Raw genomic sequence first — 72,089 nt, forward strand, 5'->3', positions numbered from 1 at the left:
GTGGGTGCCTACTGCTGGACTGAATCAGAGGCTCCTATGCCCCTGGATTTCCCATTTGCCTCTAAGGAAGCATTTTAGGTTGCTTAATTCCAGTGTAGGCACTAATCTCATTGTCCTCAGTAATCTAGCAACATAGAGCCTTGTAAACCAAGACCTTAGACATTTCCCTGAAGTCTTTTCAAGTGCTGCTTTCCACTCACTGGCTGTCATAGATCATTGCAGCTCTACAGGTAATCTTTGGAGTATATTTCCAGCCACTTTAGTTTCAGCTCTTTTTTTTTTTCTTTAAGACTAGTCAAATGTAATAGTGAGATGAGGGGAGAGAGTAGAAGAAGGAGTTCAATCTGTAACTGACTGTGACCAATCAATTGAGATAATTCACTTCTTTTGCACGAGCCTCAGCTCTTTTTGTGAGTAAGGAATAGAAATCTACCCATATTAGTTCAAATAAAGGAGATGGGGATATGCAATAATTTTGATAAATAAAATGAAACATTTTCAGCCTTCATGAGTAAGAAGGCTGTACACTGAAGCTGCCAGGGACCAAGGAATCTACATTCTCCATTTTTTGGTCTAGGGGCCAACTAGTGTCTCTTCTTCCTTTTTCTTAGCACATTTAGTCCATTTTCCTCTTTCATTTAGTTGGCAGATTGATGCATTGATTTTACAATGGCAGACAGACTGCAGGTCTAGATGACCGTTTAGCACAACTACCTTCATGCTTTAGGTATCTGTTTAAAATCTTGAGAAAGAAGGAGAGGGGAAGAAGGAGACCAGGAGAGTGGAGGAGGAGGGAGAGAATATTATTTGATGTGGGAAAGTCAATGGTGGAATTTGTTTTACTTCAGGTATCTATCTTTGATTCAGTCAACCTTGGTTGTAGGACTGTTAAATGTTAAAGATCAATCTTGTTCATCAACAACAAAGAAATGAAAAATAAAAAACAATCATTACATTTTTATACTCCTTGACATTTTCTCTTAGAGGGTTAGCTGGATTTTATGATATTCAGTTGGCAAGAGCGTAAAATAAACAATTTGGAGAGCAATATTGCAGCGTGGATGGAGTTGGGGAATTGACTATCACTTTCTCATACTATGTACCTGTTTCCATGTGTATCTTTTTCTTTATTTTCACTAAATCAAATGTAAGCACTGAATTTCTAATTATAGTCCTAGATCTGCTAGAGAGGTATTTGATAAACCCACACTTTTGAAAGTATTTAGAACTTTCAAAAGGATCAAAACCTCATTAGTAGTGATGAGAGTATTTTAAAGCTCATAGGGGCTTTATAACTCATATAGTTCAATTCCATAATTTTACAGACAAATAAATGGAAGGACAGACAAGGGAAATAAGTGATGAAAGGCCACACAGCTCACTGGAGATGGAGCTGGACTCCACTTTCTGTCATTGTGTTTCTAAATTCACCATACATTATGCTTCTAGTTAAAAAATACTACTTAGCAAATAACTCACATTAATAGAAGGGATAAATAAAATTTAATAAGGTTATTAAAGGTTTTTCTCTCTTGATATGTGATTATTTTAACAAATTAGTACTAGATTGACATGTTTAACCTTGAGTGTGTTGCTTATTCTCTAGGGATCTCAGTTCTTTTGATTTACTAGAATTCCCTTTACAATAATGAATTCCCATGCCTGATTGGATTACCAGGAAGGATTCTACCCCTCAGGTGTTTTAGTTAGTTTATTGTTGCTATGATTATATTTTTCTCCTCTCTCTATATATTATTTATGAAATTTTATTATAATAGAATTTAAAATATTAGAACTGGAGGAAACCTTAGGAATTACATAGTCCGCCAGGCGCGGTGGCTCAAGCCTGTAATCCCAGCACTTTGGGAGGCCGAGGGGGGTGGATCACAAGGTCAAGAGATCGAGACCATCCTGGTCAACATGGTGAAACCCCGTCTCTACTAAAACTACAAAAAAATTAGCTGGGCATGGTGGCGTGTGCCTGTAGTCCCAGCTGCTCAGGAGGCTGAGGCAGGAGAATTGCTTGAACCCAGGAGGCGGAGGTTGCGGTGAGCGGAGATCGTGCCATTACACTCCAGCCTGGGTAACAAGAGCGAAACTCCGTCTCAAAAAAAAAAAAAAAAAAAAAAAAAGGAATTACATAGTCCAAAACTCCCTCATTAACTTATACCATATTTTATTTTATTATTCTAATTATTGATGTACTACTGAGGTAGCAAAAAGGAATAAGAAGAATTTGGGACTATGAATGTGAAACAGTTTCTGGATGACTACTTTTGACCTCTGAAGAGAAAATGAAACTCATATGAGGCCTCATCTTTGTCAATGAAGCTTTATTTACTTACACCATAATTATTTCTGTAGCATTTGTACAGAATAGATTTTTGTTTTAATTTGTATTACCCAAATCATAATATTCACATATATAAAATAAGAAAGTGGCCATGTTTATGGTTATTATTGCAGCAAATAAAACCAAGTTCTAGGTGATTCTCCTATATCGATAATTAGTAGAGCACAAAATATACATAGACATTGAATATGTCATTGATGTTAAGATTTTTTTCTACAAGAGAAAATCCCTCTTATAGAAAAAGCACCATCTCAGATGTAAGGAACAGGTGTTCTGGAGTCCTCAAGCCTAAAGTTCTCTGTCAAATATTTTGGTTTTGTTTATGTTTTAGTGATGACACACCTTTAAGAACTGAAAGGAGCTTTTCAGCATAATGATGGAAAGGACAGAAACTAGCCTATATTTACTTGCCAAGAACATCGCATTCTAGCCAATACATTTTCTAACCAATAGTGTAAGCCAAGTCCCAGGTGTCATTAAAGTATCTGTTAATGTGTGGAGCAAAGATTGTTTCTAAAAAGTGTTCAAAGAGCCAAATTCCTAAATAGTAAAAAATTATAAAAATAGATATCTAAAATCAAAAAAAATTCTTCCTCATTCCTTTAAAAACCTATTTCTATTTCTCAGGTAAGAACAGTGCAGCCTTCTTCCCATTCCTGGCTCTCTGTCAATTCTAGTATTAGATTCTGTGCTATTTCCTGTGCTGCGAGTTTGAATTTCTAAGCAACAAAGATAACTAGGTAGGAACAGTGTGTCTTTCCATTTTCACCTATATTTAAAAGGTAGGAGGTGAGGCTGCACGTGGTGGCCCATGCCTGTAATCCCAGCACTTTGGGAGACTGAGGCAGGTAGATCACCTGAGGTCAGGAGTTTAAGACTAGCCTGGCCAACATGGTGAAACTCCATCTGCTAAAAATACAAAATTTAGTCAGGCATGGTGGTGGGCACCTGTAATCCTAGCACTCAGGAGGCCGAGGCAGGAGCATCGCTTGAACCTGGGAGGCAGAGCTTGCAATGAGCTGAGTGAGATTGTGCACTCCAGCCTGAATGACAAGAGTGAAACTCTGTCTCAAAAAAAAAAAAAAAAGGTAGGAGATTGTGTGGAAACTTAGGTAGATTAAGAGCCCACTAGTTGCCAGAAGTGTTTACATACAATATTTCAATTAATTATTTTATAGACCATAGGTAGGCTTATCTCCACTAAGAGACCAGGATATTCTGGATCAGTGAAGCTAAGTAATTTGCCTAAGGTCATATGGCTAATAAAAGACTGGAAGAGAATGCTAGGTCTGGCCAGAGACAGAGATTGTGGGAGATAAACATCTCACCCTGTCAGCAACTCACCTGTGGTGTTATTTATTTATTTATTTATTTCTGATGCATATTAAGTATACATATTTATGAGGTACAATAGGATGTTTTGATCCATGTATATTTCATATAATGATCAAATCAGGATGATTAAGATACCTTTCACCTCAAACATTTACCTTTTGTGTGTGTGTGTGTGATGAGAACATTCAAAAAAGCCTCTCTTCTAGCTATCCTGAAATATTTTATTATTATTGAAATATTATTAACACTAGTCATCATACAATGCAATAGATTACCAGAACTTATTCCTCCTATCTAACTGCTGCTTTGTCTTCCATTCCTGCCCTTGTTTGTCTACTCTTTTTCTTCTTTTTTATAGAGAGATATGGGGTCTTACTATGTTGCCCAGGCTGGAGAACAGTGATGTGATCATAGCTCACGGCAGCCTTGAACGCCTGGGCTCAGGGATCCTCCTACCTCAGCCTCAGCTGGGACTATAGGTGCCTGCCACCACACCTGGCCTTCTTTTATTTTCTATTTGATTTTTAGTAAAATTCTCCAAATGGAGTTGCCACTGCTTAAGGTGACAATGCTGTGGGCACCTGTACAAGAGCTGCTTTCTCTCCTGGTGACCTTGAATAAGTCTTATAGGTTTATTATTTGCCCTTTCCCTGTTTGGTTCTTTTGATTAATGGACAATTATTTTGTTAAGACTCAGAACTGAAAGCCAGGTGCCAGCTCAGGCCTGTAATCATAGCACTTTGGGAGGCTGAGGTGGGCGGATTGCCTGAGCTCAGAAGTTCAAGACCAGCCTGGGCAACATGGCTGTCTCTACTAAAAATAAAAAAAAATTAGCCAGGTGTGGTGGTGGTCACCTGTAATCCAACTACTCGGAAGGCTGAGGCATGGGAATTGCTTGAGCCCAGGAAGCGGAGGTTGCAGTGAACCAAGATCATGCCACTGCACTCCAGCCTGGGCAACAGAGCAAGACTCAGACTGGGTTTCAGCAAAGATTTTTTTTCTTTCCAAATTGATGTGAAATTTAGATGTGTGAGTTAAAGAGTGTAACATAAGCCACCAGCTACTTTTTCACAAGATACAGTAAATCTATCAAATCAGAGAGCAAAATAGCAACAATTATAATCAAAATAATATAGGCTATCATGTCATGATGCCAGAAGAATACATTGTTTCCAAGGGCTCTCCTGATAAATTGGATTGGGAGATTGGCTAAAGCCTCAGATCCTCCCTACCTGTCCCTCAACAAGAGAAGTAAAGCAGATATCTTAGGATATACAATTTAAGGTGAAGCCATAATGATTACCTGGTAATCTCTCACTGTATAATTCCTAACAGCTTTATGCCATCCAATTTTGTCTTTTCTCTGCTCAAAATAAGCACTGCAGTATAAGCTATTGAATGTCAATAATCAATTCCTTGGCAAGATTACATGATAGAATAACAAAACAAAACTTGCTGTACAACAAACGACTAAAGCCTTTGACCTCTCGTAAGAAATATATGCAACCAAATGTCAGTATGTCATCAGCAAACAACAAGCAATACTGACAATGTCCCTAGAAACTCATGGAAAGGCCTCTAGGCCTAGCATATAGTCAGTCCATTGACCTCAACTACCTACAGCAAAATATGCAATTCTGTGATTTTTCTTAGAATAATCCCGTTGTAGACATTTTTGTGGCTTTGAGGGACTGCTCAATTCTTTGCCCAAACACCCTGGATCTTGCATCATAACCTTCAGTATCCCTTCCCTGTATCTGTCCTCCCTAAGGTACACCACTCCCGTGGTGTGTGCCCCTTAGATGGGTGTGCTGGAGTACCCACAAAAAAACTTCAGAGGCCCCTTCTGGTGTGTGTCAGCAGGTGGTCAAAAAAGAAGGTGGAGCCAGCCTGTAGGCAGTGGGTTCCTTTTGTACTAATTCCCCAGGTCCTGCAAATATCACGTGTTTCCTTGGATGGAACTAGAATGGGGCTTATGCCATCCCACAAGGGGCTAGGCCTAGAATACAAAGTTGTCACTGCATAGAGAACTGAAATGCATTGTTTTTTTCTAGGGTTCATGTAAGGATCAATTTGCCACTAGCCTACTTTCTTGTAGAAGCTGCATAGTAGAATCTTCTGATAAATTTATACAATTGCCATAGAATAAATTTTTATTTAAACTATAGATTGTTTATATATCATGTCTTACATAGAATTTAGAAAAGCTATTTCCAACTGTTATCCCTGTATGATATAGATGGACAGACTGAATGCCTCTCTATCTCATACAATAATGTAATTCCATTTTAGTGAGCAAAGATTCTTGTTATATGCACACAGAATGAAAGCTAGGGTGTTCCAGTTGGTTACTAAGTTAACATGTCACACTGCTTTTGAGAATTCAAGGAAAGCATTCTCCTCAGAAAAAATGGGAGTTGATCTTTCTGTCCTCTGGACTTTATGACAGGCATATATTTATCAGAGACATATATTTCCTGAGATTCCCTCTGCCCCCCACAGGACTTGCTGCTGTCTCAGTCATGTGCTCAGTTATCTGACCATTTGGGGACCTGCATGGTTTTGCTGTGAGGGGCTGACCAGTTGCTTATCCAGGGTGTTGTCTCTTCTTGCCTGCTGCTGTTCCAGTCAGGCATTTTGAGTTTCTGGCTCCTTCCATCACTTGAGACTTGGATAAAACACCACACTAAAGAGCATAGTGGCCCAGCGTGATGGCTCACGCCTGTAATCCCTGCACTTTGGGAGGCCGAGGTGAGTGGATCACCAGGTCAGGAGTTCAAGAACAGCCTGGCCAAGATGGTGAAACCCCATATCTACTAAAAAGAAACTACAAAAATTAGCGGGGAGCAGGGATGGGCATCTGTAATCCCAGCTACTCAGGAGGCTGAGGCAGGAGACTTGCTTGAACCTGGGCAGCAGAGGTTGCAGTGAGCTAAGATTGTACCACTGCACTCTATCCTGGGCCACAGAGCAAGACTCCGTCCCTGCCCCCTCCAAAAAAACAGCATGGTATCTGGCTTCCCAAATGACTGCCAAGGGATCTGGATGATGCAATGCAGAAAGCTGGGTATTAACCACACTTGGGATGAACTTTGGCCAATAGAAATAGGACATGCCAGGAATGTGACAGATCAGTCACCCCACTTCCTCCTTCTCGTTAACAATTTTTTCATGTAGCCTGCCTGTACATTGCTTCCCATATTTTCCTGCCACATCTCCCTTTTTCTCACTCTCACATTCCTGGGCTTACCTCTATCCAAATAAAGCACTAGCACCCAATCTCCCTCAGAATTTGTTTTCTAGTAAACTGGGCAAAAAAAGCTCACTATATGAATTGACAAAGGGAAAATCCTGAGACTATGTAAGGTGCAAACTCCTAAAGTGTCCTTAGGAATAACTGATAAAGACCTATTTTTAAATCAGTATCTTCAAGTGGCATGTATAATAATTGTTTCAATATGATTTTGGAGGCACTATAGTGTTTGGATAAAAATTTCATCTCTTTTCCTTATGACTCCTAAGACTCTCCACTATATCATAATTAATTAAGAATTTGCTGAGAATTTAGCATAGGTGCAGCACTATATGCAAAGCCTTGAAAACACTAAAAGGAGTTATGTCATTTTCTCTGTCCTCTGTCTTCATAGTCCATACGGTGAGAAAACATACAAGTAATGCCTTGCGAGATCTACATTAAAGTGCTGCGCTGCAGAGAAATGGGAAATAAGTGAAGGTCTCAAGTATCTAGGAAGACTTCATGATGGAGATGAAATTTTCAAAGAGAATTTAAAAGTATGAATAATATCTGAATTGGTAGAGGGGAAACAAAGGTGCTCCTAGTGAGTTTCAAATCCAAGTGAAGATGTGAAGATGAAATTACATATGGTACTTGAGACGGACTCATTATCTCTGGATTCTTCTTAACAGCATCCCAGAGGGCTGCAGATCTTCTAAATCTCATCTATAGAACCTAGGTTAATCTATAATATAAAGAAGATTCATAATCTGCTAATTTTCTTTTCTTTTTCTTTTTTTCAGATGGAGTCTCACAGGCTGGAGTGCAGTGGCAAAATCTCGGCTTATTGCAACCTCAGCCTCCTGATTTCAAGCGATTCTCCTGCCTCAGCCTCCCAAGTAGCTGAGATTACAGGCACATGCCTCCATTCCTGTCTAATCTTTTGTATTTTTAGTAGAGACGGGGTTTCACCATGTTGGTCAGGCTGTTCTCAAACGCCTGACCTCAGGTGATCTGCCTGCCTTGGCCTCCCAAGGTGCTGGGATTACAGGCATGAACCACGGCTCCCAACCATAATCTGATCATTTTCTTAAAACAGCAACAACGTTCAAGTATACAACCTGTGAATTTTTGTTGGTCTGTGATATAGTTTGGCTATGTCCACACCCAAATCTCATCTTGAATTCCCATGTGTTGTGGGAGGTACCTGGTGGGAGGTTGAATCATGGGGCGGGTTTTTCCCGTGCTGTTCTCATGATAGTGAATATAAGATCTGATGGTTTTAAAAAGGGGAGCTTCCCTGTACAAGCTTTCTTCTCTTATCTGCTGCCATGTGAGACATGCCTTTCACCTCTCACCCTATTGTGAGGCCTCCCCAGCCACGTGGAACTGTAAGTCCATTAAACCTCTTTCTTTTGTAAATTGCCCAGTGTTGGGTTTGTCCTTATCAAACCCGAGTGTGAAAACAGACTAATAGAGTCTAGGAGTGAAATTAAAGAATTTAATTTTGGCTGGGCATGATGGCTCACACCTGTAATCCCAGCACTTTGGAAGGTTGAGGTGGGCAGACTGCTTGAGTCCAGCAGTTTGAGACAAACCTGGGCAACATGGCAAAACCCTGTCTCTACAAAAAATACAAAAATTAGCTGGGTGTGGTCGTGCACACCTTTTCAGGAGGCTGAGGTGGGAGGATCACTTGAGGTGGAGGCTGCAGTGAGGCGAGATTGTGTGACTGCACTCCAGCCTGGATGACAAAGTGTGACCCTGCCTCAAAAATTTTTTTTTAAATTTTATTTGAGGACAGTTTGAGAACTCCCAATTCAGCATAAAAAGTTGTACTTGAATTTAAATCATTGAGTTTAGTACAATTATGAAACTTAAAAGAGCAATTTATGAAAGGAAGGAAAATAGAACACTTTTAAAAATTCCTAAAGATTCTACAAAAACTCTAATTGTTAAGGGGATAGATTGTGTTCCCAGACTATCAGCTACAAATTCGTCCCCTCTTTTCCTGAATGCAACTAAAACTTCAAAAATTCAGTATATGAGGTGTCTGGTGATGATATGGTGGAAGAATTTGCCTCAAAATACTCCAATAAAAAAATCTGGGAAGGGAATGAACAGGAGAAGCAATATAGGTGATAGGTCATAGAGGTTCATTGGTCTTTCTTTTGTACATGCTTGAATTTTTCATAATATACAATTTTTATAAAATCCTACATTGTTTCAGTAGATGACAACTGATAAATCAGATCTAAAGTTTCTGGTTTTGGCTGGGTGCAGTGGCACGCGACTGTAATCCCAGTACTTTGGGAAGCTGAGGCAGGCAGACGGCTTGAGTTCAGGAATTCATGACCATCTTGGGCAACATGGCAAGACCTGTCTCTTCAAAAATTACAAGAAGTTAGTCCCACATGGTGGTACATGCCTATAGTCCCAGATGCTCCAGAGGCTAAGATGGGGGGATCACTTGGGTCCAGGAGGTGAAGGCCACAGTGAGCTGACATCGCACCACTGCACTCCAGCCTGGGCAAGACAGACCTTGTCTCAAAAATAATAATAATAAATAATTTTGTTTTCATCAAGAAGTTTATAAATATACATTAATCATTTCATTTTGGCTACATATGCCCCATTATGGGGGGTGGGGAGTGGGATAGGTATAGATTTGGCAGAAGGACTAATGGGGGCAGAGTCGTTAGATGTAGGGAAAAATAAAAAACAGAAGCTTCCGGAGGGAGAGAAGAGTTTACAGGCGTCAACCACTGATTGCATAAAGAGAGATAGGAGTTGAAGTTTTTGCAACTGAGTGGATGATGGCGCCATTAATAGATGAGAATGTGGGAATAAGAAGATGTCCTTCCTTTAAATGGGTTTGTGTGCACAGTCTTCTCATGAGCAACTCAGAAAGACTCAGGGACCCCTGGCTAAAATCATGTTGCTGAGGAAACATTGTTAACATTTTAGGATTAATAAATTAAACATTTAATTTACATATAATCACAAAAACAAAAATTAAAAGTACTAAACCTTGATCACATTGATTCCTGGCAACAGGGTACTTTACAACCATTTATTAATTATCATTTCCTCCCAACTCAGTCATTATTGCCGTCCTTGTTGTGGGGTGAGTAATTTGACCAAATGCCTGCTAAACACAGGCAAAGTCCAAGTTAAAACTCCACATGTTTATTCCTTATTCCATTTGCTTTATCTCTTAAAAAAATCTCCACAGCTGTTACAAAATAATGAAATATACATGAAGGCAGCATATTCTTGCACATAGTGTTTCTCAGCTAAGCTCCATGTGACAGAGATCAGCTGTCCCTACCCATCCCATGTACTTTCATGGAGTTCTTCCAGTAACAGAATGTCCATCTTTGCTTGTTTCCCTTCAGTTCACTAGTCCATCATCTTGCAGGTTAAATGAAGGAATTTCAGTAGATTATTTTTATTTATCTATATATATGGTGGCTTCCTCTTCACTTCATTCTCAGGACAAATTTCCCGCACTAACCACGCACCTTTTCTGCCTTCCTTACAGAAAAAGATTTTGTGAATATTTGCTTTTATTACTAGGAAAAACATAAAATTTGACTTTTCAGGTTGATTTGATTTTTCTTTTTTTAGTCTTTACTGGGTTTTCCACAAATTACTGTTGCCCTAAAGGGGTCACTCCTAAAATAAAGATAGCTCTTTTGTGTCACATTCCCCACCTCCCCCAAATCCCCCCTCCCTGACTTTGGCTGTTGTTTAGCCTTAGGTGCTTCTCCTGACACTGCTGGTTAAGGGTCCAATTAAAGCTAAGGAAGTTGAGATTCTTTTGAGGTTTCGGACAATTCTGGCTTTGAGATCTTATCCAACTGGCCACATGAAAGAAGATAAAGAGAGAGAGATGCCTGGGAACCTGAATCAGGCTCCTGATTGATCTAGTATCATGGGAAAGAGAGAGGGGAGCATGATCTTTAACCACATAGTGAATCTGCTTAACAGCAAGCTGGGCCTAATTCAGTATCTCTGGCTCAGACCAATCGTTAACATCTTTCCTTGGGGGTTAGGTTGGGCACAGGCAAGAAATGAAATTAGGAGAAAGAACTAGAGACCCTCAACTTACCTACAGCTAAGGAAACAGAATACAAGACAGTTTTGGTGAGGGTGGAAGCCCCTAGGTGACAGTATCAGGGATAAAGTTGGAATGAAAAACCTGGGTAGGGCAATTCCCGGACATCAAGAAGAAGCTTGGGGAAAGGGAGCTCTGGTGGAAAGGGGTGCTAATGGGAAAAAAGGGGATCCAAAGACAAGAGTACCTAGGATCTTACCTAGGGCAGGTCCTAAAACAATTGTTATCTTTGGCATAAGTAATACATACCAATGTAAGATATGCATTACTCCACTGATATTTTGAGTTGCTGTAAAATTTAATTATAAAATAATAAGGAAACAAAATAGAACAAATCAAGTTACATTTTATTCTATTTGATGCCTTAACTTTTTTTTTTTTAAATGAGCCAGGATACTGGGACGTTTGAAGATAAACTTTAAAAGAGAAATGTAAACGATCTATGGGATAAAAGCAATTTTGTACATGATCCACTATAAGATATGGATCAATCAAACAAGTATTTATTGAGTTCCTTCTCTGAGTTAACAAGGTAGGTAGTATGTGGATCAGACTTCACAGCAATTCTTGCCTCAATAATAATTCTGAGCGAATGATAAATTTTTTTGGGAAATGCTCACAAATCATCTGTTTAATTGTGCAGTTGACCTTTGCCCAGAATGTGTATTAAAATCATAGATCTTTAGCATTGATTACCCTTTAATTTTTTTCCCTTCACACTCTCCTAATCTGCCTGACTTTAATCTGACTTTCTAAAGATCTGATTGTCAAGCAATTGACAAGTTCTTCTTTTTTTCTGACTTGGAAATTTTCTGATTTCCTTATTTAAATTAAGGAAAATTACATTTATTACAAAACTGCCATTGTTTTGGAAGTAGAATAATGTCTTTTGACAAGTTTAGACTTTAATTCTGGCTAGGAGCAGTGGCTCACATCTGTAATCCCAGCACTTTGGGAGGCCGAGGCGGGTGGATCACGAGGTCAAGAGATCGAGACCATCCTGGCCAACATGGTGAAACCCCATCTCTACTAAAAATACAAAAATTAGCTGGGCATGGTGGCGCGTGCCTGTAGTTCTAGCTACTCGGGAGGCTGAGGCAGGAGAATCGCTTGAACCCGGGAGGTGGAAGTTGCAGTGAGCTGAGATCGCACCATTGCACTTTAACTTGAGTGACAGACACTCCATCTGAAAAAAAAAAAAAAAAAAAAAAGTTTAATTTTGAATCAATAAAAATATCATCCTAAGAAATACATGATTCTCCATCCTTTAAAACAACTTAGTGTTTTATTTTAAGTCCTTTGCACAGCTTCATAGATATGTTAGTTGTTTGTTCCATAGCCTGTATTTTGAAATATTCTCTCCCTTGCTCTGAGTGATTATGGTTGGCCAGTCATGGTACACTACTCTTTTGGAAATAGAGATTGATCTCAGAATGAGCTTGTGACCATGAGCAGCGCCACCTGTGTTCTGAGTGGCTGATAAAGATATTCAAAGAGGGACCCTCTAAGAGCTCTCTAAACTGCAGGGGCCATATTTCTCATCATATGCAGAAAACCTGCCTGAGAATAAAGCTAATAAGGAAAGCATGTGGGAGGGGAAGTGAAACAGAGAGAGAGAGAAAGTATTTCTGAGGACATCATTTGAGCATCTGGAAATGACTATGCTGAAGCCAGCTTGGAAACTGGAATTTTATTTTGTTATTATTTTTTTGAAACAGGGTCTCACTCCATTACCCAGGCTGGAGTACAGTAGCGCAATCTGGGCTCACTGCTACCTCTGCCTCCCGGACTGAAGTGATATTCCCACGTCAGCCTCCAGTGTAGCTGGGACAACAGGTGTGTGCCACCACAACTGGCTAATTTTTGTATTTCTTGTAGAGATGGGGTTTTGCCATGTCACCCAAGCTAGTCTTGAACTCCTGGACTCAAGCAATCTGCCCACCTTGGCCTCCCAAAGTGCTAAGATTGTAGGCGTGAGCCACTGCACCTGGACAGAAACTAGAATTTTATATGTATATAGTTTTGTGAGCAAAAAACATTTTCCCTATTTGTCTAAAATAAGTGGAGTAGAGTTTCTGTTATTTGCAAACAAGACTCCTGATAATACACACGTGACTGCACAGTCTTAATAATCATCATTATTTTAAAATACTTGATTTTCTAGGCAAAGACCTTATTTACAGCAAGAATAACAAATTTGGTCAAAATTGTAAAAAGGGATTCATACTAGAATTTGTGAAATGCTCACCCATTCACTTTCCATAACATATTTCCCTTCTATGTATTCTCACTAAACAAGCACTGATTACTTACCATGTGTCCATCAGTAGTGCTAAGTGCTGGACATGCCACAGTGAGTAAAACACACTTGGTCCCTGCCTTTGTGGAGCTTAGGATCTCACTGACTTCATTCTCCTGAATTGTACAGTAAAGCACTGGTGTAGCATTCTTTTATGTTCTATTTTGAGTCATAAATGGAAATGCTTTTTCAAGCATTGGGTCATACTAATGTATTAACACTCTTTTTAAAGGCCTTTCATGATCCTGAGATCACTTATAGTAATGTAGGCATTAACCAAACAGCATAAGTCAAATAACTAGAAGCCTTTGAAATTGATGAATGCTATAAATATTTATGACACTATATATAACCTGTTGTCTTTTTTTGCTTTCAAAATACACATGCCATAGGCCGGGCGCGGTGGCTCACGCTTGTAATCCCAGCACTTTGGGAGGCCGAGACGGGTGGATCACGAGGTCAAGAGATCGAGACCATCCTGGTCAACATGGTGAAACCCCGTCTCTACTAAAAATACAAAAATTAGCTGGGCATGGTGGCGCACGCCTGTAGTCCCAGCTACTCGGGAGGCTGAGGCAGGAGAATTGCCTGAACCCAGGAGGCGGAGGTTGCGGTGAGCCGAGATCGCGCCATTGCACTCCAGCCTGGGTAACAAGAGCGAAACTCCGTCTCAAAAAAAAAAAAAAAAAAAAAAATACACATGCCTTAAGTTCTTCTGCTTTTATGAGTATCTCCTAGACAACAAATCATTTCCCACGTATTAAGTACAACAGTAATAAAATTGGTGCACAGAGAAATGCCACAGGTACCATGTATCTGGAGAATGGAAGTATGTACAGTGAACTTTATTCATAGAAGAAAGTTTTCCCAAGGTTTTTGCATTTGCCTTTAGAACAATGTATAATCATTTGAAAATGTTTTGAATAAAACAGAAGGTACTAAATTCCCCTGATAAAAAATTTACTGAAAATTTTTAGGATGTAATACAAAAGCATATGGATAAGGGGATGATAAATATATTTGAAAGGACTGAACTTTGGAACCGTAGCCATTATAGAAAAGTTCTGAAACTGGATCCCTTCCTTACACCTTATACAGAAATCAACTCAGATTGATTAAAGATTTAAACATAAGACTTAACACCATAAAAACCCTAGAAGAAAACCTGGGCAATACTATTCAGGACATAGGCATAGGCAAGGACTTCATGACTAAAACACTAAAAGCATTGGCAACAAAAGCCAAAATAGACAAATGGGACCTAATTAAACTCCAGAGTTTCTGCACAGCAAAAGAAACAATCATTAGAGTGAACTGGGAACCAACAGAATGGGAAAAAATTTTTGCAATCTAGCCACCTGATAAAGGGCTAAGATCCAGAATCTACAAAGAACTGGAAAAAATTTACAAGAAAAAAAAAAAAAAACTCATCAAAAACTGGGCAAAGGATATGAACAGACACTTTTCAAAAGAAGACATTTATGCAGCCAACAAACATGAAAAAAAAGCTCATCATCACTGGACATTAGAGAAATGCAAATCAAAACCACATTGAGATACTATCTGACTCCAGTTAGAATGACGATAATTAAAAAATCAGGAGATGACAGATGCTGGAGAGGATGTGGAGAAATAGGAATGCTTTTATACTGTTGATGGGAGTGTAAATTAGTTCAACCATTGTGGAAGACAGTGTGGTGACTCCTCAAGGATCTAGAACTAGAAATACCATTGACCCAGCAATCCCATTACTGGATATATACCCAAAGGATTATAGATCATTCTGTTATAAAGACACATGCACATGTTTGTTTATTGTGACACTGTTTACAATAGCAAAGACTTGGAACCAACTCAAATGCCCATCAATGATAGACTGGATAAAGAAAATGTGGCACATATACACCATGGAAAACTATGCAGCCATAAAAAGGGATGAGTTCATGTCATTTGCAGGGACATGGATGAAGCTGAAACCATCATTCTCAGCAAACTGACACAAGAACAGAAAACCAAACACCGCATAATCTCACTCATAAGTTCGTGTTGAACAATGAGAACACATGGACACGGGGGGGGTTGGGAAGCTAGGGGAGGGGTAGAAGGGTGTGGGAGGATTGGGGAGGGATAGCATTAGGAGAAATACCTAATGTAGATGATGGGGGATGGATGCAGCAAACCACCATGGCACATGTATAACTATGTAACAAACCTGCACGTTTGGCACATGTACCCCAGTAAAATAAAAAAAAAAAATTAAGTAAAAAAAAAAAAAAAAAGTTATATGCCTGTCTTTCCACACTACAATGTAGAAGTGTGAAGATCAACAAACCTGCAGGTTCTGCACATGTACCCCAGAACTTAAAGTATAATTAAAAAATAAAAAATAAGTTAAAAAAAAAGAATAGTTCTATTTTCAGAAGTAAGGGTAGGCAGCCTCTCTTTCCACACTACAGTGTAGGATTGTTAAGATCAAGTTTGACTTTTCTGCCAGGAGGCTGGCCTTCCAAAGGAGTCAAAGGTTACTGCTTCTCAGCGTTCCAGGCAAGGTGTGTGCACACAACCTCAGAGATAGAGTGGATTGTGGGAGAGCTGTTCTGGTCTCTGTAAACTGTGGCTTCCCCCAGCTTGGCAGCAGCAGTTCTGACACTTGGGCGTGGCAGGGCAGCAGAAGTCCACAGTCCAAGGGTGTGTCCTGTTGCCTTAGTGGGTCTGAAAGAGATGGCCAACAGAGACCTAATCTAATGCAGTCAATGGAGTATAGTCCAGACTCTCAACCCCTGGATGGGCAGGAATCCTGGGGCCGGCTTGCCTAGACACAAGCAATTCACCATGTATTTTTAGCTACATGAAAACCGAACAACATCTTATGTTACTAAAATTAATGATGATTTTCAACCTTGACTACACGTTAGAGTCAGCTGGGGAGCTTTCAAAAGTCCTGATGTCCAGGCCACACCCCAGACCAGTTAAATCAAAATCTTTGTGGGTGGGACCTAGGCATCAGGGCTTTTTTTTTTTTTTTTTTTTGAGATGGAGTTTTGCTTTTGTTGCCCAGGCTGGAGTGCAATGTCGAGGTCTCGGCTCACCGCAACCTCCGCCTCCTGGGTTCAAGCAATTCTCCTGCCTTAGCGTCCCCAGTAGCTGGGATTACAGGTGACTGCCACCACCTCCGGCTAATATTTTTGTGTTTTTAGTAGAGACGGGGGTTTCACCATGTTGGCCAGGCTGGTCTCGAACTCTTGATCTCAGATGATCTGCCTGCCTCAGCCTCCCAAAGTGCTGGGATTACAGGCATGAGCCACCGCGCCCAGCCAGCATCAGGACTTTTAAAAGCTCCAGCTGGGGGCTCATGCCTGTAATCCTAGCACTTTGGGAGGCTGACGTGGGCCGATTATGAGGTCAGAAGTTCAAGACCAGCCTGGCCAACATGGTGAAACCCCGTTTCTACTAAAAATACAAAAATTAGCAGGGCATGGTGGCGTGCGCCTGTAGTCCCAGCTACTTGGGAGGCTGAGGTAGGAGAATTGCTTTAACCCAGGAGGTGGAGGTTGCAGTGAGCTGAGATCGCGCCACTGCACTCTAGCCTGGGCAACAGAGTGAGACTCCATCTCAAAAATAAATAAAAGCTCCCAGTGGCCGAGTGCTGTGGCTCATGCCTGTAATCCCAGCCCTTTGGGAGGCATAGATGAGTGGATCACTTGAGCCCAGGAGTTCAAGACCTGTTTGGGTAACATAGTGAGACCTTGTCTCTGTACAAAGTAAAAAAAAATAGTGGAGTGTGATGGTGCATATCTGTAGTCCCAGCTACTGGGGAGCTGAGGTGGGAGGGTCACTTGAGCATGGGAGGTTGAGGCTGCAGTAAGCTATGATTGTGCCACTGCACTCCAGCCTGGGCAACAGAGCAAGACAGTCTCAAATAAATAAATAAATACCTTTTTTTCTTTTCTTTTTTTTTTTTTTTCTGTAGAGAAGTCATCTCACTGCACTGCCTAGACTGATCTTGAACTCCTGGCCTTAAGTGAGACTCCTGCTTCGTCCTCCCAAAGTGCTGCGAATATAGACATGAGCTATCATGCCTGGCCTGAAGATCTTATTACAAAGTTTTTGTTCCTCTTTTCTTGTTATATTAGTTGTAAACTAAAAATAAAATTCTAAGCCTTTCACCAACTGAATAGACTCCTTCTTGGCACGGGTGCCCAATAGAAACCTTAAAAATTGAATTTTCAGCCATGATGGGACAGGAGGTCATTATATCCTTTTTGCAGCTTAGATTCAACAAGTGACCAGCATTAACGTTAAAATAGAGACAGTAAGACTGACAGAAAAAACTCTTTGTGGCAATAAAATACCAAATTCTAAACAGGACGAGGCAAGAGTTAAGTCATGCACTTATGAATAAACCAGGTTTTTCTTTCTCTAGCAGCTAAGCAGGCACTGGCCTTGAGATAAGCAATGTTGAAGCCACTAGAGCTTGTCAACCATCAGGCACTGACTAACTGAGCTCTCCCCTCCCCCACCCCGTCCCACCAGCCATAATTATAGCTTTGCTTGGAGATTAGATAACAGACTAATTTCAGCAACTTTCCCCCTCTCTCTCAGTCTTTCTCTCTCTCTTTTTCTGTGTGTGAGACAGGGTCTTGCTCTGTCACCCAGGCTGGAGTGCGGTGGCATAATCAGGGCTCACTGCACCCTGGACCTCTCTGGCTCAATCAATCCTTTCACTTCAGCTTTCTGAGTAGCTGGGGCTACAGATGCACCCCACCACACCTGGCTAACTTCTATTTTTTGTAGAGGTCTCACTATGTTGCCCAGGCTGGTTGTAAACGCATGGATTCAAGCAACGTTCCTGCTTCTTCCTTCCAAAGTGTTGGGAGGGATTACAGGACCCCGGTCTCAGTAACTTTCTCTTGATAAGAAAGCCACCAACTGAGGACTAGTTCAGGTGAGTTTACAGAGGCTGCACAACTTGAGTGTCTTTAGGTCCTGATAAGAACTCTGATACATGGGGCCTAATTGTAATATATTTAAATGTGAAGTCTCCACCCCAAGGTAAACATGTGTCATCTGTAACATGCATGTTTGTTCAATAGGCATGCATCAGAACTCTCATGAATATTCATAGCTCATCCTACAAATGATTGAATATGCATGTTTGGCCAACCCAATAAACTTAAATTCCTGTCTTACCTCTCCCTCCCTCTGAGTGTTTGTCTCTGGTCTTTGCTGGAGGCTGTGCTTCCCAGCCGGCAGGATGGCCACTTTGCAGGCTGTCATTCTTTACAAAAAATAAAGCCTCCTTTCTAAATTTATGTATCTTGTGTTTTATTAAGTTAACATTGTTCTGTAATTATTCTTTTGGAGTGTCTTTACACATATCCACTGGATCATGGGGTGTGTGTGTGTGTGTGTGTGTGTGTGTATTGAGACAAAACATCAATTTTGAGGATAGTTCTGGAGAAAGTGCTACCTTTACCTGCCTTAGGTTACTTTGTATTTCCACCAAAACAGGAATCAAAATGGGAGATCCATGACTTCAACTGCACCAGGCTTTTTCAGCAGCCTGTAAGGGAAGAGAATATTGAGATCAGTTTGCCACCTGGGAGCTTTCTAACAGAAGTGCAAAGAAAGTTAAAGGCTTTACTAAGTGGACTTCATCCCACCCGCCCAACCCTAGGTGAGGAATTAGGTAAAGATCTCCATCATACCTTTAGTCTGACCTGAAAACGTCTTTACCTTTAAATACCCTCAAAAGAGGTGCAATTTAAAGGCCAATTTTTGTTTTCATGCTCACAGATTTTATTACACAGACAGTGGTGGCAGTTGCCTCAGTCCAGCCCACCTTCACCCGCTTTTCCAGCCCAGAAGTGGGTACAGGGAGGATCACTGCCCAGCAAGAACTATGCTCAGAGGGGAACAGTCCAGAGCCCAACAGCAGAACTTGGGGGAAATGGGGGGGGGTGGCCAGGGACACAAACTATATACAGGGGCTGGGGGCTTCTGCCCAGGGCTCTCCTGGGCCAGGACGCTGGACAGGGAGGGGAGCCTCAGTAGTTCTCCATCCTGTGGTTCTCAGAGATGAATGCATCAATGACCTCCTTTATGGCCAGGTTGGGGATGAGCTAGCTATTCCTGGGTCGGGGGCTCTGGGTCATGGGGTCAAAATGACCCACGCGCTGCAGGTGCTCCTCGATGTTCTTGTGGTCATAGGTGATGCCACTGGGCGTGATGCATGGCTCCTGCATCAACTCAAAGCTGATCTTACTGCACAGGTAGTCGGGGATGTCGCAATTCTTCCTCTTCTCGTCCACCTGAGAGAAGAGCTCATCCATGTCTGCCATATATTTGTCATGTGGGCAAGGGGCACCCTCACATGCTTGGCCTCAGTGCAGGCCTGCTGGGCCCAGACGTGGCTGTCGTGCTCATCACCCTCGGGGTTCCGCTGGCACTATTCCAGCTCCCTTTCAAGCCGCACTACAAGGATCCTCAAGAGGGAGGAGTGCAGCTCATTCTCCTGGTGGATGCACCGCTCCTCGATGCTGTTTCAGCGCTGCTTCGCAATTGGAAGAGTGTTGGGGATGTCGTCCCCGAAGTTCAACCGCTTATCCCAGGCCAAATATTTTTTACCATTAAACTAAACATATATGTATAATATATGTATGTGTGTGTGTGTATATATATATATAATGTATGTATATATTTTTATCATTAAATATATATTATGTATGTGTGTGTATACATATATACACGCATATTTATGTGTGTATATATATATACACACACACATATATACATATATATGCACACATATATATACATACATATATACACATATATATGCACACACATATATATATATATATATTTTTTTTTTTTTGAGACAGAGTCTTGCTCTATCGCCTCGGCTGGAGTGCAGTGGCGCGATCTCAACTCACTGCAACTTCCACCTCCTGGGTTCAAGAGATTCTTCTGGCTTAGCCTCCCGAGTAGCTGGGACTACTTCTGGCTAATTTCTGTATTTTTAGTAGAGATGGGGTTTCACCATGTTGGCCAGGATGGCCTCTATCTCTTAACCTCGTGATCCGCCCACCTCAGGCTCCCAAAGTGCTGGGATTACAGGCGGGAGGCACCGCGCCCATCCCCACCTACCCCACCCCCAACATATTTCCTTTAAAGATTCTACTTCAAAGCTAACAGGCCTTTGATCCAAAATGCCCCTGCTTCCAAATCCACTCCCTGCCCAGTATGCATATGGAATTTTTGTGAAAGTTCACATATTCCAAGTACAAGAAAAATCGTGATTATGATTTAGAAAGTCCATGGAGTTTTAGATCACTATCACTGACTTTCATTCTTTTCATAGGACTTTCGTATTTCAGCACAGAGCCACAAGGGAGCATGAATTTTCATATCAAAGGGGCCTAGATTTAAATCTCTGCCACTTATTTACTCTGACTACAGCTAATTTATTAAACTTTTCAGTGTCTAGTTTTCTTCATCTTAAAACAGATGTCGGGTTATTATAGCAACATTGCAATTACATGTGTAGTTTTTGGTACATGATGAGTTATTAGTAATTGATAGTGTTTAAAATTAACGTTTTAATGTATTTTTTTTTAAACCCGAGAATTTTTTTTTTTTTTTTTTTTTTTTTTTGAGACGGAGTTTCGCTCTTGTTACCAGGGCTGGAGTGCAATGGCGCGATCTCGGCTCACCGCAACCTCCGCCTCCTGGGTTCAGGCAATTCTCCTGCCTCAGCCTCCTGAGTAGCTGGGATTACAGGCATGTGCCACTATGCCCAGCTAATTTTTTGTATTTTTAGTAGAGACGGGGTTTCACCATGTTGACCAGGATGGTCTCGATCTCTTGACCTCGTGATCCACCAGTCTCGGCCTCCCAAAGTGCTGGGATTACAGGCTTGAGCCACCGCGCCCGGCTTTGTTTTTTTGTTTTTTTTTTTTTATTTTTTTATTATTTTTATTTATTTATTTTTTTTTTGAGACGGAGTTTCGCTCTTGTTACCCAGGCTGGAGTGCAATGGCACGATCTCGGCTCACTGCAACCTCCGCCTCCTGGGTTCAAGCAATTCTCCTGCCTCAGCCTCCCGAGTAGCTGGGACTACAGGCGTGCGCCACCATGCCCAGCTAATTTTTTTGTATTTTTAGTAGAGACGGGGTTTCACCATGTTGGCCAGGATGGTCTCGATCTCTTGACCTCGTGATCCACCCGCCTCGGCCTCCCAAAGTGCTGGGATTACAAGCGTGAGCCACCGCGCCCGGCCTTGTTTTGTTTTGAGACAGGGTCTCACTCTGTCACCCAGGCTGAAGTGCAGTGGCAAAATCTTGGCTCATCGCAACCTCCACCTCCGAGGTTCAAGTGATTCTTGTGCCTCAGCCTCCTAAGTAGCTGGGACTACAGGTATGCACCACTATGCCTGGCTAAAACTTTAGGGTTTTAATTTATTTTGCATTCTCCATTAACAATCTGTGACTACGAAGTTCTTGCACTTAACTGGAAATTCCTATTGTTTAGCCAAAGGTCTGGAATAGGGAGGTGATGAGTAAATATTTGCCAAATCATTGTGTGTTTGGTTGTTGTACAATGTGCTCAGAATCTGTCATGTGAACACGTGTCTTTGCTATATATGAAAGAATCTCAGAGCACAATCTACTGATGGATGAGGTAAATTGTAAAGCTACAATCTCATGTTATTCACTAGAAAACATTAACTTGTTCTTCCCAGATTTGTTCTGTATGCTGCTTCTTTGGGTTATGTGATAGGATACTTCTTAAGCGCATGGGCTACGTGATTTTGCACTCAGACTACGTTACCAGCTGTACCCTTGGTTTCTCAGTTTTTTCTTCTATTAAATGGGGATGCTAATAACCCCCATGACACAGAGCTGTTGCTGGTGGATAAACAATTGAACACATGAAAGAGTCTAGAATCCCACCTGGCATGTGGTGTGAATGTTAGCTCTTTCAGCCCTGCAGTCTCTCCTGCTGGTTATTCCAGCATTCTTCTATTCTCAGGTTTAGGATGAATTGGCTCTTTTGGCTTTTTTGTTCTTGGTTAAGTGGGCTTTCCCCTGAGAGCTCTAGTGCACCAGATTTGCCTTCCAATATCGACACTGCTCTTTCCCAGCCATCTGACTGGCATATCACCAGTGTATCCTGGGCTCTAGTCCCTGGAATTGCTCTCTGTACTCTCCTATGCTTGCTCCTTGTTGGAACCCTCCTTTCCTAAATTAGCACATTCTAGAACCTCTCCTATCGTTCCTCTTGAAAGTCTTTAACACTTCAGAAGCCCCTCTCCTCAAGTCCTCAATATACCCAGCCTGATGCAGAGGACACATTCTGCTTCCTCCCTTGCCTGCCTTCTCTTTCTGGTGCCACTCCCCACTCCCCAAGCAGAAGCCACAGTCTGAGAGAAGTCCCTGCTTGGTGAAGGCAGGGTGTGATATTGTTTTTTTGTTTTGTTTTGAGATGAAGGTTTGCTCTTGTTGCCCAGGCTGGAGTGCAATGGTGGATCTCGGCTTACTGCAACTTCTGCCTTCTCGATTCAAGCGATTCTGCTGCCTCAGCCTCCTGAATAGCTAGGATTACAGGTGCCCACCATGATGCCCAGCTAATTTTTGTATTTTCGGTAAAGATGGAGTTTCACCATGTTGGCCAGGCTGGTCTCAAACTCCTGACCTCCTGCCTCTGCCTCCCAAAGTGCTGGGATTACAGGTGCCAGCCAGCCACTGTGCCTGGCCAGGGTGTGGTATTTAAATATTGTCTGGAATGAGAATAGATCATTTGGCTCCTTGCTCTCACAAAAACAAACAAACCTAGTAAACTGAGGGCAGCCTGGGGCTGCAGGCTAGGAAGGACAGCAGAGGGCTCTGCTCTTAACTCTGCGGTTTGGGCTTTCCTACTTTGGTTAGTTTGGTTAGCACTATCTGACCTGCAAGTATTTCACTGTGGATTCACAGCATATGTGAGGAAATGTTAATGTCCTATTCCCTGACAGCATAATCTATAGTATTACAAACAACAACAACAACAAAAACCCAGGAAAGTTGCTACAGAGAGTCCTGAAAAGAAGAAAAAAAAAGCCGGGCGAGGTGGCTCAAGCCTGTAATCCCAGCACTTTGGGAGGCCGAGGTGGGTGGATCACGAGGTCAAGAGATAGAGACCATCCTGGTCAGCATGGTGAAGCCCCGTCTCTACTAAAAAATACAAAACATTAGCTGGGCATGGTGGTGCGTGCCTGTAATCCCAGCTGCTCAGGAGGCTGAGGCAGGAGAATTGCCTGAACCCAGGAAGCGGAGGTTGCGGTGAGCCGAGATCGCGCCATTGCACTCCAGCATGGGTAACAAGAGCGAAACTCCGTCTCAAAAAAAAAAAAAAAGAAAAAAAAAAAAAACCCAAACAGAGTGGTTATTTGCTAGCAAGAAAGCAAACACGTAAAAAGAGGGAAGAAAACATAGCTATTGCCAAGAAGTGGCAAAAGCTGGAGTTCCTAATCAGCTCCTCCTTTTATCCGTCTGAGGATTATTCCCATACATAACTGTCATGTTTTCCTCAGCATTCTCGGACTGGCATTTGTCTGTCATGTGACCACAGCAGACCATTCTGACTACCTGGACTTTTTCAGACACACACACAGTGGAAGGAGGGTCACTTGCTTCTGACCTTCTCTCTAGACTCCCCCAAGTCAAAAGGCCCACATCTTTCAATTCTAAGGCTGGAGATGGTAAAGACTTGAAACTCACTCTGCTTCCTCATTCAACAAGGCTGAACTTGTCCAAATTTATTATAACTTTCAGAAAGAGACAGTGAAGGAAAGCAAGGGAGAAAGATGAGAGAGGAAAAGAGAAGGAAAGGAGACTGAGGAAAAGGGGAGGGACTAAGATGTTTGTGTGCTCCTATATAATTTTAAAAGCAAATTTCTAAGAATTAGTTTATGTAGGCCAGGTGTGGTGGCTCACACCTGCAATCCCAGCACTTTGGGAGGCCGAGGTGGACAGATCACGAGGTCAGGAGATCGAGACCATCTTGGCCAACATGGTGAAACTCTACCTCTACTAAAAATATAAAAATTAGCTGGGCATGGTGATGCATGCATGTAATCCCAGCTACTTGGGAGGCTGAGGTGAGAAAATCGCTTAAACCAGGGAGTCGGAGGTTGCAGTGAGCCAAGATGGCGCCCTTGTATTCCAGTCTGGTGACAGACTTCATCTTAAAAAAAACAAAAACAAAAACAAAACAACAGCCGGGCCCGGTGGCTCACACCTGTAATCCTAGCACTTTGGGAGGCCGAGGTGGGCAGATCACCTGAGGTTGGGATTTCAAGACCAGCCTGACCAACATGGAGAAACCTCATCTTTAAGAAAAAAAAATTAAAAACAAAAACAACAACAACAAAGAATTGGTTTATGTGCCCTTTTTAGAATTCCATACAACATTAAATTTGAGGGAAAAATATGTCTAAAGTGTATATTGGGAATGTCATGGCATGAAGGTCAAAAGGTTATTTAAATGAGCATGAAAAGTCATCTGTTAGGGTACTAAATTCCTACTGTGCATTTTACAAGATCTTTGTTAAAATCATAAGACTAGGAAAACAGGATTTCCAAGTATTGATAAGCAGCATTTTAGAGATAGTCATCAAAGAGATTCCCTACACAAAGTTATCTTACAATATGTTTTCAAACTGTGCCCCTTGGGGCATTAAGATAGCCGGGGGAAAGAGTTCTGAGGGTCCTGGTTGGTGTGGAGGTATGCCACTTACAGGACTAGAATGTATGCTTCTTTTTCCAGCTCTGCGCTGTCTGATGGTCATGGTGGGAGCATTTACACCATAGAAAGCAGCAAACCTCTAAATTAGTTTCTCTTAGGGAGTTCCCTCCTTGTTAAAGATTTACCAGCACAACCCTGGAGCAGATCTGTGTTTACTTGTATTTCTAGGGAATGTCTGTGTAAAGCATAGCTTTTTTTTTTTTTTTTTTTTTTTTTTGAGACAGAGTCTTACTCTGTTGCCCAGACTAGAGTGCAGTGGCATAATCTCAGCTCACTGCAACCTCCGCCTCCTGAGTTCAAGTGATTCTCCTGCCTCAGCCTCCTGAGTATCTGGGATTACAGGGGTGCGCCACCATGCCAGGTTAATTTTTGTATTTTTAGTAGAGATGGGATTTCACCATGTTGGTCAGGCTGGTCTCAAACTCCAGACCTCAAGTGATCCACCTGCCTTGGTCTCCCAAAGTCCTGGGATTACAGGCATGAGCCACTGCGCCTAGCCCAGTGTAGCTTTTGAAAAGGTTTTATGGATACAAAAAAGTTTGAAAGCCATGTTCCAGTTGGATATTTTCTTTTTTTTCCAATTTAACATACATAGTGAATATTATAATTTGAAGAATAATGAATCATTTTACATTACTATTTAAGAGATTGCATTAATTTTATTATTTATGGAAACTATAACAGTTACATTACATACCACTAGCATTCTAATAACTCTATATAAAATGAAAAGTACTTTAAAATGTTCCAAGATACATCAGAAGAAAGAAAAACTCTTGGTTATAAACTTGGAGTTTAGTAAATTTAGCCTTATTGGATTAGTCAGTTAAGTAATTATAGAAATGGATTCGTTCCAGAAAAAATAATACTACTCTGTATTTTGTGGGCCAAAGAGCAATGTTAATATATAAGTTCCTGCTAACATTTTTGTTCCTTTTGGGTTCTGGTATTGGAATACTGTACTGATTTATCCCACATTACTTTTGGTTTTCTGATATTTTCTTCACCTGCTTGCTGCAGCGGCTCCCTAAAATCACATTTTGAGAATTCACTCTCAACTATGTTATAATAAAGTGTTGGTGGTTTAATCATTGAATCAGTCTTCCTTAGATTACCACCCCACCCTTCCCGGCGCCTTTCTCAGGCTTTGCCAGGTCAGATTTCAGGTCACAGCTTGGTTATTTTTTACTTTCTTCTTCTCCTATTGATGTAAGGGAGGAAAGATGCCCAAACCGGACTTGGGCTTAAGGGGAGGGAGGGAACCTACTTAGAGTCTAAATTGTATACTTTGGCCTATTAGCCAGAGATCTCTATGTTGGGATTTTAGGTGTATGGTTCTGGCTCAGTCAGCTAGGGATGCCATAACAAAATACCACAGACTGGGTGACTTGACAATAGTAATTTGTTTCTCACAGTTCTGGAGGCTGGGATGTCCAAGCCATCAAGGAGGGGGCTGAGCTGGTCCCCTGGTGAGGGCGCTTTTCCTTTCTAGTGCAAAGCCCCTTCTCCTTGTACTCTTACGTGGGGGCTGGGGTGGGGAGGGGAGGAAGCAAGTTCTCTGCTGTATCTTCATAAGAGCACTAATCCATTAGGAAGTCCCCACTATCATGACATCATCTAAATCCTCATCACCTCTGTCAAAAGACAAAGTTACAACAAATTTAGCTTAAAGATGAAATTGCCTTTTGTTAGCAATTCACAAATAAGAGAGCATCTCATCTCACAATTTAGAAAAGGCACTCTGCTGAGCGTGACAGAGCAGCTGGATTTTGAAAGGTAGGAACAAGGAAACAATGAATTTAAAAAAATTTAAAATATACTTAAAAAAAAATAATACAGAGTTTCATGATGTTGCTCAGGCTGGTCTCAAACTCCTGGGCTCAAGTGATTCTCCCACCTCGGCCTCCCAAAATGCTGGGATTACAGGCGTCAGTCACTATGCCCAGCCAAATGATAATTTTTAAGAAAGAGGAATGGTTAACATCAGGTTACTTCATCAGGCTGCCTTTCCTTGTAAGGGTTAAAGTAGAGGGAACTTCCTTTTCTTGACAGCTCAGGTTGACTGGGCCCTTTCTTATTGGTAGCTGTGAACCTCCTGTTTTCAGAATAACACTCTGTTTGGTGTTTTACCTGCCTCCTTTATTTATTTATTTATTTATTTATTTATTTTCACTCTGGAGTATAGTGGTACAAACTCCACCTCCCAGGTTCAAGCAATTCTGCTTCAGCCTCCCGAGTGGCTGGGACTATAGGCACATGCCACCACGCCTGACTTAAGTTTTTGTATTTTTAGTAGAGATGGGATTTCACTGTGTTCGCCATGATGGTCTCGATCTCCTGTCCTCGTGATCCGCCCACCTTGGCCTCCCAAAGTGCTGGGATTAAAGGCGTGAGCTACTGCACCGGGCCACTTGCTTCCTTAAAGTTTAGTTTGATTATGTGGCATGAGTGACTCCATTTGGTTTGGCCTTTTGGGTCTGTTACCAGGGCAGTCCTGATGAAATAACTGGGAAAGTTTTTTAAAAAAATATTTTCCTTTAGTCGCTTTATTTATAGGCACAGCTGCTTAAAGAAACCAGACAGGCCAGAATGGCGCCAGAGCTTCTTGACCCCTTGCCAGACACCAGAAGGAGATAAGACCTGCTAACCAGCACACACTGGAGCAGTGATCCCTAGTTATCTTCAGATCATCAACATATCATAATAATGTTAAAATCTCTCCCCTAAAAGAAAATCTCTCCCATTTTGTGTACATGCATTGTATAAAGATGTATGTTTTTGAATTAAGCCCGTGTGTCTGAAGTCCCAGCCTGGACATGCTAACATCCCTCACCCTCCCAACACCCAGTCCTAAAGTACCCATGACTGCTATTGTTCAGGGAGAAGGGCCATTTAGAGCGAGAGCCTCCCCTTCTGCAGTCTTGGCCAGTGAATAAAACCTGATTGCCTTTTCCAAGCCGACATTCTTCCTTTGTGATCAATACAAAGTGGGGAAAGAACTCAGTTTACTGGCAACAAGTCCAAAGCAATGGCCTTATATAAATTTTATTTAATACCTCCCAAAGGTCACCTCTCCAAATACCATCACACTGGGGGTTTGGCCTTCAACATGTGCATTTTGGAGGGGATACAATTAGGTCCATAGTAGGCTCTTTGGTTTCCCGTTTCTCATTGATTCTGAGTATCTTTCCCAGGTAGCCGCTGGGAGCAGAGGGGCCTAGGTCAATGCAGGAGTTAAATACTTTTGGCCGTTTGTCTTTTTTTTTTTTTTTTTTTTTTTTTTAAGAGACAGAGTTTCACCATGTTGGCCAGGCTGGTCTTGAATTGCTGGCCTCAGGTGATCCACCCACCTCGGCCTCCCAAAGTGCTGGGATTACGGGTGTGAGCCACCACGCCCGGCCTAGTTGCTTGTCTTAACAGCATGAATTTCAAGCAGGGCTTCTAGGAGTGGCTGATCAGTTTTGGATGGCAGTTACCTGCCCTAGTCTCTCCCTGGGCAGAGCTCTGATGCAGAGCATCTTTTCCTTACGTATACAAAGCCATGTTTCAGGCTTGTTTTTTGAGCGGATTCCAAATCTTACAAGTGTCTAACAGTAACGATGCCACTGGGTACGCAGATTCTGACCCCATTTCCTAGGACTGAAAAATTTTAAAAAAGGAATGATTTTGAGAGGTGAAAATAAATCAGTTCTCATGTCACGCAGCTGAAGCTCTCCCTCTTCTCTGAGAGTGAGTTTTTTTTGTTGGGACGTTTTTCCACATCTCACACATACCCTGTTCCCCCACTCTCTACTCACTTGCCAGACTTGTCTGGATATGTTTGACTTTAAGTAGCAGATCCAGTCTGAGTCCATTGTCAAGGGCCCCTCGGGCCTGTGCAAGGCCTGCCTGCCAGTTTGACAAACATGTCCAGGCGTGCTTGAAACCCAGCAGTGAACAACAGATTTTCCACTATACAAATAAAGGGAGGAAGCAGGCAAAGAGGTACTGCAGAGGTCCAGGAAAAGAGAGGGAGAGCACAGTGACACTGCGCCACTCCCTGCCTCAGGCTCTCTTTTGATTTGCATTTTAATGGCAAGTTTTGGTACGAAAGTTGAGGTATACTCAGCGGTCAGCCTTTGTCCTTTCCACATCTTGGACCCTAAGTCCTTGATGAGTCAGGTTCTATTCCCTTCTTGGCCTATGTGCAGTGCTCACCAAAAATGCTTAAGACACATTCTTGATGATGAAAAAAATTATATTTAAGGAATGGTGAAGAAAAATGAACTTAGATGAGAAACTAAAACAAACAAAAAGCTTTTCACTTTGCTTTGAACTGTTAAAAGAGTAGGGCTCTTCCTGCAGTGTAATATAGCTCTGCTATGACCAGTTTCGCCAAGTCTTTTCAACGACTGCCTTGGGAACCAGATCAATCATGATCTGCCCTTTAAAGGTAGCAGCACTAATTTCTGCTGCCAGCCTCAGCTCAGACACAATGGAGAAACAATTCCCCAATGTTAAACTTAATCACATTAATCTATTTTTCTGTAGCTCTGGTCTTTGCAAGAAACAGTGAATGTACAGCCAAACTCACTTAAATGTAATTCCTAGATGATGTCAGCCGTTCTACCTCTATATCTTGTATTTTTGGGGCTGTTAATGAGATATGATAGCAGATAATATAGATTTGAATTTTGTGGTGTTTCTTTAAAAGTAGCCAGATAAGCAAGAACATGAAATGATTACGAAGCGTCCAATTTCAAACCTTGTTGAAGGTCATAATGAAGATGGTTGTCTTATAATCTCTTATCAACAGAGGTGTTGGGGAAGAAAAAATCCCCCTTACAACAACTAAATTAGTTAGGGTGGCCTCACCTCAATCTCCCATCATCCACATTGATTTATATTCTCACTACTTCTGTATTTTTATAAAGTATGGGGAGGGACAGTGCAATCCCATTATCTCCACATTTATAAAAGGAGTTCTTGAGCATTAAGGCAGAATGTAGTCCTCTGGATTCCTTTACGTAGTCAAATAACCCACAATTTTTGTCTGGCCTCACCCAGTCTTCCCTGATTCCCTTTCCCTTGCAACTTTAGGTGCTGCCATGGGACCAAGTTCTGGCCAAAGGCACCCAAGTGGAAGAGAGAGCTTCTGGGAGCCTTCCTTGATGGGCAGCACACCCTTTGCCTCCTGCTTCCTGCTGCTTAAAGCTTGAGTGCTGTAACCATGGATCATGAGCATGCCACGCACAGCTGGATAGCAAGACAGAGGACTTTGGGTCCCTCAAACCATGAATCACTGTGTCAGTCCTTGCCCCACCACTCAGACTTATGTGTGAGAAAGAAATTTAACCTGCAGCTTAAAACAACAAGTTTATTCTTTTTTTTTTTTTGAAATGGAGTCTCGCTCTATCACACAGGCTGGACTGCAGTGGCACAATCTCAGTTCACAGCAACCTCCACCTCACAGGTTCAAGTGATTCTCCTGCCTCAGTCTCCTGAGTAGCTGGGACTACAGGTGTACGCCACCACACCTGGCTAATTTTTGTATTCTTAGTAGAGACGGGGTTTCACCATGTTGGTCAGGCTGGTCTCGAACTCTTGACCTCATCGTGATCCACCTGCCTTGGCCTCCCAAAATGCTGGGATTATATGTGTGAGCCACCGAGCCTGGCACAAGTTTATTCTTGATCACACCATATATCCATTGCTGGTCAGCAGGGGGACTCTGCTCATTGTGGTTACTCAGAAAGGCCAGGCTGACAGTGTCCATGTCAACCAATGCTTTCACCATTGCTGACAAAGACAAAGGGAATGTAGTGAATCGTATACTGGTAAGGCTTGCACCTGAAAATGACACGTGCCATTTTGCTGACTAATGCAAGTCACATACCATATGTAACTTCCAAAAAGGTAGGCAAGTAGTCTATTTGCTCTAAAAGCAGGAGAACCAGAATGTGTGGACAATCCCAATAATGACTACAATTTCTTTCTTTTTTTTTTTTTTCTTGAGACGGAGTTTCGCTCTTGTTACCCAGGCTGGAGTGCAATGGCGCGATCTTGGCTCACCGCAACCTCTGCCTCCTGGGTTCAGGCAATTCTCCTGCCTCAGCCTCCTGAGTAGCTGGGATTACAGGCACGCACCACCATGCTCAGCTAATTTTTTGTATTTTTAGTAGAGACAGGGTTTCACCATGTTGACCAGGATGGTCTCGATCTCTTGACCTCGTGATCCACCCGCCTCGGCCTCCCAAAGTGCTGGGATTACAGGCTTGAGCCACCGCACCCGGCCTATGACTACAATTTCTATCTTACCTAAGCCACTGTTATTTTGGGTTTTCAGCCAGTTGCATCTGCACTGAACCCTACTTGAGATAGGAATGATCACATCAATGCTGTGATAAGTAAGTTTAAACTAAGTCCTGTGAGGAAGGCTGTCACTGGGTACACACCTTATACTCTGGTGGATTTGCAGGGATCACTCCCTGTGGCTTTGCTGGGAAGGAAGAAGCCACATCTTTCTTAAGATCCTCAGTCATCCTTGAATCACTGACATCTACTGCACTGGAGGCAAATCTCTAATAATTCTATTACTAAAGGTCAGCTTAGCACCTCTAGCTCCTTCTAAGTCTAGGAATTGTTCCCTATTCTTTTGAAAACACAACTCAAGTCTTTTTGTATTCTGCTTTGTTCCTGCATTCAAATCTTAGTCCTTGAGATCTGTCATCTTTCTTAGAGGCTCTAAATATGTCCTTACCTCCTTCAATTTGGCAAACATCTTTACTTGACCCTATGACACCTTCCAAATCTATAGACCAATGAGTTGTTCTCTACCTACTGTCTTATTGTTTTCCTTTTCTGAAACCCCTATGATGAGGCTTCTGTTTGTACCATTCTACTTAAACTGTCTAAAAAGCCACTAATGGCTTTTATCAAGAAGCATTTGTCTAAAACTCTGGAATTTCTTGGAAACATGTTTTTGTATGTTTCACATAGTGGGATGGATAACAGTAGCAGATTAAAAACAGTCGTAGGTTTAGTAAAACATAGTGGAGTCCTTTCTGCATTTGTGTAGTATGGGAATGCATTTTGATCTGCTATAGGTAAAATCATATGTCTGTCTGCTCATGCCCCAAAACACAGGAGCCATCTGCAGTACAAGGCTGACATATTTATTTCTTTAAATGAGCTATATTTTGCAACATACACATTCGATCTGTAATCCAGAGTGTTTATTTAGTGGGGGTAGGTGTGACCTAGAAGCGGGCACAGTTCATTAAAAAACACCAAAACCTTTTACAGGTTATTCTCACAGATAAAAATTCTACAGACAACCAACAGAGGAATCTTTATTGTTCCTGGAGAGCTAGACCGTGCACAGAAGGACAATACTTGCTCTTTGCAGTCTCATTCAGAAGCAGGAAAAAGGGGCTATATTGGATTTGAATATGAAGGACAAAAGCAGCTCTGGAGACACCAACTAACAGTCTGTGTTACAGGTTTAACACACTCATTTAATCTCATTGGAAAAAATAGTGAAACTGGAGAAAGGTATTTATGGAACTGGAGGAGAGCATATTTTGCTGGTTTTACTTTATGTTTGAAGTTTTGGATATAGCTACGCCATAAATACCGAAATGCCTAGCATAAAGAACGCAGCCTGGGGCATACCCCATAAAACTTACAGTGCAATTAAATGAGCAATTTCCACTGGAAATAAAACGGGCACGTTGAGTGGAATATGAATTAAACCGCATATGACTCAGGCCTGCACTAGGCTTTAGAGAGCGATCTAAGGTTTCAGTAGCACCTGATCAGTCCATCTATAGGTCAAGGCCAGTAAGTAACAAAAGATAACTGCAGTTAGCATGAACATTAGGGCATACCAAACTGTGGTTAATGTAGTTTCTCTGTCATGATGGCTCTTGAAAGGGCCCAGCAAAATTACAACTGATAACAAAGGATTAAACCTGACCTTTCGTTACACCGCAGACATATTGAGCTTCTGGTTGTTTGTTATGCAGCATTTTTGACACTTCCCTCAAACTTCATTTCTCCTAGATCAAAGTCACCCAGTTGTCATTACAAAAGAGTTTCTAAAAGAGATTTCAACTAGAAAACCAAAAAGCCATCAAAACAAACATTGGTTTGCAGTCCAGGCTACTTTCTGTCCTGGTTCATTTCTGGGATCTTATTTGGAGATTAAAGGGTAATGAATGATTCCCTGATATCCTGAGGGAAAATCAGTTCAGGAGTAGCCTTAGAAAAACCACATGTAGAAATCTGGCTGATAGAGGCAGAACAGAAGTTTCAATCTTATTTTTAGTGTAGGGTAAAGCAAGTCCACCCAAGATAAAGCTTAGCATTTTTCCTTTGAGGAATTAGGGTAAGGGTGAAGGAAAGAAAGCTTGACATTCTTCTGCCTGTGAAAGGCAGAAGAAGGCTCAGAGAAGCCAGTTCCATCTTTTCCCAAGTGCCAGGCCTCTGCAGTCCCCAGAGGAAATGAGGGCATGGGGTGGGTAATAGGGCGTGTGATTTGAATGAGTATTCCCAGCCATTTAATATGTTCACAAGTCAAACTATAAAGTATTTCTTTAAAAAATTATAGTATTTCACTGCAGTTTGAATGTACTTTCTCTTGTCAAAATAGTGTGTTATTTTTCTAATGATAAAAATGTGCTACATATATAGGAAATTTTCCCAAATGAAAAATAACATTTTCTGTGGCAGCGCATACAGTGCTTGAATTTTTCACCTTGGATTTTATTCTAGCCAGACCTAAACTCAGTATGTCTTACTTGCATAATGATAATTTACGTCGTCAACTAAACGCACTGTTTCCTGCTCGTTTGTCCAGGAGCCATGTTTTCCTAAAGTGAGCAATGTTTTGTGCATTTGTCTGGCTCGCTGAGGGCTCCTCCCTACAGAGCCTGCAGCCATGGAAGCATCTGGAAGGACAGTGTTTGCTTGTACAAGAGGGAAGGATAGGATGAGAAAAGCAAAAGCTTGGAGCGTCCGTGGTCAGAAGAAAGCTGAAACTAGTTAGGAGGAAGGAGTGTGAAAGTGAATTAGGAGCTAACGCAGTAAAGTAGCTTTACCTGTGACCCTGACGTGTCGGGCATTCCTGTCTTAGACTAAAGGCATAATAAAAAAAAGGCACTTTATTTAGGTTACCAGAGCATTATATAACCGGAAAGTTTTACAGTTTTATATATACAGTGAATAGTTTGTAGAGGATAAAAAGACTTCCCTTTGGTTATTATTTAGGTAAGATAAAAACCCACGAATTCTTCAAGGAGGCATTTCTTTCTTTTTTTTCCTGCCATTTTTTTTTTTAAGACAAAAGCTTAAAGGCGTAAGATGGAGTTATTTTCATCGAGATGTCACCCTCGATGCTGCTGCTGCTTTACTACATGTTCACAGTCAAAATCATTTCATGTTTTCCTCGCATAACTACGACCAGTTCGAAAACAGCTTTGTTAATTAGCAAGAGATGATGCAATATATCACCGCATCTTTAGGGCTCTGGCGCCAGCTAGTGGTGGGAAAGGGGAGCCGCCTTGTCGCGCTCTAATCCGGGAAGGCGTCGGTCTTCTCCCCTCCCCTTATCCCTCATCCTCCTCATTTTTTTCCATCAGCATAATGGGGGAATCATTGCAGTGTGGCCAGAGAGGAGCAGACGAGATTATAGATGAAAGGAGAGAAAAACGGTGGGCAGGGGCAGGGAGAGGAAAGGCCAGACAAATGCAATCATTTCTCCAAAGGATTTGAGAAGAGATCATTTATTTGAAATATTCCTGCCATGTTGATGGAGCAGCTCAATCTTTTGCCAGTGAATTTTTAGTCTTTTGTTTTTCATTTGTAGATATGCTTGAACATATACTTAGGACACGTAATAACTATGGAACTTCATCACAAACACAGCACTGAGGACATGTTGTAAGTGTAAATTTGTGTTCATTTTTAAGTGGCAAATATTTCTGCTGTAACAGGCTCTGTTACCTCCTCACTGGTGCACCTCTGCGAATAACTCTCAAATGGTTAGTAAAGGAGAAACCTCTTAAGACGGTATTTGTAGATGGTACACTATGAAAAAAATATAAAATTTCCAGGCAAAAGAGACTTTATTTGGGAGGTATAAAGTAGATGGAGGTTTGGAGCTCTATCTATTCTCAAATAGAAATAGGTTGTGATGATTTACAGGAAAACAGAAAACATACAGTGTTTATTTTAAGAACAAAGAATCTTTGGCAGGCCGTCTTTCTCATTTAATTAAGCCATGGCGGATCTTACTAGGGTTATGGAGGGACTTCAAATGCTAATAAATAAAACCTGAAGCTGAGACATTTCTTTCACGAAATAGCTGGAGCTGTTTTTAACTCTATTACTTATTGCTAAAATCCATTATTATTACTAATATTCCCCGTGGAATTTATTATGAAAACAAGCTGAAGTTTATAAAGAACTTTCCTTTTTAAATGTCATTCATATACCTATATTTATGTCAGTTATAGAGAATAAGGATAATCTGAACCAAAACTCTTGTAATAATAGTTTTGGAAGGCAGATCTAATTTAAGAGGAGGTTTCAGGAAGGAAGACATTGTCACAGTCTTACCTCAGTCTAATTTATATTACTATGCTGTTGGAGAAATAACATTTAAAATCTTGCCTATGTGAGACATTAGATAGCAAAATAGCTGGTCATGGTGTTGGTGTTGAAATTTACGCAGACTACTATTTTGAGTATATTTTAAACTTTTACTAAAAACTGCATATTTGATATAAAAAATTCAGTTAATCTTGTTACCAACCAAGTCAAAATGTTGACATGTTCCTCTTGGTTTTAATCATCTTATAACTTTTTATATGTAATAAGGCCCTGGTTAAAAATCTTAAAAATCTTCAGTTGCCCTTGTTTCCTCTGTGTCCCTTTTGTCTTTTGATATAGAAGCCAAGCTCCTACAATTAAATAAGAGTTTCAAGTCAGTACCTGAAAGGAATGTTACTACTTTTTTTTTTTTTTTTTTAGAAAAAGCAGATTAACTTTATAAGGCTCTATCAATGACAGTGGATTAATTGAAACACATGAATGATAGAGTTGAATTGCCATAAAATTTTGAGAATTACAGCAAAATAAAATAATTTATACTCTTTTAAAACAGCTTTGTGCTATGTAAGTACCTACTTTAAGTGCCGAGTTTGTGATTAGGTCTATCTTTAAGACTGTTTAATGGTTGCCTTAAAATATTTTGATGCCTACTATAATCCTTATATAATTTTCCATATGCTACCAAATAAATGCTTTGAAATGTCATTCCATCTTAATTTGAAATTTACTCATAAAGATTTTAAGATTTATCATTTGAATTTAATTTCTTGTCACTTTTTGATGTTACAAAATTGGAAAGTAACTCTATATGGCAAATGAACACATTCGAAGGAAGGAAGGGAAACATGACTGAATATATATTTTTTCTCTTTAGTGATTGCTCTGATGACTTTGAAATAGTGATATCGGCAAATAATTATTTAATTTGATTCAAATCCTTCTTTCATTCTAACCAGTGCATAGAATTTTAGTTAAAGAAATAACCATAAGATATCATTTTTACTTGTGTGGGTAGATGTCTCTGAATGTGACAACATAATCACATACTTACAAATAAGGACACTCACACATTCATTCTGATATTCACTTTTGAAAAGATAAGGCATACTAAAATGTGTATATGTGAATAATTAAATATTTGTTTGGCCTCTAGATTACACGTTTGTGAAATAGCACAATCTTCCCTTGCAGAGTGATGCTGGAGCCCTCGACAGACCCTCTCCTCAGGAGACATTGGCACAGTATAAGGGGGACACATCTGCGGCAAAGTACTACAGATGGTTCCCCTCATTAGCCTACAGAACTCCAAGCAGCCATCACGGAGGAGGCTTGGGAATCTCACTTGGACAAGATGTTAAGCAACCTCCTGTTCAATGTCATTACAGTTTCTCCAAAATAATCTCCTTAGTGTGCCCTGTTGGGCTGGGGCTGGTTTACATGTTGCACTTGCAGAGATTAGAGATGGCAGCACCGTATCCAGTTTGCCCAAGGGCATTACATGATTTTTAGATTTGAAAAAGTTCCACAACAAGTCAGGCTTGGAAAACTTCTTAATCTAAATGCAATGGCCGGACAGCTCCATGCTCCCTGGAAACTCATTACCTTTTGGAATTCCAAGCACTACTCACCTTCATGTTCACACTTCTTTATTACATTAAATGCATTGGCACTCTCCTTTCTCCTCTTCCCCTCAACCCACTGATTTATTGACATAATGGTATTTTAATTTTGTTTTGTTTACCCTTTGTTTATGAATCAGCCTTAAAATCAGGGCACCAAGCCCTGGCAACCGGAAATGTTAGTTAAGTTTAGCAGTAGGAACAGCAGGGGGAGCCCATACTGTTTTACGGTCTGCAGTTTCTCCGGCTAGATTATTATAATAATAATTATTGTAGTTGTTGTTTTACATTTATAACATAGATGTTTACCATCTGTGTACATGTATAACATAGATGTTTAGAACATGGGCAATCACCATGTGCTAGATTATTGCAGTTTTAAGTCACAGAGGGTCAATTTTTGTTCCTTAATTATATGAAATTATCAGGATATCACTGACAATGATTGATAGACAAGAACTTGGCAGTAAGAGTTTTCTTCCCTGTTTTTAGGACTAGAGAGAAATCCTATTTCAAATTTCATTATTTCTTGAAAAATAAAATAAGCTAAAATCCCTATGTAATCTCTGTGGCTGTTTCCTGGTATTTCCAGTGGCAGCTTTTTGTTTTCTGAAATAAAGAGAATTAAAATATACCATCTGACATGTTTTTAAGATTGTGATAGTGAGGAGAGGTTCTACTGCAATTACTGGGTATTCTAATGTGAGCCAGACTTAGTTTTCCATTTTAAAGCTAATAAAATGCAGAAGCCCAGTGGCCTTTAATATTGTTTCCTTATGCTTGATGAGGTCCTTGGGTCAGTAGGTTTTCACTACCGTAAAATAATTCAGAATATCTGAATTACATTTTGCTCTCTAAATAAACCATTTTAACATCTCTGGGCATACATTTTATATATTGTAGCTCATCCTAGATTATTCTGCTCTCCTGGAGAGGGAACCAACTCTAAAGTGATATTCACATGCCTGAATTGGTAACTTTGCCAGTAATGTCAGAAAAATCACCTTACAATATGATTCCTGATTAGGTTAACAAGAGTTTTGTAAAACTAACTTTATTTTTGATGATAAATACTGTATTCCATAATTTTTGGATTTCATAAGAAATAGCTTAAAACTAAACATCAACCTTGAACGTTGCCAAGGATATTGAATATTGATGCAACCCATACACTTTTAAAAATTGAGAGTAATTAATTTTTTTTTCTCTTTTGCCAAATAATGTAAGGTTTAAAATTATATGATGGATCAACAATTCTTTGGATTGGCATTTCTGGTTCTTTCCATTTTGAAATTAAAAAATCCAGCCTTAGGGTGATCAGAAAACCTCAGGGAGGAATGGCATTTGAAGAGGTCTTGAAGGTTGAAAAGATGTTTATGGTGATGGTAGGGGGTGGGAGGTGTAGTTCTGAGAGGGAAAGATACTTCAGGCAGAAAGAAGGTCATAAGCAAATAGGGTAGTACTGGAAAGGGGTCTTAGTGAGAGACCTTGGGTGTATCCAGAGGAACAGTTGGCTATCTGTGATGTTCTGATGCGCAGCTAAGCAGTTAGGACTTTATTCTAGAGGCAATGCGAGCCAGGAAGGGTGTTAGAGAGAGACATATTAAGAATTACATTCCAGGGAGATTGATTTGGTGCCAGGGTACAGGATCCTTGAAAATTTAATTCAGTTGATTTAGCAACAGCATTAGAAAGCAAAATAAAGAAGATCTAATTTAAAAGTCACTCTTCACATAATTTTAGAATATGATATAAAGTGTTTTTATGTCACCTTCCCTGACTAATATAGTCAACGCTAAAATCCAGGAGAATACTCAGCTATTTATGGGTCTTTTCTTTCCATGAATATTGGTAATAACATCTTACATTTGGGAAGCATAATTTATTATTCTAAATGCTTTTTATTATTTAAAATAATATAATAAAGACATAATAAGTCTCTTCCTCACCTTGATCTCCCTTTCATGGCATATGTAAATGTAGATTTAGAGATAAGATAGAAAGCTTAGGTCTGCTTCAGTATTTCTGTGAGTACTTGAAATTAGGTCAGGCGCAATGGCTCATGCCTGTAATCCCAGCACTTTGGGAGGCTGAGGCGGGTGGATCACCTGAGGTCAGGAGTTTGAGACTGGCTTGGCTAATATGGTGAAATCTTGTCTCTACTAAAAATACAAAAAATTAGCTGGGTGTGGTGGTGGGTGCCTGTAATCCCAGCTACTTGGGAAGCTGAGGCAGGAGAATCATCTGAACCTGGAAGGCAGAGGTTGCAGTGAGCCGTGATCGCACCACTGCACTCCAGCCTGCGCTGCAAGAGTGAAACTCCATCTCAAAAAAAAAAAAAAAGAAATTACCATTCTATGGCTACTTGTTTTAAATAAACATTGAATTTCATTTTGTAGGTGTCTTACACTGTGGTACCATAGTTGACTCAATTATACACTCATAAAGCACATTTCAGAGAAAAAAAAATTAGAGCGTCAACCAGTTATATGTGTCAATATATATAAATGGCTTTTCCTAAAATGTTTTACAGTTTGCAGGCATAATATATTAATATCGTATTCTACTGGATCCAGTGAGAAAGAGAAAAGGAACAATAACATGAAGAAAGCAAAAGGGGACCCGAATTACAGAGAAGAGATTTAAATAATTTTAGTAAAATACAATATTTTAAAAATGTTTCAGGAAAATAGCTTATATCAACAAATTTTAAAACTATATAGTATACTTTAAAAAGTACCATTGGGCCAGGCGCGGTGGCTCACGCCTGTAATCCCAGTACTTTGGGAGGCCGAGGCGGGTGGATCACGAGGTCAAGAGATCGAGACCATCCTGGTCAACATGGTGAAACCCCATCTCTACTAAAAATACAAAAAATCAGCTGGGCATGGTGGCGCGTGCCTGTAATCCCAGCTACTCAGGAGGCTGAGGCAGGAGAATTGCCTGAACCCAGGACACGGAGGTTGCGGTGAGCCGAGATCGCGCCATTGCACTCCAGCCTGGGTAACAAGAGCGAAACTCCGTCTCAAAAAAAAAAAAAAAGTACCATTGGATCTTACTGAGGAAAAGAGTACCCATTCCAGAAAAAAACTAAAAACCTAAAAATAAAAAGTACCATTGGAGTGGGGAGGAAACCCAGTAAGACAATTCCTTCTAAACCATTTGATAAAAAGTGGGAAGTTAGAATAGTTACCTAATGCAGTCCATGTGTTTATCTGTTGAACTGATAGTAACACGATTCAAGTAACACACCATTTCTGGCTTATGTAGCCAAAACTACCATCTTTGACACCCCTATCAATGTGTGCTTCCATCTAACATCGTAGAAATATATAGGGCTCTTTAGATTCTGTGTTTGGCATTATCACAATTTTTGCTTGGCTCAGACAGGGCAGGTTGATTATCATTAAAGTGTTATTTATTTCTATTTTATTAAGCCCCTTTTACATTCATGTTACAGGTTAATTTATACTTTTATTTCATGCACTACTTGGCTTTACTGATTAATATGCCCCATGGCATTCAATAAAGTCAGGCAGTGGAGGAAATAAGAGTGGTATTAATTTCTAACATTGCTATAAATTTGGCTTAATAAAACTAGCTCAATAACATTACAGAAGTAATACAATGGATGCTTCCAAATTGTTAGCAAAGATGCAACTAAACAATTTTCCTTCCTGAATTTCATATAACACTATTGCCTTTTCTTTGAAGTGTGGAAATGAAACCTGCCATATATTTTTTCTCTCTTTAAAAGGTAATCTAATAGTTGGCATGATAACACAGTACACAGCTCTCCATTTGAATTATTCCAATACGCCTTATTCAGATTTTAGGTTACAAACTGTGCAAATTAACACAGGCTCACAGGCCCCAGAGATGGGGGAGTGAAACTTTATTCATGTAAGAATTTTCATAAAGATTAATATTAGGTCTGCAGAATCATTTGTTCTTCTTTAATGTATTAATGTTCAATTCCATAAATAAATATGGCTACTGCAAAATCTGAGAATATGGAGAGGCTAGTGAAAATCTACATGCTAGCTTTTTTCTCTTTTCCAGTTAACCCAGCACTCCCACCCCAATTGTTCAATGAAATAACCTTAGAATTAGGATTTATAGGAACTTATAAAAACGAGGACACACTGCCACCCACTGAATTTTGGCTCACAAAATTGTGATGATAAAGAATGTATTCCATTATTAAGTAACCAAATTCATGTATTAGAGAGAACACATACTCTCTCCTTTTCATTTATTAGATTATAGCCAGGCCAGCCAAAATATTGTTACAAATTGGAATTTGCTTTTATCTCCATTATTCCAAAAAAGCAAGGGCACTTTATCCTGATGTTTTCCCTTAGCTTTTCACTAATGTCTTTGAATAGCATTTATGGGCTGGAAGGAGATTTGATAGCGAAAACCAACAAACAGAAATGTGTTCATTTGACATATATTTATTTACCAGCCTTTGTACCAGGCTGGGGACAGAATTGTGAAACAGTTTTAGAATTTGTCCTCTCTCCCCCTAGAATATATAGACTTTTTTTTTTTTTTTTTTTTTTTCTGGAGATAGGGTCTCTTTCTCTGTAGCCCAGGCTGGAATGCAATGTTGTGATCACAACTCAGCAGCCTCAACCTCCCAGGCTCAAGCCACCCTCCCGCCTCAGCTTCACAAGTAGCTTTGACTACAGGCACATGCCACATGCCACCACGCCCAGCTAATTTTTAAATATTTTGTAGAGACGGCATCTTGCTGTGTTTCCCAGACTGATCTCTAACTCCTGAAGTCAAGCAATCCTCCCACCTTGGCCTTCCAATGTGTTGGGATTACAGGCATGAGCCACCATGCCCTCCCTAGACTTGCTTTTTTATTTACTTTAATAAATGGTGAAATTTGATACCTTTAGTAAGGAAGCTATTTTGGGAGAGAAATTTTTTTTTTTTATTTGTCTTTGAATGGATGAGGAACTTCTGCATTCCTTAAGTCCTCCTCAAATCATGCCAGACAAAGCAGTAGGCATCTTTGCTCATGAAACAGTTCAAGAAACAGTGGCAGGGCGAGTCATTCTTATACCCACTCAGCACCCTGAGCATATGTATATGTATTTTATTTATTTATTTTTTTTGAGACAGTCTTTCTCTGTTGCCTAGGATGGAGTGCAGTGGCATGATCTCGGCTCACTGCAACCTCTGACTCCCAGTTCAAGTGATTCTCCTGCCTCAGCCTCCTGGGTAGCTGGGATTACAGGCGCCTGCCACCATGCCCTGCTAATTTTTGTATTTTCAAGAGATGGAGTTTCACCATGTTGGCCAGGCTGGTCTCAAACTCCTGACCTTAGGTGATGCGCCCACCTCAGCCTCCCAAAGTGCTAGGATTATAGGTGTGAGCCGTGGCGCCTTGCCACTCTGCATGTTTTGAGACTTACTAAATCAGCTTAATAGAATGTTGTAACACTTACTCCTTTGCTCCAGCTCAAATGAATCCAAGTCTATTAGATAAGTGGATTTGATGTTTTCATGTTTTCCTTTGCTCAGCTTTTGGTTAAAATTACATTTTCAGATAATTCACATAAAAAAGATGTGCCTTTTCATGTTAATGTATTTATGCAACTTCCAGCTTTATGAGAAAGTTAAAATTTCATTTTTGCTGTTTCTGCTACTAAACCCAAAATGATCTTCTTTGCTTTAAAAATGAGATGTTTAGAATAAACAATTCTAGGCTGGGTGGGGTGGCTCATGCCTGTAATTCCAGGGCTTTGGGAGGCTGAGGCAGAACTGCTTGAGTCCAGGAGTTTGAGACCAGCCTGGGCAACACAGTGAGGCCCCATCTCTAGAAACAAACCAACAAGCAAACAACAACAAAATGGCGGCTCACATCTGTGATCTAATCCCAGCAGTTTGAGAGGCTAAAGTGGGAGGATCACTTGAGCCCAGGAGTTGAAGACCAGCCTGGGTGACATAGCAAGACCCCATCTCTACAAATAATTAAAAAATTAGCCAAGTGTGCTGGTGTGTGCCTGTGGTCCCAGCTACTTGGGAGGCTGAGGTGGAAGATCACTTGAGCCTAGGAAATTGCAGAGAGCTGTGATTGTGTCACTGCACTCTAGCCTGGGTGAAAGAGAAAGGCCCTGTCTCAAAAAAAAAAAAAAAAAAAAAAAAAGTAAGCCTTTCTAAATTATTATTCCTCAAAGTAGTTTTTAGTAAAAAGCTATCTTCAAAGGAATAATCTACATTCTGGATCCTGAGAATGACCATTCAAAAGCAAAACAATTTTAGAGACTTTGGAGTCCCATCTTAGAAAGAAGAACATTTGTTGCCAGAGTCCTCCTTGTATCCTGAGCTGGAAAATGACTTCCATTGGCTTATCCATCTTCAGGTAACCATTCACTTATAAATATGCTGATTTGAATCAGTGAATTGAATCAATCTACACAGGCAGTCACCCATACAAGCCATTATTTGCTTTAGGAAATCTGTTTGTTAGCTACTAAATTTTGATGCTTTTTTATAAGGTAGACAGACTAAACTTAGTTTATTATATTTCAGGATTGATTTGACAATGCCTTTGGTTGACCTCGCAGCTGCTCAACACACAAAGATACCTAAAACAGATACACTTCAGCTATTAAACTAAACTCTGGCAAAAGTTTTCCTTTCTTTTTATTTTATTTTATTTTTTGAGATGAAGTCTCAGTCTTATTGCCTAGGCTGGAGTGCAATGGCGTGATCTTGGCTCACTGCAATCTCCGCCTCCTGAGTTCAAGTGATTTTCCTGCCTCAGCCTCTCAAGAAGCTGGGATTACAGGTATGTGCCACCATGCCCATATTTTTATTTTTAGTAGAGACAGAGTTTTGCCATGTTGGCCAGGCTGTTCTCGAACTCCTGACCTCATGTGATCCACCTGCCTCAGCCTCCCAAATTGCTGGGATTACAGGTGTGAGCCTCTGCACCCAGCCAAAAGTTTTCCTTTCTAATCAAATTAGGAAATTTTATTGAGATAAGAATGGGAAAGCATGGTGGCTCAGCACTTAGGGAGGCTGAGGTGGGTGAATCGCTTGAGTCTAGGAATTTGAGACCAGCCTGGGCAACATGGCAAAATCCCATCTCTGCAAAAAATATAAAAATTAAAAAAAAATTAGCTGGGCATGGTGGCATGCACCTGTAGTCCCAGTTACTTGCAGGGCTGAGGTGGGAGAATCACTTGAGCCTGGGAGGCAGTGAGGTGGCAGTGAGCCCAGATTGCACCACTGCATTCCAGCCTCAGTAACAGAGCAAGATCTTGTCTCAAAAAAAAAAAAAGAAAAGAAATGAGAAAATCAAACCTGTTGGTGAAATGAGTTAGGCAGTGGATTGAACCAAAATGTAAAGTTGTATGTTTTTAGCTAACAGGAAATAAAATATACTGTTGGTAACCTTTCAGGACTCTGAATCCATGTATAATTACATTGCTTGCTATTTTTCCCTCTAGTATCATCTAACCTGAAGTTATTGCAAATTAAACAATGCTAAAAGTATTTTCATCTTAAATGTCTGTTCCATAAGTAAATCTAAAACCTTTAGGAGTCTGCAAAAATGTACTACTTTAATAATTCATTCTTTTTTTTATTTGAAAAGTGAAAGCAAGTTTATTAGGAAAGTAAAGAAATAAAAGAATGGCTACTTCATAGACAGGGCAGCCCCAGTAATTTATTCTTTGCAAAGCTTTCTGGGGTATGATGATGCTTAACAGACTGGGTCAGTTGCAAAAATAGTTTTGCAAATGTTGGTATAAAAATGAATAATATATGTGGAAAGCAAAAAAAAAAAAAACAAAAAAAAAACAAAAAACTTATTTGGTGGTCACGCCTGTAATCCCAGCACTTTGGGAGGCCGAGGTGGGTGGATCATGAGGTTTAGAGATCGAGACCATCCTGGCCAACATGGTGAAACCTGTCTCTACTAAAAATACAAAAAATTTGCTGGGTGTGGTGGCGCGCGTCTGTAGTTGCAGCTACTCGGGAGGCTGAGGCAGGAGAATTGCTTGAACCTGGGAGGTGGAGGTTGCAGTGAGCCGAGATCGCGCCACTGCGCTCCAGTCTGGCGCCTGGTGACAGAGCGAGACTCTGTCTCAAAAAAAAAAAACAACAAAAAACAAAACTTATTTGGTGACAACTAGATTATATTGATGCAATTTAAGTTTCAGATAGTCTCAACTTAAATCCTTAGTGAAATACATTAATTTTTCAAATGATCAGGACTCAGCAAAATATATGTGAATGTGAGATGAAGCGTGCTAAAATTTTCCCTCTCCTGGATTTTTTTTAAAAACAAGTACATTAAAGAATTACCACCCTTTGAGGATAAGGATACTATTTTCTTTTTGAAAGGAAACATTGTACTCTATAGAATGACTTGTACTGTCTTTTGTGCCATTATTAATACATTTCCTGTTTAAGGAAATGACTTTTTTTAAACATGATAGTTTAAACTTCAAAATAAGTGCTATTGACTTTTAAAATATCTTACTAATGTCATTCTGGGCATGAAGAATAAAGTGTGGAAAATGCTTGTCATTATCTATTGTCATGAGATTCTCCTTTTTGAATAAAATAGCTCACATTTGTTGTTTCTTTTCTGGGGAGTGGCAATTAAGAGAGGGGAAAGTAAGTTTTGTAGGTAAAGCAAATAGATACTTCACTTTTAGATTAGTGAGGGATATGGTGATTTTTTAAAATACAAATATATACTATGCCTATAATATATATTAAATATCAGCGATCTCTTCCAGAGATCTTGCCCTCATATTTACAAAGGCCATACAAATGTCCTTATATATTATATAGTTCTATCTAATTGATTCTGTTTTCCTTCATTTCTATTTTTCTGTTCTTTCCTTTCAATCAGCTTCCTTAGGTTGAATATTTTTCTGTTCTTATTGCCTTCTTCAATACCACCATTTAAACTTTAACAAGATTCAAATTGAAATATTAAGCACAGAAAATAGAAAAAGCAAAAGTTTTAACTGAATTTTTAAATATTATGTACTTGAAGCATGTTTCACGAATGAATAACATACATGATTAACATGCATTTAAAAAAATATGTAGGTTGCCCCATGAAAATGCTATCACTTACTGAAGGGAATCTACATTTGCCTTTAATTTACTCTAATATTTTTCGCTTATGAAATAAGCAAGGTAATTATGCAGCATATACATATATATATATATATATATATACGTATATGTTTTACAAAAGTATACGTTTTAAAGTTTTTCCTTTTGGGAAAAAATACATACTTGTATGTAGTTATTGAGGCCTTACTCTTAAAACCAAGGTGACTCTTCGTTTTGAAAAGAATAGAGCACTATAATGAATAACAAATTATACTCTGCAAAGCAAGCCTTAATTGTGCATTAATACTAGTAGATACTATTTCTGCATTTTTATTTGTACTAGGCAATGTGCTAAATGCTTTCTATACATTAGCCTCATTTCAGTTTATTTAACTTCACAAGAAAACCATTGGTTAGGAATTTTTACCCTCATTTTATAGGTGAGAAAACGGAAACAGGGTTGAGTGACTTACTCAAGGTCTCAGTTAGTCAGTGGTAAAGTTGGGATTTGGATTCGTGACTGTACAATTATACATACAGCATATTGAACAAGATCAGACAGGTTTAAAATACCTGTAAAATTTCTGATTAGTTAAATATGATGTAGAAAAATATAATAATGATGGCAATAAATAACCAATAAATGTTAGAAGACAGAGTTTAATAGACAAAGATATGATGCATAACTCCGTTTCTCCTGTAGAAGTAGATGAGGAAGTTATAATAGAGGAGATACAATGATAGTTCTGTAAAACTGTGAAGCAAGCATTGATTATTTGCTTGATTCATTAATTTACTTAATTAGGTTTTTATTGGCCATACTGTTGGGTGGTGGTGTAGAAAGATCAGTAGGAAATGTGCCTACCTTTACAGAGTTGACAGAGACGGAGTCTTACCCTGTCACCCAGGCTGGAGGGCAGTGATGCAATCTCAGCTCACTGCGAGCTCTTCCTCCCAGGTTCAAGTGATTCTCCTGCCTCAGCCTCCTGAGTAGCTGGAATTACAGGTGCGTGCCACTATGCCTGGTTAATTTTTATATTTTTAGTAGAGACGGGGTTTCACCATGTTGGTCAGGCTGGTCTTGAACTCCTGACCTCATGATCTGCTCACCTCAGCATCCCAAAGTGCTGGTATTACAGGTGTGAACACTGTGCCCGGTGACAGTCTTTTGAGTATGCAGACCATCCACAGGTAAATAATGCAGAGGTTCAAGAATGATCATAGATTGTCCTCATTGCAAAGGAAGGTATATAATCTAGAAAGGGGTGCATGGTGGGTGGGAAGGAGACCTGTCCTGAGTTTTAAGTTTTATATGTGAAGCAGGTAATATGGTCAAGATTACAGGTAGAGAAAACAGGTCGTAGAAAGCCAAGAAGCTCCAAATGAGAGCAGGTAGGTTAGTGAAGCAATTGATGAGCCTGAAGATAGAGAGAAAGGCTAGATCTTCCGGGGCGAAACAGGATAGAGGTTGATGTAAGGTTGTGGGGAAGAGACATGATGAGATCCGGATGTTAGGACAAGCACGGGGGCTATAGCGTGGAGAGAGAACATGCTGGAGAAAACCAGTTAGGAGGCTGTTGGGGACAGGAGGGAAGTGACGAGGGGCTGATATGGGCAATGATGGGGGTTTTAGTGAGAAGGGACAGCCCAGGATATCAAAGAAAACAACAGAAGAAAAGTTTCAAGGAGGAAGAAACAGTAAACAGTATCAAATGAGGTAGAGAAAAGCTGTTCATTGGATTTACTAACAAGGTCTCTGGTGACTCTTGCTAGAGAAGCAAGTGTTAGAGAAGCCCATGAGGTTGAGGAGTGACCTGGGGTGAGTGGGAAGGAAGGACAGTGAGGCCACAGTGTTTTCCTTTTCTACTCCCTGTGCTGATTTCCTCCTCTACTTCCAATCTCGGGGAAGAATAAAACCACTTAACGGACAATTAGTGAAAACTAGTGCATGCCGTAAGCCTCAAAATGACCCTATGTTGTTGGGCCCACTATTATCTTTATTTTCTAGGAGGAGAGCAGAGAGTTTGAGAGATTTATACCCCAGCCCGAGATCCACAGTTGGTAAGTGGCAGGGCTCTAGTTCAAAGCCAGGTCAGTGTGATTCCAGAGATCACAGTCTCATCACTACCCTTTTCTAGAATTTAGCATCTTCATGCTTGCTTTTCTCTCCTTTCCTCTCAAGACTATTTTCAATCATGGACCTAATCAACTCATTTTCACCAAAACATAAATGATGGGCACAGCTCATTATGTTGTTTTTTTTTTTTTTTTCTGGTTACATTTTGAAATGACCATTGGATATATTTCTTTTTGCATTTTGATTGTGAAATAAAGCACCAGTTTTGGCACTTTATGTAAGTGGCATCATTTGTGTTCTTCTGTGTCTTGCTTCTTTTACTCAAAATTATATTTTGCGATTCATCCATGTTGAGTGTGGGATTAGTGCTGAATAATATTTCCTTATATGAATTTAACATGTTATTTGCCATGCTATTTTATTCTTTAGGGACTTGGGGGTTATTTCTAGTGTTGAACAATTATGACTGATGTTGTCTCTTGTTTTTAAAAGTTCATTTTTTCTGTTCAAGGAGCTCTAAGAATACAATTTTAAACATCTTTAAATATTTTAGGAGGTCAGGATTCCTTCCCAGTTCTCTTGAAATGAAACCCGACAGGTGGTTCCTGTGGGTTCCTAATTTGCTTACTCATGAGGCCAAACCTGAGGAGTATGAGAAGCATTTCTAAATTAAAATGTTTAAAGAGGTCAGGTGAGCTGAAAAAACAAAGAAACAGTTATTACCAGATCTCCCATTTCCCCTAGCTCTTCCACTCCATTGTTGCAATCTTAGCTGAATGCAGTCAGCTTGTATATTTTCCTGCATCGGTCCTTTGATCAGTAAAGTAATTTCTTTTCCTTCCTCTGTGCAAATCTTTTGATTATAGTAAGCTCATTCTTTAAGGACCAAACATGGTAAAAAAATTAGCAACTTGAATAATTTTAGCAACTGTCTAAAATAACTTATTTTGCAGGGGTTAAAACTAGAAATATTTAATTATATAAAGTGAAACACTGAAATATAATACAACCAGTAATAAGATCATAGTGTATCATATGTTTTAATAATAACATGAAAGATAGACACAGTGTAGTATAGCGGTTCAGGGTATAGGCTCTGGAGTCAGAAAGACTGGGTTCAAATTTCAACTCTACTTCTTACTGTCTGGGTCGTCAATGTGGTGAATTTCTTAACCTTCTAGAAGTAGCTTTCCTCAACTATAAAATAAGGACAGTAGTAGTATCTATCTAATAGGGCCGTTGTGACCATCAAATAAAAAACCTCAATAAATGTTAGTTGTTGTTGATATATTTAGCACATCCAAAGGGTAGAATAACCAAGAGTTTTTTTTGTTTTGAGACAGAGTCTCACTCTCATTGCCCAGGCTGGAGTGCAGTGGCATGATCTTGGCTCACTGCAACCTCCGCCTCCCTGGTTCAAGTGATTCTCCTGCCTCAGCCTTCTGAGTAGCTGGGATTACAGGCATGCACCACCATGCCAAGCTAATTTTTTGTATTTTTAGTAGAGACAGGTTTTCACTATGTTGGTCAGGCTAGTCTCAAACTCCTGATCTCAGGCGATCCACCCGCCTCGGCCTCCCAAAGTGCTGGGATTACAGGCGTGAGCCACCATGCCCGGCCAAACAGAGTATTTATTAACAAATCTTGACAGAGAGAGTTATCTACCTATATATAGCTATTTATTCAACATTTAATAGGTTCCTCTTCTGAGGCAGAAGTTGTGGATCAGACAAAAGTACAATTTGTGGAGGTAAGACAATTAGAAAATTACAATCAAGTGGCAATGTTAAATAAAGTATATCTGGAAACAAAGTAGGAAGTGATTGCAGAATGTGGATCAATTGAAGGTACAACTTTCTAGGAGTTTTTTGTATTTTGAATTTGATTTTAAACTAATAGCCACAACTTTACCATGAAGGAAATTGAAGTTCTTTATTCCGGAAAGTGTGTGTACGCAAAGAACAGAAGAGAAAACGAGTATGACCTCTTTTGAGGGATAATAGGAATGGAAACCGCGAATGGAATGGGTGAAGAAGGGAGATATAATTGATGGAATATTTTATAAACAGCTTTCTTTTTTAGACTCATATATTTATTAGATGGTAGGAAAATAAAAATTCAGTTCCATTTGTATTGACTTGCTGAATTATAAACCTATGAAGGCAAAATGTGGGCAATCTGGCAGATTAAAGAAAAGCAATATTTTGGCAAAATGAACTTTCCGTATTTTCCTCTTCATAATAAAGATATAAATAGTAAAGTACTTTGACATTTCAAAGATTTAAAATTTATATGAAAAACCAGTCTTGAAATTTCTGTAAGTCATTTGAATCATTTGCTGCTTTTGTCATCTTCTTGTTCCTTTTCCTTTTTTTTTTTTTTTTTAAAAGATAAGACTCCTTCCCTACTGCTTCGACTGTAGTTAGCATTTTCTAGGTTGTCTGTAGGGATTGTTCCCTGAAACTTACATAACCCCCACCACGCGTTGACGACTCCCCCAGGTCAATAGAATCCACTAGGTGGCGCCCAGGTCTACTGCCGCGTCTCGTCTCCACGGGGCGCAAATCTTGGAACAGCTGTGGACGTTCCAAGAGTGGCTGGAGAGATCACTAGGCTCCATGTGGAGCAGCTTCCCTACGGTCTGCTCCAAAAGGCTGTAAGCCTGGTGTTCCTTCAAACTGTTACTGTAATGAAACCCCTGAATATGGACAATGATGGTGTGGTTTTGAGTACGAGAAAGCCTTCGGTTTTGCTTCGTGAGACGTAAAGACGAGCAGGCAGACAGACATCCAGCTGCAGTTCACAGTCTGGGCACCCCGCAAGCAGCAGGCAGGCGACTGAGAACCTCCCCAGAAGCTACCCTTAATGCCCAAAGCTTGGTGTAGGCAATGACACTGCTATGCATGGAAAGGGAAAAAGGGACGAGAGGAAGGTATCAAAAAGAGGGAGATTATTTCGATATTAGCTTGAGTGGAGGCATAATTCGCTCTCACTTCTGGCAGGCAATTGAGTACTCTGCTTCATCTGCGAAATCGGGGGTACATTCTGATGTAGATTTCAGATAGTGGGAAATGAAGGTATTTTGTTTTTCTTTTAAATCACATTGGGCAATTTCCTTTATTTCTTATATGAAACGCTGGAGGCTTTGCACAATTATTTTATGCGTTATTACCATTCTTCCAAAAAGGGACAGCTCTTTTCTTTTGAATTTAAAGTAGTGGATAATGACTTTGGCAGCATTTTCCTGCCTTTTTCAAGTTTATGGGACCCATTTCTCATCATTAGGCTGAAGATGCAGATAAGAAAGGACGAGGCTTTTTCTGGAGCTTGTCACATCAGTGTTGCTTTTTAGGTGATTAAAAAGCAAGCAGCGAAGATCTCCGAGAAAACGTCTGACAAAAGGTAATGGAAACCCAGTAACAGACGAAAACCCGTGATAGATTAGGCCAACTTTCTCTGCTAAGTGCATGTGTGCATTTCAGCTCAGGAACAAAAATAAGACCCTGTTCTACGGAGGCTCTTAAAAAACTGACCTGTGCTGGCCCCACACGCTAAGGTTTATTTGAGGCGCCCGAAGGTGATTAGATCCAGGAGGAGGCATTTTTCTGCAGTTCAGCTTCGGAACTCAGAGCCAGCCAAATGCTTACCGCAGCTGCTTGTTGGCTGGTTCAAAGATGCAGAGCGGCTTTAATTAAAAATCGGCAGGCACGTTTTGATTTCGGTCAAAATAGATTTTGTTATTTTTAAACTTCCTGTGGAATAAAAAAAAAATTCTTATTCCCTTTTCTCTCGTCCATCATTCTTATTCTCATTTCTATCCCCTGCTATCATAATAACGGGAGAGGTTCAATATAGAGTTCTTAAAATCTCTCCACAGTTATAATTTTGGTTCAGGGATATGCAGTGGTCCAACAAAAACATCTTTAGCACAAACGTAATTTGGAGTATATGGAAATTGTGTAGTAATCACAGAGCTATTTCTTAAAAATATCTTTGCTAATAATTTCGAAAGGCTAGAAGTAGTGTTCTTGCCTGGTGTTCAGTTGGTTTATTGTTTTGAAGGAGGGAAATTGACATGCACTTTAATGAAGAAGTAAAGCACTTTTTCTAAAACAAAACATTTAAATTTATTTATTAAAATGTGGTATTTCAATATGCAACAGAGAAAAAGTGATTTCTGGTATGATACTAGAAACAAATCTGGAAGTGACAAAAAGGATGACTGAAAAATAGATTACAGTTAACAATATAAATCTCTAGAAGTAATATACTTTTCACCTCTGGGTGCCACTGTTCAACTGCTTCTTGTTTTTATGACTGTTTGAAAGCCAGATGCTTCTTGTAGATGTATTCTTAAAAGAATCTGTTAAAGAGACATTTCCTCTATCTCTGGTTATCTGGTAAATAACTTTTTTGGCATCTGGGTGTAAATTCAGCATGGTTGTGATTTGCCATTTTAATTACCAAATGATGACCAAATAATATTGAAGATTGTTTATATGGGCAATTGGCTAGGTTAAAAGCCTAATTTCATTTCTTATGCAAATAAATTTTGTATTTGCCTTTTTAGTAGGCATTTAACCGGAAAAACCCTTTAAAACACAAGAGAGTTTTAGTTTAAATTTGTTGTCCTTTGTAGATATGATTTTAATCTGCACAAATGTTTGAATAGAAATCAATTTTATAAAAGTAATGGGTAGACATTGGAAGGAATTAATCAATGAAAATATAATTTCAAGAACCTAACATTGTTAACTGAGATATTATTTTTTACTTAACTTTGAAGCTTAATTTCTTTAGCAATTCCATGAAAAAAACCCTACAGGAATTTGTCTATATGTTTTCTGAATTCTTAATTCTCAGGTGTGATTATTTTAAGAAATAAAAATAACAATATTTGTAATTTTACAAAATATATGAGTAATTTTTTTTTTACAAACTAGGCAGTTAATTAGCATTTTGTAACGAAACAAATGCACATATTTGGTTGGTTTTAAAATCTCTAATTACTTATTTTAAACTTGGAGCTTACCAGAAATTCAAGAGAAAGAGTTTATAATGCCAAAGTTAATTTTGTTTTGTCATATACAAAGTAATCTAAAAATTATTGATTGATATTCTCCCTCTTTTAAATCTTTTAGGACTCAATATTTAAAGCAAAACTAATTTATCTAGGTGTTCTTCGGCACAAAATTAATTCTCCTGGGACTGGTCCAGGCCAAGCCTCATTATGGAACAATTCCTCTTGCTGAACTAGTCTAAGCCTGATTCTTACTGGGATACTTTTTCAGAGTTATTTGCAACAAAGAATTTAACCCTTGAGAAGCTACAGAATTGACTTTCAATATTATACATATTAGGCCATTTGAGGGGATCAGGAAGACATTAAAATGAGAGTATGTCTTATCCTTGTGGATGCTTTCTGGGACTTTGAAGTTAGGCAATTTTATTTGTGTATACTACAGGGGTTTTAGCTTTGTAATCACATATCAGAGTTGAAGGGTTCATTTAAGACATTTTTTACCTTTCCTTTATCTCCATCACAAAAAGCATATTACTGATCTTGTCTTTTTCATTTATATGTAAGTGGTGAATTTACCTCTTTGCCTGTGTGCCCAAATAGTTGTTCAGATCATAGAGCAAGTTTCACTGACTTTCTTTGCTTAATGTTTAACTGAATCATTTGATTATTTGGTGTTTTTGTGCATACATAGACCCCAAGATTGTAACTGTTAAACAGCTACAAAAGTAGTTCAGCATCATTCATCGTTTATATTTCCTTTACTGTGTGTGTGTGTATTCATAATATCTTTGCAAAATATTACTGGAGAATAGATTTTTTCAATGTCAATTTTTGTGTTGACTTTTTGTCTTTTGTATAGCAGTTAGTTCATAAGGATTAGGTAATTTTTGACTGGAGAATCTCTTGCATTTTAAGGTTCTTTGCTCATTGTGGGCATCTTACCAAATTTTTTCACTGAAGTAGTCTTCCTCATTCAAAATGTCTCATTTTCTATTAGAATGCTATTAATTTGGCTCAATATATTTTCCGTTTGTGGCTAAGAGGGAATATTTATTTGGTGCCAGTGAGGAGGTCCAATCTACCAGCGATTTCTTTCACAGAGAACAAGATGGTGGTCAGTTTGAGGGTGGGTCAGTGTCTTTATGATGGGAAGCAATAATTTAGTCTTTAGTAGGTTGCTTGCTCTACATGCTAACAAACCAATAGCGTTCCTCACTCCCTCTCTCCGGGACAGATTTCTGCTGAATTAGTAGTAGGTTGACTTGTCTCAGTCTCATGTAGATATATTTCCAGAAGGTGTTGCAGTTATGCTGTGAGACTTAATTCATCAACCTAAACTCATTTTATCTGAAATGTAATAACAATTGCTAAGTTTTCCTAATATAAAAATAGTCGAAATCAATTATCCAAGCTATTGTTAAGCCATACTAAATTATGGGATTGATAAGCAAACATTCAGGTAGTTCGGTGGCATTTGATAAGAAAATTTTATTCATTTATAAAAGATTACATTTAGAAAATAATATAGGTCCCATTGTTTTCAATAAAGTAAAAGTAGGTTTTTAAAGAAAAACTTTGTAAAAACATATTCTAGTCAGTGAATTTAATTTCTCTATAAAATAATAGTTTTAATAGAAACTGCTGCCTTGTGAAACTGAATTCTCAATCTATAGTATGGTATGTGCTTCTGTTTTAAATTCATTATAAAAAGCATTTAAACTTCATAGATTTCTTCCCCCTCTGTATTTTTGTCAGCCTAGACACACAAAGAAAGAAGAATGCTCTGTACCTTATGGACATTTAATAAAGATTAATTTTTTAAACTAACAATTTATATATAATCTCCAAATAGATCCAAATCTATGTTAGTTTAAATCCTTTCACAATAAATAACAGAATATAGGAAACTCTAGGAAGGCTTATGATTCTCCATAAGAAAAATGTGCTTAGAGCTTAGAGGGGGACATTTTACAATTTTAAAAAAAATCTACATCTTCCTTTTGCAGATACCAATACAATCAATTGACAATAAATGAAAAAGCTGAAAAAAAAAAGAATGCCCCCCTCCAGTCTTCCATTTTATTTCAGTTGGAAAATCCCCACTGAATGCATTTGTTAAAAAAGTAAATGTATCCTGGGAACATGCCGTTCAGGATTTTGGAAAAGGAACTTCAAACGAAGTTGGTAAGGGAGGCAAATGCGTAAGTGGAAACTTTGAGGAAACTGGCAATGAGAGACTGGAAATCAGGCAGTCATTTACATTTTACTTCACCACCCTTTGCTTATGTGAGTACAAAGCAGGGAGCTGGCAAGGCCGTGAGTCAGAATTCTCCTCTCAGGAACTGAGCAGAGAGATTCCCAGCATCTGTTTCCTCAACTATCACCCAGAGGATACTGGTGGTAAATCACAGGGAATAAAAATAGCCTCAGGAGTCTAGTTCCAAACAAATAAAGCATGGTGGCTATTTGATAGTGGTTTGAGGGTCTCAAAATTCTTCATTAGCTAATTAATAAATATATTATTTTTTACATTAAGAAACATATTCCTTACACTGTTCACCTAAATGTTGAGCACAATCTTGTCATTTATACTAACCTGAGATGAGGTATTACCTAAATTACATTGTATTTGATATTACTATCTGAACTATTTAGGGTATAAAGGTGGGTCTATGATCAATAATCACAAATATTGAAGCTTTACTTTAGACACAATAAAACATTTATTTCTAAGATGTTAAAAAAACTACTAGCTTCTTACCATAATGTCAATTGCCAATAGACTGATCTTTCTGCATTTTGACTGTAGGAAATTTTATGGCTAGAATCTTAGAATTTAACACAACTTATGGTCTTTTCGGGTTATATTTCACATGTAAGAAAGTATTTTTTAGGTCTGCTTAGAAATGTTGTAATTTGATATTAAGTTATAGCTTAGATTTTCAACAAAAACAGCAGCTGTAATAGATGGGATTAGCAAGTGGTGAAAAGTTCAAAGCATTTAATGGAATTGATCTACTAAATTAGCATTGACAATTTTTAGTGGCTATCTTAAATATACATTATTATCATGAAAGAATTAGTCCAATTAAGCCTTTACATTTGGAAGATGCCCAGTCTGACCTTGTTCTACTCAATGTGAAAAGTGAGAGGGTCTTTGGGTTTATGTAAATTTGGTGCTAAATCAATTGGTTTGGGGGACCCTTTTACTCCTTTTTGGAAAGGAAGAAAAACTCAAAGGCTCTTTATGGTGACAAATGGGTTATTAGAACAGTTAATATATTATAATTTATAATTATATTATAATTAATGTATTATAATTAATATATATAACAGTGTTTATATTGCAAATAAAAAATGATGATCAGGAGTTGCTCTGAACCTATTCTGGCTTAAGGGGCTGCCCAACTAAAAAAAAAATAAGAAAAAATAATGATCGAAGAATAGAACGAAATAATATTGATACATAGGTGAGAATCAATTAGAGTGGGGTTATTTTCTCATGATTTCTTACTAAAACCATATTTACTGGGTATACGGAATATATTTTGGAACTGAAAGAATTATACTGGGTTTAATTCAGATTTATTTAGAGCACTTTCAATTAAGGAATAACTAGCTAATAAAAAAATAGAAATCTGGCTGGGTATGGTGGCTCATGCCTGTAATCCTAGCACTTTGGGAGGCCAAGGTGGGCGGATCATGAGGATTGAGACCATCCTGGCCAACATGGTGAAACCCTGTATCTACTAAAAATACAAAAATTAGCTGGACATGCTGGCATGTGCCTGTAGTCCCACCTACTCAGGAGGCTGAGGCAGGAAAATCGCTTAAACCTGGGAGGCAGGGGTTGCAGTGAGCTTAGATCACACCACTGCACTCCAGCCTGGGGACAGAGCGAGACTCCATCTCAAAATAAATAAATAAATAAATAAATAAATAATAAAAACAAAGAAATCTATGAAAAAATTTACGTGAAAAAACAAGTATGTGATTTTCTGGAAATCTACTTTCTATACATCCACAGTATATTTTATATTCTGTTGATATAGACTTCTACGATAACTTGAACATAAATATCATGAAAATAAAAAGAGTTTTGAATTGTCAGTTTTAATTGTGCAAAGCCTCTGATGATGGCTGATTACCCATTTATCATGAAATTGTGGAGTCTTGACTCTTACGTAAGGGGCTTGGTTGACAGACCAGCTTAATTCACAGTGGCTCATATGAGTCTTCACTGGAGCTCAGAAGCTAGCTCTTTTGTGAAAGCATTCAGTAAAATATATTTTAGTTGAGTTTTTTTTTTTTTCTGTTGTTATCCATTACAATATTTAATGGTCCATTTCCCTAATCTGGGCTTCTAATCCAGACACTTTTGGACATTTTTAATAGAAAAAGATATGTCTTTTGTGTAAGATTTCTTCAAAAGGAACATGGTAACTAATTTACCCCCAGCTTTCTCTTCTATAAACAGAATAATCCAATTCTCATTTATCAACTACTCAGTTTTTGAGTTCTCCCCTGAATACTCAGCAAATTATTCATATCCATCTTTAAATATAGCATTCCAAGGGGAGTTTAGTGCTTTATTAAGGTATCTGAGGAAGATGGGAGATGATCTCATTTATTCCTGAGGATGTGTTGAAAATCCCCTCTGTGCCAGACTCTGCTGGGTGCTGGGAATACAGTAAGATTTAACAAAAACCTCGAGGGAGAGAAAGATTTGCCAATAAGTAATGGCCATACAACATGGTAAGGGCTAACATCGGTGTGGACAACATGCATTTGTCTGTCAGTCCTAATTCAGTATTCATTGTCAAAACAGTATTTTAAATTGCTACAGCAATGCCTACTGATAGTCATATTTCTATGCAAATAATTTCTAATCAGCTCCTATAATTCAGGTATATACTTGGAACACATTTTTCCATGCTACATTTAAATCTGCATTTTGTTTCTTGTTATTTGTACAATTTTATCTTAAATTGTTATTTTACCTTCCAGATTTCATTTTTTTGGGCACTTCTATCTGTTGTTCAGTTTGATATCAAAAATACCATTTGTGACTTCCTCACTTTGAATGCTTTAGTTAGAACTCCCCAGCCAATCTGTAGTTAATGAATAAACAGTTGTCTGTTCCTGGTTATATTTTCCTGGCATGCCTTATAGGAAAGAATCAAAAGCCTTCCTAAAGTCTAGCTTAGGGTTCACCAGTTGATTTTCTGTGACCCATCATCCCCTCCACTCTGCTATGTAAGAGGATGACTGTCTATTACCAACATAGGACAAGTTTTTTTGGGAAACGATGTTGATTAATAATGAATATGTAATTAGGTCCACTCTCAAGGGTTCTGGTTACTTTGGTCCTTTTTGAATCTCCAGGCATCTACTCAGTTCTCTGAATATTACACAAACGTGGGGACAATCATTTTGTACCACTCATTCAGTGTTGTCAAATGGAAACCAATCAGAGCTGGGGCTATCAGAAAAGAAGTGGGCAAGTCGTGTGTCCTAGTCATCATCTATCACATGTCAGCATTAGCTCCTGCATAGTGCAGCACTGATCATGTCATGATGCAAGCTATTATTTGGTCACTGTGGACAAATGTTCCCCTTTTATTGATTGTAATACACCATTAAGCTTCATTGTTATAAAATTGGACATGATAGATAGCAAAATGATAAAAACCACCTGTAATTCACTAACTAGGGATTGGCATTGTTAGCATTTTGGTTTACACATGCATGTTGGTGTATGTGGATGTATGTGTGTGTAAAATGTATATAATATACATACTGTTTTCCAACAACTTGCTTTTTTCTCTCAGTACTACATAGAGTCCTTCCTAAGATAATGCACATCGTATAATCATACAAATTCAGCTTTTCAGTGTGGAATCGCAACTGTGTTCTTTTTATTGTTCAATGATACTGCTCTAATTCTCTGAGTAAAAAGAAACCTCTCCTCCACTCATGCCTCTCTTATAGCATTATCTCTTATTAAATTTAAGTAGATTCCTTATTATCTTAGTAACTGCAGTCTCTGAGAGTAGGATCTATGCATGATTTATCCTTATGTTTCTTACATTTTAGCTGCATAATAAATATTCATTTAAATAAACAAATACATGAACTTTAGTAATGGGAATTGAAATCTTGGACCTTTATGTTTTGCTTTTAGTTCTACCTCTGATTTCACTTTGTAACTCAGTTTACCCAGGGACAGAAAGAATATAAAGCAATTTGTCACTTACCTGGCATCACGAAGGTGTAAAGTATGCCACAGAAGCTAATGTGTCACACAGCTGGAAATAGTTCATTAATATCAACAATTTTGAATGAAGCTTTCTCAGATGCACTACATACTTTATTAGGATTTTTTAGCAAATGAAAGATATTGATGTGAAACATTTGGAAAATACAAACAAAAAAGCAACCTGTAATTCTACTACGTAGAAATGAACATTATTATTTTGATGTCTGTCCTTGCAACCTTTCTTTTCTATGTATACCTATACATGTGAAATATAAATTTCACTATAGATTTTATCAAAATGCAATCCAAAACACTATAGCTACTTTTTCTCATGAATATAAACATCTTTGCATGACAACAAATTATGTCTAATAATAAATGTTGACGATTATATAGTATTTCATTACTGGAGTATGCTATAATTTACTTAACCTCTCCTTCCCTTATTGAGTATTTTAATTATTAACTACTTTATGTGTTGTGAATTATAAAAAACATTGTAATGAATATCCTGGGTCAAAAGTCTTTGGACATTTGGTAAGGAAAAGTTTTAAATATTCCCTTTTAAGCAATCAATGGGATTGATGACAATGGAATTACTTTCTGTCTCAAGTTGATTCTAGAATACTTGCTTGGCCTCATTTGGTCTTTTGTGGTATGAAAAATTGTACTTCTTTATTAGATTCAGTCATAAATCAGAAGAAATAAGATTCTAAATGTTCATGTTTCCTGGAAGAAGTTGATACCTAGCTGTATCTTTGTATAGTTTCATAAAACTATAGGTTGGAAGGGAGACAGTTTCTGTGATTAACTCTGTTCCTCAGTTTCCATTTTATAAGTGAGCCAGAACTAATCACTCTAAACATCTAGAAATCTTTTAAAACTTCAAAATCCAAATGGTTTACATTCTGTTCCCCCAGCTTTTGTGGTTGTACTGCTGCAATTCTGTGTTTGGATGCTAGTTAGGTAAGCACATTGAAAAGCGCTATCACAGTGTTTACCCATTTTGATGAAGCTTTGAGTATCTCTGCTTTGTGTTTTAAAAGCCTACACAGGGAATTCCCAGGTGGTCTCCTATCCAAATACTAACTGGACCAATCCTGCTTAACTTTTGAGGTTAGATGAGATCAGGCAGTACGGTCATAGATTGGGTATTTATGATTTGGCATAGAAGAAGCACTAAGGTACCGTTATGCATTTTGGGGATTGATGAGGAAAGAGAACGTTGCCACTATTTTTGTGTAAAATAAATCACTGTTAACTGGAGATTTTGGGATTTTGCAACTGGGAGCTAGAGAGTAAAGAGAGATCATTATTTTTATTTTGAATAAATCAGTGCTGTTAATTGAGATGTCCTATTCAAAAGCTAAGAAAAATTGGAGATTACTATTTAATTCTATCAAGTAACACCAAATAATATTAATTAAGTTTGCTTGATGAGAGAGTTTTCCTCCAAATAATCTGCTAAAGAGAACATGGCCCATGTTTTGGCATCTTAGAGTGAAATCCAGAAACTGACAAAATTTTATTATAGTCTTAGTTACTTTAAAAAATTGTTCTGTTAGTAGAAATAAATCTACAAACACATCCTGGATTTCCAAACAGTAATTTGAAGTATTAAAATAAAAGTAGTGGATCTGGTTGCCCAGAAATCACATTCTTCAGCAATTGCTTGACGATTGTTGGTGTTGTCTGTCCTTGCACACCACAGAAGAATGAGCTACCAAGCAGATGCTACAGAGAAAACAGGTAGGAGGCAAGGAGGAAAGAAAAGAAGCATGGTTTACCAGTGCAGTCTCCAGAGAAGGGTGAAAGACATCTGAGCCTTTGGCCAAAGAGTTTTGCCAACTCAGGTCTGGCAAAAAGGCATTGTGGGATGTTTGGGGCCCTGCAAAGCCAACAGGGCCTCTGCTTTATAGGTCTCATTGGGGTGATGTTCATGCAGTAAGTGGTATTAGACTTGAATTTAATCCACCTTAGAAGGAGGATACATTAACCTTGCTTGAGTCAATGAACTGATAGCTCCAGAGAGCCAGTGTGCAGGAGGATGAATTATGGTGCAGACTTGCAAGCTTGTCCAACCCATAGCCCATGGGTTGCATGCGGCCAGGATGGCTTTGAATATGACCTAACACAAGTGTGTAAACATTTTTACACACACACACACACACACACACACACACACACACACACACACACACACAGGCTCATCAGCTATCGTTAGTGTATATTATGTATGGCCCAAAACAATTCTTCTTCTTCTAATGTGGCCCAGGGAAGCCAAAAGGAGCTGGCTGGAGTCCTAATGCCAATGCTGCTGGCTGCTGGCTGTGTGGCCTGGGCAAGTTCCTTACTCAATCTGTCTCAGTTTTGTTTTACATAAAACAAGAAGCTTGATATTAGACTCTGAAACAGTGGTTTTGAGGTCATTCCCAAATTTGGGGCATTCTGGTCTTGGGTAGCCTGGCTCTCCAGGGCTGACGGTTTTGTTTGCTGTGGATGACTGCAGCTACAGTGGCTACAAGCAAAATTTTGTCCTGAAGCTTATGCTTTATGTCCCTGGAGTTCCCCAGGGAGTACCTATTGACATTAATGCCAAGATTTTTTTAGAGCTTATTTTGATATGTTGGTACATTTTATTCCTTCTTAAATTCTAAAACTGTTCTTGGGTGTGTACTAGCAGCATATATTCCCTGTGAACCTATTTATCTTTTGGAACTTCAGTAGAAAGAAATGCTGTCAGTCAATATTTGACGTTGATAGGCATTCTTTTAAAAAGCGGTTACTCTTGTTCTTGATCTGATCCTTGAGTAATCGAGGAACCAAGAAAATTATGCTAACATAATCATCAGGAAACTATCTACAAATCAACTTTGATATTTGATTTCATAAACTATGATTTTTTTTAAAATTTTATTTATTTTAGGTTTAGATCTTTATTTTTTATTTTTATTTATTTATTTATTTATTTTTTTTGAGATGGAGTTTCGCTCTTGTTACCCAGGCTGGAGTGCAATGGCGCGATCTCAGCTCACCGCAGCCTCCGCCTCCTGGGTTCAGGCAACTCTCCTGCCTCAGCCTCCTGAGTAGCTGGGATTACAGGCATGCGCCACCATGCCCAGCTGATTTTTTGTATTTTTAGTAGAGACGGGGTTTCACCATGTTGACCAGGATGGTCTCGATCTCTTGACCTCGTGATCCACCCGCCTCGGCCTCCCAAAGTGCTGGGATTACAGGCGTGAGCCACCGCGCCCGGCCTAAACTATGATTCTTAGCCAACTTCATCCTTTACCTTATCACCATTGGAATTAAAGTATTTACAATCCCCAGAAAATCATACCCTTTCTATAACAGTGTGATACATTATTTATTAAAAACAAGCCATGCAAGTGTAATACCTAATAGTTCTATTGAAGAGAGATGCTTACTTATTTGCGAAATTTGGAAAACAGTGTGTCTTTACTTGCTTGTAGCCACTGTAGCTGCTTGACTCAAGCAAGGTTAATGTATCCTCCTTCTAAGGTGGGTATTACATGTTCACCTGTTTCCTCTTTTCCTGTGCACATAGCTTTAGACTATACCCCCCGTCTTCCTCATAGTTAGGACTGGTCATTTGACCAAGTTCTTTTTTCATTTGAGACAGAGTCTCGCTGTGTTGCCCAGGCTGGAGTGCAGTGACTTGATCTCAACTCACCACAACCTCCACCTGCTGGGTTCAAGCCATTTTCTTGCCTCATTCTCCCGAATAGCTGGGACTACAGGCACATGCCACCATGCCCGGCTAATTTTTATATTTTTAGTAGAGATGGGGTTTCACTATGTTGGCCAGGCTGGTTTTGAACTGTTGACCTTGTGATCCGCCCACCTCAGCCTCCCAAAGTGCTGGGATTACAGGCGTGAGCCACCGTGCATGGCATCATTTGACCAAGTTCTAGCCACTGGAATGTGGGGCGGAAATGATGTGTTGTTGCTTCCAAGTCTGGCCTATTAAAACGACCCATGCATGGTCCTTTATGTGCTTTTCTTGTGTGTAGAATATGAAGGGGCCTCAAGAAGGAAGGAGGTTGGTTCTTGTTTTGGTTTTACATGAGTGAGAAATAAACTTCTATTGTGTTGAGCCACTGAGAATTTTCAGTTTTCAGTTACAGCAACTAGTGTTATCTTAACTAATATCTCATTACTTTTTCCAGATATTTTTGGTTTGATTCTTACATTAAATTGGATTATCCAAGATTGCATACTTGGATGGACTTGTTTTTCTCCTCCTCTCCTCTCCATTTCCTGCTTTTTCTTTCTTTCTTTTTGAAATGGAGTTTCACTCTATTGCCCAGGCTGGAGCGCAATCTCAGCTCACTGCAGCCTCTGCCTCCCGGGTTCAACCGATTCTCCTGACTCAGCCTCTCAAGTAGCTGGTATTACAGGTACCCGCTACTAAGCCTGGCTAATGCTTTTTTGTATTTTTAATAGAGACGGAGTTTCACCATGTTGGTCAGGCTGGTCTCAAACTCCTGACCTCAAATGATCCACTTGCCTTGGCATCCCAAAGTGTTGGGATTATAGGCATGAGCCACTGTGCTCGGCCTGTTTGCTCCTTTTCCACACTTAATTGGCAGATGATAGACTGGGTTGCTTTCTGTGTTTTAACCAAGTAAAATTTTGTGGCTATTAGCTTTCACTGAGATGTTACAAGAAACAAGAAATATCAGTTTTACCATAGTGATGTTAGTAAGAAAAGTCACTGACATGAAACCCACCTGAGAAATTCTCTTGGAACTCAGGGCCAGGAAGAACTTATCTTCCTCTGAGAAATTTGTATGTTTTCTTATCAACAAAGAGAATATCGTTGAATGTACCTGATTGTGTTCCCTTTTCCCATTTCCCTCTGGTTGCCAAGAAGCTCAGAGCCAAATTTTTGGCTCGACATTAATAACTTCGTAGGACCCTGTGGCCTACATATCTGCATTCTTAGTTTCCTACTGGTCTTGACCTTCTATTCTGCTGTGTTTTCCTTGTTCCTGATTTTTAAATTTATATTTTTTAATTTTATTGCTTGTTTTTCTTATAAGCTTCCTCAGACCCTTTGTGGAACAAAATGGTGTAAGTTAAAAAAATGGCTTCAGCTTATTAATAGAATATACCAAAAACAATCCTTAATCACCAATTTAGTGGTCTGGGAATTAGAACTTCAAATTTATTTCTTGGGTTCTCCCCTTAGTCGTTATGTCTCACAGTTTGGTGAAGGGATGTTTTTGCAATTATGAGAACTGAAGGCCTACACATTTTACCAGTCTAAAGGAAAAAAGAATGTCACTTTACCAAAAGTCCCTATGATATGCCATAGAAATGGAGACAGTTCACAAAGAAGTTTAACAGGTAGATGATGGACTGGGAAAAGATGTTTGCAATGTTTGAAAAGCAAAAGCAAATTAATGTAAAGAATATATAGTGACCTCCTGAAACTCAAGAAGAAAAGATAACTAAATAGACAAATGATTTAAAGATATAAATAGGTTATTTTCAGGTGCCGAAATTTATCAGTTATCAGAGAACAGCAAATTTAAAGAAGTTATCACTCCATACTCATCTAATTGGCAAAAAAATTTCTACTTTATTTTTTCACTCACCACTATACTAACAAGGACAATCAGCAAAAATTAAAAGGTGGACAGTAGCAAGTATTGGCAGTATGTGGGTGATGGGGGTCCCCATGCACTGTTGGTGAGTGTCTGGACTGGTAGAGCTATTATGGAAAACAGTCTTTCAGTATTTAAGCTACATAAATGCATTATGACTTCTCCGAGGCATATCTTCCAGATATATTCTTCCCTAAGTTCAGTAGAAGATACACACAAAAAAGTTCATCACAGTCTTATTTGTGGTAGCAGGGTATTTTAGGCATTCTTGTGTCCATCACAAGAGGAAAGGGTAAATAAAATGTAGTGAATGTATGTTTTACAGTAGTTAGATGCAAGATAGTTTTACAGTTACATCTTACGATTTTAAAAAAGTGTTCAGTGAAAAAGGTATGTAAGAGTGATATATTTATCAAAATACTATTTACATAAATTTAAAACAGCCATAAAGAAAATAACAGCACGTGTTTAAAAGGATTCAGACAAATTAAGTCAATGTATCAAACTCATACCTATGTACAGAGTGGAGAAGAATAGAAGGGACCGATGATCATTCACCATGAACTCAACTATTTGTACTGACATGAGAAAAAGAAGTGTGTGTCATCCTGATAGGAAGTGGCACTGTAGTGTTGCCTTTATATGTCCTCAGGCATCCAAGTCTCATATGAGAAGTCACTGGTGGTGACTGCACAGAATAGAAGGGTGGATTCAGACTCACTTGGATTCGATCTCAGCAACAACTTTGAATTTACCAGCATTTTGCAGGAGCTTGAAAGTGAGAACTTTGTAAAATTCTCTATCTCAGGCCGGGCATGGTGGCTCACGCCTTTAATTCCAGCACTTTGGGAGGCTGAGGCGGTCGGATCACCTGAGGTCAGGAGTTTGAGACCAGTATGGCCAACAAGGTGAAACCTTGTCTCATCTAAAAATACAAAAATTAGCTGGGCATGGTGGCAGGCACCTGTAATCCCAGTTACTCTGGAGGCTGAGGCAGGAGAATCGCTTGAACCCAGGAAGTGGAAGTTGCAGTAGGCCAAGATCGTGTCACGGCACTCCAGCCTGGGTGACAAGAGTGAAACTCCATCTCTAAATAAATATAAATAAAAATCTCTATCTCAGTTCAGGAAGTATCTCTGACTTCATTTATTCATTCAGAGCATAGCATGGTGGCTGAGAACATGACTCTGGAGATGACTCCTGGCTCTGCCATTACTTACCATGTGACCCTGGGCAAATTACTTCACCTGGCATGCCTTAGTTTTGATTGGTTTTGAAAGACAGGGATAACAGGTTTTTTTTTTTTTTTTTTTTTTTTTTTTGTACCAAATTTCTTTATTTGAAGGAATGGTACAAAGAACTTAAGTGGATGTTTTGGTACAACTTATAGAAAAGGTAAAGGAAACCCCAACATGCATGCACTGCCTTGGTGACCAGGGAAGTCACCCCGTGGCTATGGGGAAATTAGCCTAAGGCTTAGCTTTCATTATCACTGTCTCCCAGGGTGTGCTTGTCAAAGAGATATTCTGCCAAGCCAGATTGGGGTGCTCCTATCTTGTGCAAGTTGGTCACGTGGTCACCCAATTCTTTGATGGATTTCACCAGCTCATACAGGTAATGTCTCAGTGAAGTCACACAAATGGGGGTCATTTTTGTCAGGGGCCAGTTTGTGCAGCTCCAGTAGTGACTGATTTGCATTTTTTCCCAAATGCAATGCACACTCCGTCGCATTCAGCTCGCTCTCCCAGTCATCATGATCTGGTTTCTTGACATCCTGAAGGAAGACGCGGCCACCTCCGTTGGTTCTGCAGCTTCATCAGTTTCTTGGCATGCTCCCTCTCCTTATGAGACTGGTGAAGAAAGTACCTGGCAAAGTTCTTCAAAGCCACATCATCGCGGTCAAAGTAGTAAGACATGGACAGGTAAACGTAGGAGGCGCAGAGCTCGAGGTTGAGCTGGCGGTTGATGGCGGCCTCTGAGTCCTGGTGGTAGTTGTGGCGCACCGGCGAGGGGGTCCTCAAGGCGGCGGCGGCGGGGGCTCTGGGGCGGTCGGAGGGCGCGGTGCGGAGGTGGCGGGGGCTCTGGGGCGGTCGGAGGGCGCGGTGCGCAGGTGGCGGGGGCTCTGGGGCGGTCGGAGGGCGCGGTGTGGAGGTGACGGAGGACTGGCTGTGGGCGGCCAGCCGGGGCGGGGGAACAAGGGCCGGGTTCCTTCCAAGCACTGTTGAAGCAGGAACCGTGGGGACTCTCGGCGAAGAACGTCTCAGTGGTTTTTGTTTCATAGGGTTGTTGTAAGGATTAAGCAAGTTAATATTCTGAAGCACTTAGGATGGTTCTTGGTACACAGTAAGCATTGTATAAGTATTTGCCAAATAAATAAAGTCATTTAACAAATACCTGAGTACCCAACATGGGCAAGGACCATGCTAGATTCTGGGAGTACATCTCAGAAAAGATGATCTTTGTTTGTTTTTCATTTTTTGAGACAGGGTCTTTCTCTGTCACCAAGGTTGGAGTGCAGTGATGTGACCATGGCTCACTGCAGCCTGAGCCTCCTGGGCTCAAGCAGTCCTCCTGCCTTGGTCTCCATAAGTGGTGGGATTACAGGCATAAGCCACTGTCCCTTGACAGAAAAGAGACTCTTTTACTATGTCTCTCGTCCTGCCCTGCCTAGGTTCCAGGGTCTTAGTCCTTGCTTCATTGCTTGTGCCCAAGCTCCGTCTATTGCTATATCTGTGCCTTTTTTTTCCTTCTGTGTTTGTGTGTCTTTTGATTCTCTGACGTATATCCTCATTACTGAAGGACTGGGACCTGGAGAAATGCATTGACGTTTGAGGTTCCATTCCAGGCTGCTAGATCTTCCTAAGGCTACAAGCAAACCTGGATGTCTGCTCCTGCCAGGCTCCTGGCTCCTCTCAGGTTCCACCTGGTGGTTTCACTCACCCCTTCCTCTTTATTGTTGGGTGGCTGCCAGAACACCTCAGCAGGTCTCTTCAGCATACCTTGTCTTTGCTAGTCTTTTCCATTATGGTAAATGGCTCTCTCCAGAGGTTCAAGTCAGAATCCTAGGAGTTATCCTTGGTTCCTCTTTTCTCCTCCCACTGAATTGAATCCATCAGCAAGTCCTGTTAATTCTACCTTTAAAACATCTCTTGAGGCCGGGCGCGGTGGCTCACGCCTGTAATCCCAGCACTTTGGAAGGCCGAGACGGGTGGATCACGAGGTCAAGAGATCGAGACCATCCTGGTCAACATGGTGAAACCCCTTCTCTACTAAAAATACAAAAATCAGCTGGGCGTGGTGGCGCGTGCCTGTAATCCCAGCTACTCAGGAGGCTGGAGCAGGAGAATTGCCTGAACCCAGGAGGCGGAGGTTGCGGTGAGTCGAGATCGCGCCATTGCACTCCAGCCTGGGTAACAAGAGCGAAACTCCGTCTCAAAAAAAACAAAAAACAAAAAACAAAAAAACCATATCTCTTGAATCTCACAGGCTCTGTTGATCCTTGCTGTCATCACTCAAGTCCAGCTTCCCACCATCTTTAACTTCCAGACTAGTCTGCCTGCTTTCACTTTTGCCCACTGCATTCTATTTGCCACATAGCAACCGGGGGGGGGGGGGGGTCTTTAAAATATGCAAATTAGATTACATTTGAACTCTGCTCAAACCCTTCAATGACCTCCTATTGCACTTAGAATTAGTGCTAATAAACCAATGATTTAATTTATAAGAGCAAGTTTTAACATCAGTGTTTCCTAACCCTTGGGTCAATCCCAGAGCCTTTTTGCTATGAAATTTTCAAAATTAAAGAGCACAATTGCAACACTTAATTGTTTAATTTTCTTCTGTATTATTAGATGTTTTGCTGCTAAAATTAGTTGGCGTTAGGTGGGGGAGGACTGGGACATAACTGCCAGCAGCTGCAGCTCATAGAAGCTGGTTCTCTCGTCTTCAAGAAGGCAGATTGCTCCCTAGCCTGCTGAGCCTTGTGTCGGGGGGAAAGTTTGCATTCTTTCTTCCTTAGGATTATGGCCTTGAGAAGGTGTCTTCTAGTTCTCAGCAGGACCAGGCTCGAGGACCAGCCTTGGGTCAAAAACACAGGATGTGGGTGAGCATGCAGTGAAGCACTGGGCAGTCGGGACTGAGTCACCAGACAGTCCCTGAGCCATAGATGGCTGCTGCTGGGGAGGAAGCCGATGGAGGTTCAATGGAGGTAAATGTGCCAGGCTAGAGTCAAGTGCCTTCGTCAAGAGAGGGGAGTGAAGGACTGCAGTAGAAACCACAGGAACAGACATGGAGAAGGTAAGGCCATTGCAACCTGAGAGGAGAACAGTGGAGTTTTTCAACGCCTGGCAGGACTCAGTGGAACTTCCTCCCCAACTCACAGATTAGCTTCTTTTTTACTGACTCAGTTTCCTTTCTTGATAAGCCCAGTCTCCATGAAGACTTTGTCAGAATTTAATGCTCTCTTTAAACCAGTGGGTCTCAGTCTCATTAGAATCATGTGGGATGCTTTGTTTAAAAACAAAAAAATAAGATTCCTGGGTTCTACTCACCTGGGTCAACAGAATCAGAATCTCTAGGGAGGTTGAGGTGGCATAGGGTTGGTGGGGTTGGGCCCAGGCATATGTGATTTTTTTTTAGAGGTTCACTATGTGATTCTGATGTCCAGTGAGGTTCAGGAACCACTGCCTCCAGCACTCTTACTTTGAGTAAACAGGATGAGATTTAAAATTTTAGAATGTTGCAGCTAGATAATACTTTGTGGCGGTGTTTCTCAAACTTTCACTTGGGTGAATAACCGGGGGAATCCTGCTAAAAAGCAGATTCTGGTTTAGGTGGTTGGAAGTGGGGCCTAAGCTGTGACATTTCTCACTCATGTCCGTGTGACATGGGAGCTGCTGGAGTGAGGACCACTTTGATTGCAGTGGAACTTGAGATGGAATACAGATGGCATGCTGCCTCTGCGCCAGACCTGGGCTGAGTGCTGTGCAGTCATTGCTTTCTCACAAGCCTGTGACAGAGGTGCTGTTTATAATTCCATTTTACAGATGAGTAAACTAAGGCCTAGATAAGTTAAGCATCTTGCTGAGGATGATAATGCTGGTAAGTAATAGAGGCAGAATCTGGATCTAGATGATCTGATTCCAGAAATTGTGAGCTGAACCACAATATAATATTGCTTCAAAGTCAGAATTGGGATCAGGGGAGGGCCTGCAGTTGGAAAGGGTATTCAAGGACTTGCATTGAAGCTGTTTGTGTAACAATTACAAAATTTTTAAAAGGTTGTGTTTTCATTTGAGATAGCTGCTGGAAGAGGGGAATAAAAACAGGTGTTAAAGAGGAGCTAAACCTCTCTAAGCCACTCCTTGGCCTCTCCCTGTAGGCCATTCCTTCATGTTGCTGGGCGGGAATAGGAGTTCATTGCAAGGTGTATATTGCAATTCAATGGGAATATATTTCAGGTGTTGCTGTGTATCTCCTAGATAGCCAGCTGGCTTTTGACCTTGTGATGACTTTGTTGTCAGAACTGAGGCCCCTTGGATCATCGTGACCTGGCCCTTGCCTGCCTTTCCCCCTCCTCTTCCACAGCTGCCTCCCTGACTTACCTGATGGGAGGCTCAAGACACATTAACTGCTTTCAGTTCCCTGACGGTATCACAATTTTATACTCCATGAATGTTATCTTCTCTATTGGATGTCTTTGTTATCCTTTTCTTGACATGTTACATGCTATCTTGTTCAAGATCCTAGACAATGTAGCTCTTCCAGAAAGAATTTTCTAAGCCTCCCAACCTGGATTAAGTAATTCCCCCTCCTTTGGTCTGTCATGGTCTCCTGTTTCTTTTAATTAGAGCAATGAAGTAATTTACTTTTCTATTTAATCAGACGGTGAACCTCTCTAGGGCTGTGCTTTCTTTATCTTTACATCCCAGGGCTTAGTATAATATCCAGCACATGGTGAGAAGGCTGACAAGTATGTGTATTGAATGAATGAATTAGCCTTCTATTCCCAGTCCAGTGTTCTTTCCATTTTTAATTTATTTTTTAATTATACCGGGGTACATGTGCAGAACATGCAGTTTGTTACATAGGTATATACATGCCATGGTGGTTTGCTGCATCCATCCCCTGTCATCTACATTAGGTATTTCTCGTAATGCTACCTTTAAAGACTTTCAACAAATGACTCACCTTTCTCTTACTTTATAGTATAGTATGCTAATTGGCAGTCATCTTAGCAGTGTTAAAATATGGCAACAATAGCATGAAGTTAATTGTAAAGGAAGGGAGTTGGTTCTTTGTGACTCTTGATCATGCTAGGTATGAGCAGACTTTTAAATACATCTGTTTATTTATTCTCCATGCAAACTATTAGTAGTTATCTTCTCTCAGACAAAGTGGTACACATTGGAGGAATAAGGGTGAGTAATATAAGACTCCCTCCCAGAAGTTCACTATCTTAAATATGAATATTTAACCTTGCATCATGTTATGCACAATGGAGGTCCACTCCAATGAGCATAGGAGGGAAGACATGACAGGGAAGGTTTCACAGGAAGCTCAGCTACTCGCACATAATACACAGCAGTGGTGTCAGAGGGCCCAGATGACATTTAAGATGGTACTGAAAGGACAGATCCAGGCACATGAGGCTATGAT

The 72,089-nt window shown here is 39.8% G+C and overlaps 2 pseudogenes across 1 annotated transcript; both read right to left on the reverse strand.

Annotated features, from left to right (window-relative positions):
* Nucleotides 1-19,266: 19,266 nt before the first annotated feature.
* On the reverse strand, nucleotides 19,267-31,889 carry LOC116561233 (annotated as a pseudogene).
* A 34,840-nt stretch (nucleotides 31,890-66,729) lies between these two features.
* Nucleotides 66,730-67,711, reverse strand: LOC116561234 (annotated as a pseudogene). Its single transcript, XR_004273345.1, has one exon. The product of XR_004273345.1 is annotated as a ferritin heavy chain pseudogene (transcript).
* Between the last annotated feature and the right edge of the window lie 4,378 nt (nucleotides 67,712-72,089).

The sequence above is a fragment of the Sapajus apella genome, unplaced genomic scaffold (genome assembly GCF_009761245.1).
Source record: "Sapajus apella isolate SASKATOON/1434 unplaced genomic scaffold, GSC_monkey_1.0 scaffold28, whole genome shotgun sequence".
NCBI classification, from domain to species: domain Eukaryota; kingdom Metazoa; phylum Chordata; class Mammalia; order Primates; family Cebidae; genus Sapajus; species Sapajus apella.